We start from the raw sequence: 72,089 nt of genomic DNA, 5'->3' as shown, positions 1-72,089 counted from the left end.
TCATACTTGGTGGGCCCCACAGATTGGCAGAAATAGAAAATGCTTTAGGGCAATATTCCTAAGGGAGAGAAAAAGCCAAAAACAGCTCAGTGGTGAGCAGCCATGGAATGTTGGTAAACTTTTTTTTTTTTTTTGGTGGGGGGAGGCAGGGTGACAGGAAACCAGGGTGGAGGAAGGGACTGGAGTATCCTGGGAAAAGCCATGGCTGGCTGGCTGGAACTTTGAGCTCCCCTTGTGCAACATTTTGTCACAAGTCCCACTTGTGTTCCTTAATTGTAGCTAATATAATCAGCGGCCGAGCAAGCCAATTGGGCACCTGAGGCGGTGCGCGTACCCTGCACCCAGAGGCAGGGCCAGCTGCCCACAGGGCGGGGCCTGCTGGGGCAGGACACTCCATGGGGCCTCTGCTGGTCAGGGGGGAGGTTACCGTGGGGCGAGGTCCAGGACCTGAGTTGAGGGTCGGCAGACAGTCCTCCTTGGGAGAAGCGGGGTCCACAGCGAGAAGCCGGGCAAGGACAGGAACTCTGGGGGAACAGGACTGGATACTGGCCGAAACAGCTCTTCAACGACGTTGCTCCCGCAACCTGGGACCGGGCTGACTGGCCTTTATCTTCTCTGAGGCCAGGGGCGGTCCCGGCCCCCAGGAGACCCGCCTCTCCTGGCCTTAAGGCGAGCACTCCTCCTGGGAGAAACCAGTTCCCTTCGCCTCTCTGCCCTGAGCCTCTGCAGTTCAGGAGAGGCTGAAGGGTTACTGGACCCAGGGGGAGACTCACCTGTAGGCATTGACTCCTCAACCACCTCCGGAGCCAGAGTGGATTCACCTGGTGCCTGCTCCTGAGGCTCCGGCACAGGTGCAGGCGCTTCAGAATCAAGGCCCTGCCCCAGTTCAGCCGGCCCTGGAGGAGGGGACTCCTGTGCAGGCTGGGATTCCTCCGGTTCAGCCTCTGAATCGGATTCCCAGGCCATCACAGGGCCTCTGAGGAGTCTGCCTGCCTCTCAGCCTCCCTACAGCTGAGGGGAGGAGGCAGTGGGCGGACCGTTTGGGGCAGCGCAGAGCCTGCGGGCGCCCAAGCCACCACGTCACTCCCAGGAGAGACGCATGGCTCGGGCGTGCTGCAGGCCCCACGGTGAGTGCCACCCAGCATTTTGTCACCCCCCTCAGTGGTGACACCCGGGGAGGCCCGCCCCCACCACACACCCCTTCCTCTGCCCCTGAATATAATCGGATAGTCTCAGTTTTAGGTCCTGTTTAGACACGATGACTCCCCAGTCTGCAGATAGGGCTGCGCGTACTACCGGCACTGGAATACAGATGGAAATAAGTTACTTGTTTCAAAAAAGTTAATTGTTTCAACAAATAGTTTTCAACAGTAGCTATTTCTTAAGTGAAGAAAGGGCGGAATAGGCAGGAACATTGGCTCAGCATTTTAGCTCGCTCCCCACCCTAAACCCCTGTGGTAGCAAAGTTAGGAACACTTTGCAGTGAGCCTCAACTAAAGCACATCATTTGGCAGCAAGAAGCCATGCTAAAATGATATGATGTATGCACTCTTATCTGCTCATTGGAGGCTTCTTATGGGACTGTTACTTGCACATGACTGCCATATTTTTATAGACATATTATGCGCATCCTCCAATGTGAAGGAAGATCTTATATTTAAAGCAACCCAGACGGGTTAGGCTGAGAGAGAGGAAATGGCTTGAGATAAATCCATCAAGTGTTTGCTCTCACAGTACATTGTTCCATGTGGCTGTATTTTGGACTCTGTTTGTACAGGATGGATCACATTCAAACTGAGTATAGGTATAGGAAAAAATGTTCCAGGCTGTGTTTGGAACTTCTGCTAATTTAGGAGCTGCTGTTGTGGAAACTTGTCTACTTCTATTTCATTGAATAAAAATCTGTGCATATCAGTTCTAATGGCTGCTCATGAGATTGGCCTTTCCAGACAAATAGGATTGTTCCTCTTCTCCTGTAATTAATTCTGATGTGTGTGTCTGAATAGTATTTCTTTCTTGTGCTACTTCGGCTCTCATATTTAATTGAAAATGTGTTATGTTTACAGAACATCAGAGACAGGGACATCATCTTTTAACTTGCATGTTACAGCCTCTTTAAGCCACAAGATGGCAATATCAGTTATATGGCTTTCACCCCCTTTTTACTGTCTGTCTTATTTTTCTGATTTTCAAATAATTGGATTCCTAAAAGTCATCTTTAAATTACAGAGGCGTTCTGTGTTCATGTGATTTTAGGAAAATGATCACTAGCAAGTCTTAGAACGTTTCCTCTAATAGAATCTTTCAAGCCAAACCAGAACCTGTGTTAAAAGCAATGAGAAAACAAGCTATATTTTGAAATTGTTTCTGAAGGACTGCAGCTGTTCACTTTAAGAGGACTCAGATGGAGAGGCAAGTTGGGTTAGAAGGAGTTAATGCTTTGTGTTTATAGAAGCAGTTGTGCTCAAGTGACAAACATCGGAGTGCAACTTGTATAACAGGCCCTCTTTAATGTTTCAGACTAGGTTCAAATCATTTGCTCAGAAGTGTCTCACTTTTAAATTTTGAAAATCTGGTCACATCTAGAGCTGAAAATATAACTTTTGTCCTTGGCTCTTTACGTACAGTCTCTGGAGTGTTCTTTTCAGATGCTTTTGATAGGAGTAGCAATGTATCTTTCTCAAAATAAGAGGGATTTCTGGTTCAGAACAAAAACTGGTGGAAGTTGTACTGCAGGTTCACTACTGATCACAAATAGTGATCAATAGTGAAAGTAGTGACAATGTGCTCTCTCTGGATCTTTCCACAGAGCACAGATCTTAGGAAAGTAAATGCTGCTGGTTAGCTCAGTCTAATTCATACTCCCAGTAATTTGATATATACAAGTGTAGACTCTCCCAATAAATGTAGAGTTTCTCAAACTACTCGAGATGTTTCACCTGATGAAGAACTCCTATATTTCCTTTGAATTTTAGCAACATTTCAGTGGCAACTCTTATCTGTTTCAGTTCATGGCTAGTGGGACTTGCACTAGCAGACATACATAAAGAAGCGTGCTCAAATTTTTAAATGATGGAATGTTTTTTTGTTTAAAAAACAACAGTATTCTAGCAGGTAGGAAAGGCACGAGGTAGAAACATGGGAGCACTTGGGAATGTATCATCATATATTAATATAGTATGTGTAATGTTGTGCAAACAGAGTGGTCCCTGTGCAGTGAATTTTCAGACAAAATTGGTTCTAGAGTTCTTTTATCTGATGATTTCCAAGAATTACCAGAAAGCGTGAAGAGTATTGCAGCCAGTGTGGTTCAACTTCCAACTATTCACCTTCAACAGAAAAAAAATCAGCAACAGTTATATTACATTAAACAAACTGGTCAACCTCTTCAGTGTCTGTGAGTTATTGAAATCACAGATCATCTGAGTATATTTCGGGGGGGGGGGAGTAGGACCTGAAGTAGAGAAAGGTTGGTGACCTCAGCCCTGAAATCTGAGCCTGTAGGGGGTTCTGCTGCCACCAGTTTCTTCTGCCCCACTGTAAGGGTGGTGTGGCTTTTTCATTTTGTTTCTGTAGGTTATTAAACTAAATGTGAGAACCTTCCTGCTGTAGTTTATAATACTCTTGGGCAATCAGAAAGCTTTCTGGATTTGCAAACAGTTGTATAAACTTCAATAGGAATCACTAATATGAAGTTATCTACTGTCTCTATATCAGACCTGGATGAATGAATTTTAATTTGACCCGTAAGAGTTGAGGTAGCCAAATAATAACAATGAAAAATGCATGAGAAGAGAAATTTCAGAGTGGTGATTTCACAGACAAGCTTATTTTATGCATCGGTTGCAAATTAATTGGAATGCCATTCCTTTCTTAGTAAGCCCTTTTAGTTATTGTAACCAGAAGTTCTGAAGTGTGTTAGCAGAGGAAGGATTATTGATGGATTGCTTTTTATTCAGGATGGAATTCTTAACATTACTTTTGCAAGGAGTTTAGCATACAGAGGTATGCTGTGCTATACTATCTCAGCATTGCAACCTTCTCTCTGTGACCTATCAGTCATTCAAGCTTTGAATTTATGGATTCTGTAAACAGAAATAGCTTCCAAAGGAAAACAGCCCTCTATACATAGAATCTAAATTCATGTAAATGTAGTGACCCAAAAAATGACAGCTGACTGTGGGCAGGTTGAATCTCATAACTTTATGATGTTGTGCAGCTTAGTAAGAGGAAGTTATAAAAATATCCCTATAAAGATAAAAGAAGAAACTAAATACAGAGGAGAGATGTCTTTGAATGTTAGAATGTATAGATATGCCCAACAATATAGTATTGTTGTGGGTTTTTTAAACCAGATTTCTTTGGGGATATCCAGGTGGGTTGCTCTGAGGCAAGACCTAGACTTGGCATCCCATCATGTTCTGGTGATATGTCTCTATGGGAGCTAAGAAGGCATAACTCATCTGAATTCTCTTTCCGGTCTAGCCACTGGGAGTGGGCTAGTTGTGTGTCAAAAGAACGTGTGAGACAGAAACTTCCATGTGGGATTCATTCACATACCAGCAAATTCAGGTTGCACACCTATAGTTGATTGGAGGTCTTGCAAAGCAAACCAGATTCCTCAAATGATTTGACTTTTGCAATAAGAGAAGCAATGGGGAAAATATATTGACAGTGTGGGATAACACTTGCTTTGATGTAATGTCAGCTAAACCTTCCACAAACAAATGAGAATGACTGTGCAATAAATGGGTCACCTGAAAGCTCCCTAAGAAAGATACAGAGAGTTGAGTTTGGGTTTAGTAAGCAAGTAGCATTGAGTGCTGTCTGTTTTATGTGGGAACTGTATACTTGGGCTGTGTGTTAAAACATATGCATTTATGTCCTCCTATGTTCAGTATTTATATATGTAAATAAACATAAAGGTAAAGGTAAAGGTAAAGGTGCCCCTGACCGTTAGGTCCAGTCACAGACGACTCTGGGGTTGCGGCGCTCATCTCGCTCTATAGGCCGAGGGAGCCGGCATTTGTCCGCAGACAGCTTCTGGGTCATGTGGCCAGCATAACTAAGCCGAACCAGAGCAGCGCACGGAAACGCCGTTTACCTTCCCGCCGGAGCTGTACCTATTTATCTACTTGCACTTTTTGGCGTGCTTTCGAACTGCTAGGTGGGTAGGAGCTGGGACCGAGCAATGGGTCTCTCAGGGGGATTCAAACCGCCGACCTTCTGATCGGCAAGCCCTAGGCTCTGTGGTTTAGACCACAGTGCCACCCACGTCCCGTAAATGAACATAAGTATCACAAAACACAAATAAATTTCCAGTGGACTCCTTCCAAAGTGAACCAGAAGGGGGCTATTGCTGTCTCCCTGGAATGTCTTGCCACATAAAGAATTGGGGTGAACATAGTATTAGGCAGTATAATAGGGAAGCCTCCTCAGCTCAAAGGAAGCTAGTCTAGTCATCAATAGAGAGTTACAAGTAAAAAACAAACAAACAAACTAGTATGATCCAATTAAAGTTAAGCACATCCTTAATCCATACACCCTCTTTCTTCTGTTGAAAGAAATGGGAATTTGAAATGCTTGACTTTGGCTGAATTATAGCAAATTTGGGCACATTAATGAAGTTTGCAATCTTAACCCCATTTACATGGGATTGAATTCAATTGGAGTTGCTTCTGGCATGGTTAGGATTGTGCTGTTAATTACTATGGGACATTGTGGTCAAATGGTATATTTGGTTTGGGCCGTCTGCATTCAGATCTCTACTCGGTTGTTAAGGTTCCTTACATACAGCTAGTACCTATTTTTTCAATCTTAAATTCCCCACCTATAAAATGCAGGCATCAATCAGCTTCACAGAGTTACTGTGGGAATGACCACTCCCCGCTTAAAACGGGGGGTGCCCTTTGCGTGGACGCGCGCAGCCCTAGATCTGGAGCGGCCCCATCAGCATAGGCTTGGCTTTGCCTTCCCTCAGGTAGGATACCTGGAGGTCCCCGCCTACCTCAGTCAGTTGTCCAATCCCACCTCCATGCAAAGCCAGAATTGTGAGGCAGCTCTACATATCCTTCAATGCAAAATGACCACCTTATATTTTTATGCATATAGAGAGAAATTGTCTGCAAATGAAATTACATCCATGATCCTAATGATAGCAGGGGCAGCATAGTTCTACAGTACAGTAGTGGTTCCAGTTCCTATAATAATTTCATTGTTACTGAAGCTTTCTTCTAAGTGCACTAGAAGAAACAAGTTCTAAGTTCCACAAGTTAACGATAATGCTTTTCTCCCAGGACACAATAACCGAAGCGTCACATTCTGTTTCTTGCTATAAATCCTTTATATGTGAAACTCAAACCTCTGCTAGGCTAGATTAATGGTTACCAGTGTATATAATATTTATCAAACCTCCTTTTATGTTGCTTGGCAATCTGTGCTGCCATCAAACACGTTGAAATAATTGACATTTAGTGCGTTGGCTTCTTTTGACTAAGAAGCATGACATTCATGTAGATAGTAAACATTTGGCAATTGCTGTAAATGTCTCCAAATTTAACACCATGACCTTTTCTCAGGTAAATGTTTTGGGATAAAATGTAAATAGTGATTCACTGGATGTCAAATACCACTGGATGTCAAATGCTGTGTGATCCTAAGTTTGCTGCCTTGTTATTTTTGAAAGGCTGGGAATTTGGTTTACAGGACCTCCTTGTTTTAAAGTCTTTGCAACAGAAGCAGTTGAAAAAATGTATTTACTGTGCATGCAACACATTTTTAGTCCTGTATTACTTTTTTTCATACTGTCTTTTTGATTAATTGGAGTTAGAGAAAACTTCTATAGAGGCATAATTAAATAGCAGCGTGTGTTTAAATTGAAACTGCTCACACTTTAAGTAAGCTCAATAATGCTGAACAGCGACACTGTTTAGAACTGATGTTTGGTATCTTGATTGAATATTGTATTGACAAGAAAATATTGTAATGCGTTCTGAAAAAAACCATGTTTAGAGGGCTATATAATGATTTATTTATTTTGTTTCTAAAGCTGCCCTTGAGAGTTATTCATTTCTTATGTCTAGTACAGTGGTACCTCAGGTTACATATGCTTCAGGTAACAGACTCCGCTAACCCAGAAATAGTGCTTCAGGTTAAGAATTTTGCTTCAGGATGAGAACAGAAATCGTGCTCCGGCAGTGCGGCAGCAGCGGGAGGCCCCATTAGCTAAAGTGGTGCTTCAGGTTAAGAACAGTTTCAGGTTAAGTACGGACCTCCGGAACAAATTAAGTACTTAACCTGAGGTACCACTGTACTCAGAAACGGGTTTCTCAACTGTGCTACTACAGACTGCCTGTAAGTATCACATGATCCAATGATTCGTAGAATTGTAGATTTGGAAGGGACCGCTAATGGTCATCTGGTCCAACCCCCTGAAATGCCCACTAAAAAATAAATCCCTGGAATCCCTGTACATAGAAAACTAGCTATTGAGGGGGGTGGGTTCTACCTTAGTTTATTCTGTGACTGTCCATCTTTCTGCATGCAGGGAATTTAATTTTTTTATATGAAGAGATATTCAATCATATGAACCCCACCCCACCCCCAAATTGCAGCCTAGAAACATATTTACTCCATTGTTTGTTCTTGACAACAACTAGGCCTTATTTATTTGGGTGGGTTAGTTGACTCCCAAAGTCTCCTAACCTGGCAGGTTTTCCTATCTAGAATCTCCAGGTCCACTCTCATGCTAGAAACCTGCAATGTTCCCAGCATCCAGCTCATCACATGGCTCGCTTCACGAAACCCAAAATGACTGGTTAACGCTTCCTTGGAGTGTTAAGAAGGAGACTCCCTAGTAGCTCTACAGGAACATTCCATCCATGCAAGGATTTCTGCTTGCACAATGGAATACCCCCTTTCTGTGCATTTCCTAAATCTGTTCTAGGAGTTCCCCCAACCTTCTGGAATAGGTTTGGGGGAGGACACAGGACATGCATGGGGGAAGGAGAGGGAAATATGCCCCGTTGCACAAGCAGAAGTCCTTGCTGAACCTGGTTTCCCAGCAACTATCAAGTAGCCTGCCCACCTTTCCCAAGAGGGGAGTAGAAAAGAAGAACCCAACATGACCTACCTTCTATAAAAACCATCTGCAACAACACACTTCTAGGCGTAGTGTTATGTGTACACAGCCAGAGGTGCTGTGCATGCAGTGAAATAGAAGTGTGTTTATTTGCAAGCTCTGAACTACATGGTGTATTCATGCAATTCCACTTAGCAAAATCAATTCTCATCTAGGAAAAGCAGAATGGTGATAACCATTTGAATGCACTGGTGCATTCACATCTAGAAGAGAAAATATCTTAGTATTTGACCCTGGATGTGGTTATAAAGCAGCACATAGCACATAGCCTTTTCTAGGTCAGAATTCAGTGACTAAGTACCAGGCTATATGTTACAGCCCTTCAACTGCATGCGTTAAAGCCTGATGGCTGGTGTTTGCAATGAAAAGAGTGGGTGCTTTTCCGTAAAGTAGTATGGAGATGAGTTCACAAAGCTAAAAGAAGCAGCTAACAGGCTTTAAATTTACATTTAATGCACAGTTTGGTTTTGCCGCCAAGAATGCTACTCTGTGCACCATATTGTTTTCAGAACAAACCTATCAATGTAGGGAGGCAGGCAAAGATGACCTTCCTCTGCCTGGCACCCCCAAGGCCACCCTGAAAAAGTGCCCCTAATGTTTAGGAGTCCTTTTTATGCAGTGGACTGCGGTGCAAGGGGTCTGATGGGATGGCGAGATCACAGAAATGCATTTGTTCAGTTCTGAATGCTATTTGACTCTTTTCCCATTTGACTTTAATTCTGTTAAATCTATATAAATCTACTTTAATTCTATATAAAATCATCACATTCAACATTATCATCAGTAAATTACTCCAAATCAACAGAGATTTAGGATATTCATGCCTGCACCCAAAAACCCCTTAGATTTATTGAGTAAATTAGAAATCATTATAATAAGTTTATCTGCATCCAGTACTTTGCATATAGCCAACAAATGGTACCAAACAGAGCTACAGGAATTGGAAGATTTTAACATGACAGCCTCTCACATTGTGATCATGGTACAGTGATCACATCTAAATGTAAAATCTGTGATAGGAAGTTGGAAAGTTTCACTGAAAAATCCAGATACATAAATGTGTCCAGAACTTGTTGATTATTATTCAAAACTTCTTCATATGAGACACTTGTGCATCCATGGATGTAAAGGCCAGAATATCAGATAACCTGAAGCAATCGATAAACAGGATGGAATATCCTGCCATCTTAACAGCTATGCAAATGGGATACTAAGTTTGAAGCCACTTTGTTACAACCAATAACAGCTGTGAAGTCAATAACTGTGTCTAAAAGATAGCAAAACATTATGTAGACCTAATTGTCTTAGATTTTTATTAGATGTTTTTCTGTATCACTTTTAGAGTTCTGACCTTCCCTATTGATTAAGTGGCAATTTTGTCTGGCCAGTGATTGAATTATTGAATCACACCTGCCAAAAGTGATCAAGAGTGCATGAAATAAAGGGCAGGTGTCGTGTGATTTACAACCCAAATGAGTTGCTTGCTTTGGTTTTGATTAAATAATACAAAATAAAAATTAAATTAAGTAGTGACCAAATTGCAGGCAAAGAACTATAACAATTTTAAATTTTTTTCACTTACTTTCATACCATAGACTAATATCTCAGCACTGTGTGTGATATTTTTCTTTTATAAAAGTTATGGCTACAGTTCCAAACCAAAAATTGATTATATTTTTCATGCTGTTTCAAATGGTTGTTTGTGGCACCGTTGTTGTTAGCAATACACATATACACACAATGTATGTGTCGCACATACACTCTTACTTACATCATATACAAGTCCCCTGGTTGAATGACTCCATCTCCATATAGCTGTTAGGCACTTAGGGACTTTGCCAGTGGTTAACCCACTTCATTGGCTCACATTAGCATGTAGGGTTCTGACAATAGCATACAGTTCAGGCCGAGAGTCAAGCACAATGGCAATCAATTATTTGGGAAGGATGTGAATCAAAGGGTCCCTTGCTGTTCCTGCTAAGTAATACTAATCTGCATTGTTCTTGTGGTAGGCTGCATGTAAAGTCCTGGACATCAAAACTGCAGATTTCATGGTGCAGTGAAGCTGTACATGAACAAAACCTCCCACATAGGTTGAGGAATCACTCTGTGTCATCAGAAGCCCAGTATTGCAGGCAATTACCCCCATGTTTTCATCTACTGGGGCAGTAGTAGAGAGGCCTTACTCAAACAACTCAGAACGCAGACTGTAGAGACCTCTAGAGGCAACATGAGCTCATGGTAGCATAGGCTTACATGAGTGACATGAAGACTGTGCAACAGAATGCGCAGAATCCCTATTTTCCCTTCTGCTTGGGTGCTGGGTTACATATTTAATATCAGTAGCTGGAACTGTGACTAATTTCACCCATTTATTTCAAGGCAACTAACTGTCTGGATCGAGGCCATGCTCCACAACACCATTCTTCCACCTTGAGCCCCCCCAAAGCTGGTGGACTACAACTCCCATCATACTTGACCATTGGCTAGGGTGGCTGGGAATGATGGGAGCTGTAGTCCAACAACAACATTTGAAGACCCAATGTTAAAGAACATTGCATCATAGCAAGCTGCTAATGAGATTGTATTCTCCCTATCCCACCTAAATATGCAATGTTGCTTTGGGTGTTTCAGAAACATACTAAAAATGGCATTCAAAGGGCTTTTAAAACCCTGATACGACATAGGTAGGTTGTCAGAGGGAGGGAGGGATTGATGACTGCTTAGAAGCACCGACTCCCCCTATAAATGTAAGAAACTGCAAATTGCTTTTAATGACACTCATTTCTAATGGGAGCTCATTATGCAAAAGGAAGATTAGTATAATTAATCTATTTGTTACAAAAAGAATCAGTATTGCATCTAAGTAGTCATGAGCAAAGATCACAAAAATGAATGAAAACAAGCATAAATGTCAGCAGCATTAACATACCTGAACCCCATGACTGTTTCATTTCTATTTGACAATGGGCTAGATATGTGATTCTAGCCAGCGGTAGGATATATACAATCTGTCCCACTCTGAATGTTCTGACAAATAGCCTTTCAGAAACCTCTGGAAATTAATTTTCTAAAATATAGTAACAAACTAGCAACACAATTCTATGCATGTCTCATCAGAAGTAAGTGCCACTGTATTCAGTAAGGGCATTTAGGATTGCAGCCTAAGAGTACAGTTTGTGAGATTTGTGCTAGAAATAGACAATGCCTTGGATCCAATAGTGGCCTGGTTCAAGTGGAGCAGAATTATACTTGTGCCAGGGGGTATCTCTGATTTCAACTGATTTCGCTCTTACACACACACACAGAGAGAGACAGAGAGAGAGAGAGAGAGAGAAACAGAGAGAGAGAGAGAACGAGCAACATTTAATGCTGCTCAGAGGTTCTCCTCAATTCTCAAGCATGGTTTTGGTGGCAATTCACGGGACTTTCTTAGTAAGTCAAGGAGCTGGGACAGGTCTGTTCAACAAAGCTGCAGGAGTCTTTGAGCAGCTTTTGTGCATTGGTGTCTTCTTATCCCAGTGTTGTCTTCCTAGTATCTTGAAACCTGCAAACCTGCCAGAGGCAACAGTGGGACAAAAATAAAGCAATAGCTTGGAAACTATGAATTGCAATGAGCTTACCATAAGACCTGCAGCTTTCTGAGAAAGACTATTGACTGTCTCTAACCTGCCACTCAGGGTTCTTGTTTCAGTGTTCGAAACCCTACACTTAAGGGAGTCCCTTTCACAATAATGCTGATCACCCATTGTCCAGGGAGTGTAGCATTGTGGGGATGGATGGAGCTTACTCCATGTATTCCTGCCTGCCCCTTCATGAGTTCTAATGGAATACCAAAAGAGGGCTACACAAAATATCTAGCATCACAAAAGTGAATGGTACTTCACATATTGTCTGCAGATGTTGCCCACTGACCTTAACTGAAAGGACATTAAAGATACAGAGAGGCTTTTATCCTGATTCATTTGAAGCAGAAGGCAATTGTATTTTGTCCCTTAAGGAAATATGGGGGAAATGAAAGATACTCTAATCATTTCATCTAATTGCAAATTATAATTGCAAACTGTAAATCAAAAACTATATGAATTCTTAGTAATGCAATGAAAAAAATTAATTGTACTTCACAATGCTGAAAACAGAGCAAATCAATTATATTGTTATAGGACATCCCAATCTCTGTTGAGCAGCTGCACCGCGTTCCAGGTGCTCCATTATGTCACACCCCTATAACAGCCATTTTGTGACAAGTCATGCCCACAATAGCCATTTGTGATTCACACCCATTGGCTCAATTTCCCATGCTAACTGATTGTTGGAGTGAGGGACCTGGAAAACCAGCAGGAATGAAATAGAGCATCACTCCAACGGTGGTGTGCAGGTGTCAGGGACAGGTAGGAGTCTGAAGGGCAGGCAGAGGAGGCAGGGGGCAGGAGGGTGATCCAGGGGAAGGGACCAGTGATTTGTGGAGTTCTGTGCCACCTGTGAGACAGGAGGCAGAGACTGGGCAAACAGAGACAGAAGTATAGGCAGGAGAAGAGGAGGTGGAGGAAGGTGCAGAGGTGGAAGAGACAGTCTCGGAGAGAGTTGGGCCATAAGACTCTCCTCCATCTCTTCACCCATGATCTCCCAGGATGAGGAGAGACTTAAAGTGGCAGGAGGAGCTAGAGATGCTGTGCAGAAGTCATCAGCTGCTTGCATGCACCATGTCAGAAGAGGAGGTTTAAACGTGCTGTTGCAGGCATGGTTGTGCTGTTGCTGCAACTGTTTAGGTCGGAGCACAGGTCTTTAGAAGAAGATGGCTAACTAGATATTTAGCAGGAGTGGTGCATGCAATTCTTGCACCTTAGGAGCTGATGTAATTGAGTGTTTTGCCAATAAATAACTAAACTTCCAATCATGTGTCTTCGTTGGGGGGCTGGGTGTGCTCGGCACAACAGGCTTCCCTCCTCCTAACCTATTCTCACAGCAACTGCTGGCCCAAGGTTGCCCCATGGGCTTAATGGCTGAGCACGAATTTAAACCCAGGCCTGCCCTGTCGTCATCTTACAGGACTAACATATTTCAAATATTGACATAGTTGTACAAAATTGTGCCATTTATATATAGGATGGTTCAAGAACTGGTGAATTACTCTGTTTAGATTGCTGCCTTTCTCAAAACTTTGATGGCAAATAGTTTTGTTCATTTCTTCTTTTTTGATGCTCAAGTTCCAAAGGAGGAATACCATCAAGGACTTTCCCATGTTCAGTTTTGTTGCTTTTACTTATACAAGAGCAACCTAGCCAGAAGTGGGCAGCATGAGGGCCCTTGGGTGATGTCTGGCCAGATAATGTTGACGTTTCTCCATTGTCTGTGTAGTCATGCACTGCCACCATGTGGCAACTGAGCTGAGGGCTAATGTTTATAAAGAAATGTTGGTAGAAATAAATTTCAATGAGAAAAACCAGGCTAGTTGGTTCTCATTGCAAACAGCAACCATGAGGGTATTCCAGTAAAGATCATGGTAGGGGCAAAACAACAAACAAACAAACAAACAAACAAACCTAGCAACCTTCCCCCATACACAGTTCCAATCTGGTTCAGGGCCTTGTCAAGTTGTTTTTTAACAAAGCAAAAAATAAGCCACACAAGACTAAACCACATAAATAATGTCACTTTGAGTACTTGGGGGAAATTCTGTGGAAACAGTCCTGCCGATCACTTTTAAAGCCCATTAATTATTGTGGGTCAGGGTTAAAGCATGTGCCTAACTCTGTCCTTCAACGTCATTGGGTCGTCAGAGGGCTTAACTTTGGCTAGATCACTCGTATAAAAACTTGGGGGCACAATCCAGTCAGCCACTGCATCCCTTTCCCTCTCTTGTGTGCACTTTCCCATTGCATGGGAGTTTTGTGGAGGACATTTTCTGAAATTTAGAACACTGCAAAATCAAGGTTATAAATTGCGTGAGGAGCCTTTATTAGTATAGGTGGTGCTCCGCTTCAGAGATTCACTTTCCTAATCATGGAGAAAAGTGAAACACTGGAGGGCGTGGGACTTCCCAACCAACCCCAATATTCTCTCTCACATTGTGCAGAGAAACAGCACATCTGAATAGGGCTATGGTTCCTTTCCCTCCAGATAATCAGTGATAGTACCACTCAGCTGTTCAAAAGGGGACCTCTTCCATTCTTCCTCCTCCCAAGCATCTGATCACCAGTTATCTAACCATGACTATCTGTGCATGTTTCCGACTCCAGAGCTCCCCTCCAATTGGAAGAGGCTTATATAGTGGTTCCCCAAACTAGGAAAAGGAACAGTATTCCACTATTTCAGAATGACCAAAACTTTATTAGAAAGGCAATGCTGGGAAAGTAAAAAAGTGTTGTGTCTGTGAAACTTTGGTGCAATCACATTTAATTCATATTTTGAAAACCAGTCACTGCCTTGACATATATAGTCATTGAAATATTTTAGCTTGGACCTTCATATCATATCATATTTTATTTTACTTTGAGAACTGGCCAGCATACCATATAGTGAGAAATGCTATTGTTCCTACAGAAATAGAATCCAGAGTGATAAAGATATACAAATATTTTGAAACCATCCATTAAAAACCTCTGATTGTATTAACTGGACCATGCTTGAAACAAAAGCTCCTCTCAGTGAAAACTTCCCCACTTACAGCAAAGGGTTCTAGTTGATGACTAAGCTGAAGTTCACTCTAGCCCTAGACTATTGTGGAATTTGATATAAAGAAAAGAGTGGTTTGGATAAAATTGCTATGAACCCTTTAAATTGACCACAAAGACAATAAAATATAACCATGAGTAGGGCTGGGGGCCCCTCCAGAACAGATTGGGGCATTGCGGGGGCTGATCGGGGGAAGAAGAGAAACCCAAAGTCCTGTTGTGCATTTGATTTGGGTCCCATAAAACTTGCTTAATATAAATTATTGGCAATTGTTCAGCCCAGTACAATCTACCTAGTCTATTTTTGAGCATTGATTGAAACAGGCTCACATGACCTGTTATTTAAAGTGGTAAAGTTGCCATTTCAGCTCATCACATGCCGCTCATCTGTTATATCCAGAGGAAGGATATGCAAAATTAGGCTAGCAACCAAGGGAAGAACACTGAATATCCTGCTTAAAATATTCTATCCAATGCACTTGAAAGCGTGTCATCATCCTTGAAACTGTTTGAATAGAAGCCAGCAGTGAGATCATCTTAATCCAATAATCTATGTCTTAAGCAAACAAGGCAAAATTAATTTTGTAAAATTAAGTGTTTGTCTAGGGAGGTTAAAATATTAATACTGCATAATCCCCTGGACTTTAGTAAAATAAACAGAGATTGAGGGTTATCCTAATGCAGGAACTGAACAATTTGCTTTGTTTTATGCAGTCAAAGATGTTTGCTTTGTGGATGAAGAAAAATATATACTGCTACAATTTGGTGTTATCTCATGCAATTTTATGATCTAACTGCATTAGTTTGTGTTCTTATGAGAAAAGTGCTGATAATTCAGCAGAACACACTGAGTCTATCCATGAGTGTATTAGAAACCTGTAATTTTCATCTGAAAATTAAATATACAAACTTGATGGAATAGTACACAATAATATATATTTAGAGGGATTATATTTTAAAATGCCTGTAAAAATGGAAAGCAATTTTCAGGATTTTTTAAAAAACAAGGTACCACTTAGCAAGTCAAATACTTAACACTTCTTGTCCTGTATACTTCTTCCCTCCCTCCCTCCCTCCCTCCTTCCTTCCTTCCTTCCTTCCTTCCTTCCTTCCTTCCTTCCTTCCTTCCCCTTCCTTCCTTCTTTCTTACCTTCCTACATTCCTTTTTGGAAATCTATTTTAGATCAATTAAATTCATGTATATGTATATCAATATTCTTCCCCCTTTTTAAATGGTAAAAATGCACTCTCATAATCGTGCGTCTCCATATAATGTTCCTTGCCTGTAGATTCAACTGTGCACCCGTCTTCTGCTGAAAACCTTTGTCAACATAGAAAAGAAAGGTGCTATTGGAAGACTAGCAAGGAGACCATGCTCAGAAGATCCTGCAGCTCTTCTCCTCTAGGTACAGTGGTACCTTGGGTTAAGAACTTAATTCGTTCTGGAGGTCCGTTCTTAACCTGAAACTGTTCTTAACCTGAAGCACCACTTTAGCTAATGGGGCCTTCTGCTGCTGCTGGGCCGCTGCCATGCAATTTCTGTTCTCTTCCTTCCTGAAGCAAAGTTCTTAACCTGAGGTACTATTTCTGGGTTAGTGGAGTCTGTAACCTGAAGCGTCTGTAACCTGAGGTACCACTGTACTGTGTTGTGGGGGAGAGAGCAAGACTGTATAGATTTGAACGCCTTGATGCAAATACAGTGGTACCTCGGGTTACATGCGCTTCAGGTTACAGACACCGCTAACCCAGAAATGGCACCTCGGGTTAAGAAATTTGCTTCTGGGTGAGAACAGAAATCGTGCTCTGGCGGCACAGCAGCAGTGGGAGGCCGCATTAGCTAAAGTGGTGCTTCAGGTTAAGACCAGTTTCAGGTTAAGAATGGACCTCTAGAACAAATTAAGTACTTAACCCGAGGTACCACTGTAGACCAAATCCTTAACCTTCATGTGCTTATTTGTATATTTACAAGCCTCTTTTTCACCAGCTGACTTGCTGCTTTTGAGTGTTTCCTAGTAATTTAATAAGTTGATGGAATAAACTATGTATACGCTTCTTAAGTGTGGCTGCATTGTTACAGGTACAAACTGTGGCAAGCCTTGGGTCCATGCACTCCACTTCCTCTTGTTCCCTCTTTCATATGGGGTGGCAACATTAGAAGCTTCTGTTTGCAGTTTGAAACAAGCTATAGTTTCTTGCTTTATTCAAATAAGGGAGAGAGTAGTTTGTGCTAAGCAATAGTTTGTTCGCACAGTAGGATGATCATAGTAGGAACAGATCCTGGGCCTTTGAGTGCCAGCCACATTTTATGACTTCCATCTAAAACACAAATACCTAACAGACAAATGCAATTTGTTTCTACATTCTTAGACCCGTAACATGACTTCATGTGTACTCTCTTTCTTTCTTTCTCTCTCTCACACAGTGCTGGGCTCTCAGGTTAAGAGGATCAGGAGTGACCTGGCAGATAATCCAGTGTACTCTTCCACTTTAAACAAGACTTAAAACCTGATGGAACATGACTAGATGCTACTAGGACCAGGAGCACGTAGTCACCACTGGATAGGGCCACATGTGACTACTTCTCAGCTACTTTTATCGAGAGAAGATCTGTAGAAATCCAGTCAGTTCCCTTTGCAGAACTTTGAATCACCCAACATTGCAAGCCAGTTGTAGCTGAACCTTAGCATCTGCTTGCTCAAAATCATCTAAAAATTGCTCTGCAAACCAATCACTATCTTCCATATTGTTTTCCTTTGACAGCCTGAATGATCAAACAAATCACAAAGCTTCTTGACCTACTCAGCCTACACAGATAAATGTTGTAGTGTCACTTCTCTAGGAAACTGGAAAATGAGGCAACCTTAAAAAACACACACCAGTATTTAAAACCCTTTCAAAAGCCTCACCTGTAACAAATCTGTGATTGTCTGACCAAATCATGCCCTCAAAGTTAAGGCTTCATGCCTACAAGGGCATACAGATCTGGTTAACTTTTATCATCTCTACGTTAGTCTTAATGTACCCAACATGTGTGTTATATAAAGTGACACTCATCTAGATGCTTGTAATGTACTGTACAGGATAAAACCCCCGAAGTGTGTCGTCATAAGCTCTTAAGAGCCAGAAGAGATGCAAAAAGGAAAGGTAGCCATGCTGGTTCATAAGAAGAAGAACAAGCCCAAAGTTGGGTCATCACTTTATAAGGACCAACTAAAAAGCTAAAGGCTTTGTACATGTGGAACTTACACTACAGCTAAGTGATATGCCGGCACAGAAGAAAAAGAAGGTGGCGGCGGCAGCTCCAGCAATAACAACAACTGAATTGGAGTCGGGCAAAGAATGGAAGGAGGACTACTTAACAGCTGAAGGATGCATAGACTGGGGTAAGCATAAAGACCCATATTCCACTTATTCCCTTAGCAGTTAGATGTGCTTCTCTCTCTCTCTCTCTCTCTCTCTCTCTCTCTCTCTCTCACACACACACACACACACACACACACCCATGGATTCTGACGCTTGTACCAAGTCTTCAGTGACTGTCCACTCACCAACTCTCTAAACCCTGTTTAGGGTTTAGCCTGTTCCACCCAACCTATTTTTCTCTAGAGATTAGCACCCTCCTGTTTACTTTGGAAACCCCTGGTACCACTTGTCATGCTAATAAGATAGATTTGGGATTTTTTAAAAAAATGAATTATTCATGGTAAAGTGAAATTAATTCACTCTGTTTCCCTCCCTGCCATTCCTTGGGGGATATTAAGGCTCCCTGCACGTTTTAATAGCTCCTTTCAATCTTCTAGTAACAGAAGCACTCATTTTGAACAGAATGAGGAACATTTTGTATCCACCTGTTGCACTGCAACATATTTTTTTAAAACCCTTCAAGTGCATTTTTACTAAAGTACTAAAAGCCTCAGGCAAGCCTAAAGCTTATAGCTCTGGAGGAGGAGAGAAGAACAGAAAGAATTACCAGGTTTCCCCCTTCTTTTCAAATAACGCTGTCTGAGGCACTATGCACACTTTAATTTGGTTTAATCAAAATGAGTAGGATGTCAGCTGATCCACACGTGGGAGTGGGGGAGAAATTTTATTCCTTTTGCATTTAAAGGTGAACCTGCCTAATTTGCGGTCTCTGGCACACTTCGCAAAACAGCCATCCTTCGAAATTTGCAGTCCTCTGGATTTTGCAATGCACTTCTCGAGCCAAGCAATATGTACAGAACTTCCTGTGCTGGGGCAAAGTGTGCTTACAAATGCATGTATTGCTGAAAATAATGCTCATAATTGCATTCCATTCTGCCAAACTGCATATAAAAATGTATACAGCAGGAGAACTCCAGCTAAAATTAGGATGGATTTTCACAAGGTCTCGTTTGCTTTTTAAATTGCAAGCGGGTGTAGACATACGGAGAACTGCGCTTAACATTGAAAAAATGAGAACAATGAGAAACCAAAACTGACAGATGCAGTCCTACCTAGCAGAGGCATTCATTGTAGGTCCCCCTCACCCCAGACTGGGTGATTCACAGTCAAATTGCAATTGCAAGAGACTGCATGTTTGAATTCTTTTTCTCAAAGGTGGGGTGGGAAGGGCTCTAGATTTAACCCTCTTCCCAAGGAGGTTTCTTAAGGGATAACCCCTCATACCAGAGATGCCAACTTGGATAAAACATTGGGGGGGGATTGGGGGACATGGTCTATGAAGAATGAAAGAAAATGCTCAAACATTCACTAAACATTCGCTTCTGCGCATGCGTGTGACGTCATTTTGAGTGTCTGCACATGCGTGAGCGGCGAAACCCAGAAGTAACACACTCCATTACTTCCAGGTTGCCGCAGAGCACAACTCGAACGTGCTCAACCCGAAGCACATTCAACCCAAGGTATGACTGTATATCTGCAGATTTTAAAATGCAATAAAAAAATTATTAAAAAAAACATTGGGGGCAGGGACAACCGGTAAGCCTTACCCTGCATAATCGATCACAAGATGCGGAGCATGCAAACCATTTGAATGACAACCATTTCTCATAAGGCTTGGTTTCCAGACCCTTGAACATCTTGGTTGCCCTCCTCTGCACACGTTTCAGCTTGTCAATATCCTTCTCAAATTGTAGCACCCAGAACTGGGGTCTAGTCTCCAGTCTGAAAGTGTGTCACTTCTTTAGCCGCAAAAATTCCTGAGGGCTTTAATCCACTTTAATTGTGCAAACATCCATTTCCGTTATGTGACTGAATCCACTCCGTAAATTACAAACAGTTCAGAGGTGAGCACAGTCTCTGAAAAGCAGAATCATGGTTATAATTTTCTTATGTGTAGGTTGGGTTTTATTCTAAAATGAACGTGACTAGGCTCAGAAAATGTAAACAGCAGAATTGAAATCTAACAGCCAACTATTTAATAATTCTTTCCTCTGCATACTTTTTGTTGCTACTCCTGTCTAATTGGACAGCTCTGTATATTCTCTGTATATACGCAGTAACCTCTGCTTACACTTTGTGTGTTAACTTTGGGCAGTTGCTTATATCAGATAAAAAGGGGGTAAGTATCTCTTGCTGATATCAGTGGCAAGGTCACAGAGTATACCATCACTTCATTCATCTTTCACAATGGATATTAATTCATTTCATGTAAGAAAATGTACTCTACTATCTGCTGGATAATAATTTAAAGAAGCACTATCAGTTCATGCACTAGCACTGGCTTCTTTAAAAAAACGAGCATCTGGATCTGATGCACTTCAAAGCAGAATGCTACGCAGAACTAGTCTTCTTTGAAGTACTGCTACAAGCACAGACAAGCTTAGGAACCCAAATCAGTTTCTGAATCTGCTGTACTTGGAAAAATCCCAGTCAGATGTCTTAAAAAAATAATACACATTTTAGAAAATTGGTGTCTGAATCAGCTGTACTTCAAAGCAGAATGTCTCATACAGCTTTTTTCCCCCTTTTGGCTTTGAAGTATGACTAATTCAGATGCAGACTTACTTTCTTCCTTTTTTTTTAGGGTGAGGGAGCCGAAATTGGCATTCACCTTAGTCATGCTCTGGTCATTCTTCTTTGCTGCTTTGTCATTTTCTTTCTTCTTCAGCCAGTGTGAGAAAGGTGTAGTGCGCCATGCTGTAATAATAACCTGAATAATTTAGAACCACAGAATCATATAATTGTAGTTCTGGAAGGGCCCCTGAGGGAGGGCCCCTGCAATGCAGGAATCTCAACTCAAGCATCCATGGCAGATGGCCATCCAACCTCTGCTTGAAAACCACCTTCGGAGGGAGTCTGTTCCACTGTCAAACAGCTCTTACATTCAGAAAGTTCTTCCTGATGTTTAGTCAGTAATCTTCTTTCTTCCTGGCATTTAGTGTAAGAATCTCCTTTCTTGTAACTTGAATCCATTTGGTTTGGGTTCTACCCTCCAGAGCAGGAGAAAACAAACATGCTCCATCTTCCACATGACAGCCCTTTAGAAATTTGAAGGTGGCTATCATATATCCTCTCAGTTCCTTCTTTTCCAGGATAAACACACCCAGCTCCTTCAACTGTTCCTCATAAGGCTTGGTTTCCAGACCCCCTCATCATCTTGGTCACCTTCCTCTAACACATATTCCAGCTTGTCAATATCCTCCTTAAACTGTGGATTAAATTTGTTTATTATAAATTTATTTATTTATATGCCAGCATCCATGTTCATGGCGCTTTTCATAAAACAGATCTGATGGGTCCTTGCTTCCAAGAGGCATATCATCTTAAAAGGCACAGAGGAAGGGGGTGGAGGAAAGGGTAAACAGGTGAAGAATATACAGTGGTACCTCAGGTTACATACGCTTCAGGTTACATACGCTTCAGGTTACAGACTCCGCTAACCCAGAAATAGTACCTCAGGTTAAGAACTTTGCTCCAGGATGAGAACAGAAATTGTGCTCCGGCGGCGCGGCAGCAGCGGGAGGCCCCATTAGCTAAAGTGGTGCTTCAGGTTAAGAACAGTTTCAGGTTAAGAACGGACCTCTGGAATGAATTAAGTTCTTAACCCAAGGTACCACTGTATTCTATTATACTTTGGCTTAGTTACAATAGGGTGTTGCATCTAGGGGGATATTCCAAAGGCTTCCTGGGAAAGGTGAGTTCTGAAGAGGAAATAAAGGAGAGCAGTTGGAGGATTCTTGGAGGAAGCTCCAGACATAAGGGAAAGTGAGGGAGAATGGGCAAAAGATCTTTGGATGGTTGAGACTGGTTGAGCTGGGATCCATCAGGTTATGAGATCAGAAAAATAGCAGGGTGGGGCCATGTCATGGAGGGTTTTGAAGGTAAGTAAAATTAGTTTATGTAGAATCTGGCTGGAGCTATGAGAAATTCTAGACTGCGGGTGGAAGCTCTGCACAGCATCCATTGGATATTTTCCATATATTATATACACACATGTATATGCTAAATATTGCATTACTGTTGGGAAAGAGCCACATCTTGGTGGTAGAGTAGAACACCTGTTTGGCATGCAGAATGTCCCAGGTTGAATCCCCTGCATTTCAGGTAGGACAGGGAAAACGTTCCCTATCTAAAACTCTGGAGAACCACTGCCAGTCAGTGTATACAATGTTGAACTAGGCGGACCAGCTTCAGTCTATAAGACAGCTTCCTAATATCCAGTGTTTGTAAGGGGTGGGTGGGTGGGGGAAATCTAGGCTGTATTTGAAACCTGTTGTTTGAAACTGGGTGGGTGGGGGCTGGGATTCACTGATTCTAATAAACCTTTCATTTATTCCAAAATAATTTGGACAGAAACTGCCTATTAGATTAGTTTCTCACATCACAAACTATGTCCCCCTTGGAGATCGACATCTGGTAGGAAGTCCTTAATTAGAATATTCCTAGGCTGCTGCTCCAGAGAGCTGATTATGCAGCAAGAGGAAGATACAGAGAATTCAATTTGTATTACAAGGGAGTGAATTGTTGCTAGCACAGAACAGAGACAATCAAGATGGTGTATTGGATTTTGAATGAAAGCTTGTCAGTTCTGTTATTTGTAAGTATCTATTTCATAATCAAGCTGCTGGTTCTGATTCATTTTCTGATATTTCAAAGGAACTCTCCACTTTCCCCTAAATGTTTCATTTTTATCATTCACACAACTGATGCTCAAAAGTTTCATTCTGTTTAGAATTGGGTTCTTTTGACAAATACAACACAATTGTGAGATTTCTTAATTATACATTGCATTAGAAAAGAAAAAGAGAAAAAGAACGTGGTAATTGTAATTGATCTTCAATATATTTTCTATTTACTGTAGTTATTGTGGTTGGGAATGAACTTATACCTGTTTATTGACACATTCAACTGGTATGAAGAGGAGGATGCCTATCTTTATACTCGGGTTATGTTGGGTGTAAGTAAAAGTTTGTTAAATGCCCCTTTAACCAAGCTTTCTCTTGGATGTGCTTCTGCATTGTTATTTACCCTAAAGTCTCACTGATCTGCATGCCATTCTGCTTTGTGTTTCACCCCCTGTTTTTTGTAACCAAATGCCCCATAATTTTAAAACCAGCCTAACTGGTTGCTTTTTTTTTAATCCCACTTGATTCGTTTTAGTTTTGTGATTTAGGAGTATACTGCATCCATATCTCATTCATTTTTGTTAGTCATAAACTGGATTAGAAAAAGAACTTATCCATTGTTTCCTGAATCATGTATCTATAGTAATGCACCTCTTACCCAAGCAGAACCACTTACTGCAGGGACATCATAATATTCCTGACTACCTAACATGGTATGATTTGTGACATTATACTACTACAGCCTTCCCCGATCCAGTGCTTTCCAGCTACTTTGTGACTACAACCTCCATCATTCTTGGCCATTGGCCATTATGACTGGGCTGATAGGAATTGTAGTCCAATGATGTCTTGGAGGCACGAGGACCAAAACGTTAAAAGTCTTGTTGCAGCATTAAGATTCCAAATCTTGCCTTCATCCATTTCACACATACACCAGGTCGCTTCACCCTGCTGTATGGCAAAATTGCCCTCCCTGGCTGTAAAGCTGTGAAACATAAAATCAAATGGTAATTTGTCAGCTTAGGGGGGCTAAAACATTTCTTGTGCTTTTATTCATTTCATATGTGTAACACATTTTGTCATTTTGTGTCTAGTCCACGCTTGCCTGGGCAAGAGCCTCTGCCACCTGCCTCAACTTTAACTGCCTGCTAATCCTCTTACCAGTTAGCAGAAACCTGGTTTCATTCTTAAGGGGAACAAGTTTTGTAAGTACTTTTTCCCCTATTGCACAAGTATTGCCTTTTAAATGATCGTTGAAAAGGTTCACTGATAATGTTCTTGTTATAAATGCACATTTAAAAGAAACTGATAAACTGTAGCATTTGACTGCTAGTGGATATTTATAGGAGTGTATTTTTCCATACACTCATCACAGTGTTGCAAATATAGCTATAATATTTCAATAATAATAATAATAATAATAATAATAATAATAATAATAATAATATATTAATATCCCACCCATCTGGCTGGGTTTCCCCAGCCACTCTGGGCGGCTTCCAACAGAATATTAAAATACAATAATCTGTCAAACATTAAAAGCTTCCCTAAACAGGGCTGCCTTCAGATGTCTTCTAAAAGTCTGGTAGTTGTTTTTCTCTTTGACATCTGGTGGGAGGGTGTTCCACAGGGCGGGTGCCACTACCGAGAAGGCCCTAGGTGATTTAGACTCATTCACTCTCTCTTCTTTTCTCCTCAGCTGATATAGCTGCAGGGAGGACATTGGAAACTTTTGCTACTATTGTTGTTGTTTTTTAACCACCAGTTGTTTAGCATTATGCCCCAATCTGGACAAGCTTCAATTAGCTTTAACTATGGTTTACTTAAAGAAGCCTACTTCAGGTACTGGTTTGTGAAGCTAGCTTGTTACAATAAACCACAGCCAAAATTAACTTGAGTTTTGCCTCTCAAAATGGCCTCTCAAAATTCTCCAGCCTAATTTTGAGCAAGGAAATCAGGGGGACCATGCCATCAAACTTCGCCAAGGTGAGGAGAAACTCTGTAACAGTTTTTCAGGAGTGTAGCTCACCATTATCAGTGACAGCAGCACCATCTCCTTTTTCCCCTAAGGGTTTTTGATCATTCTTGTAATGACAAACCATAGTTTATTACTGTAGGAGTGGGCATAGGTGAATCTTGGAATCATCTCTCAACATTGCTTCTGGCTGCAGTATTCCAGCTATGTTCAGTAAATTCTGGACTAGATAAACTGTACTTTATAATTATGTTTGCATGCAATTTCAAGTTCATAAAACAAGTTCATATCTTTTCCCCTTTTCATCAAGTGTTGTGGAGGAGTCCTGAGGAGACAACTTGACAAAAGTGTCACATTTCACAAGACTATTGCATATGGAGTAGCTGTGAATGCAAGTAAGTTTTTTTTTTACTTAATGCTTAGAATGTAGGCTTCCTTGTTTTGTCTGGAGTGATATGAATTTGGAGTGCTAATCATGCAGTCTTAATGCAGGGAGGTCCAATGTGGAACTGGCCCATGTGGGGACACTGAGGGCCGGGCTTGTATGTGTAGCCTGGCCCTGCTTTTAGCCACACACTTTCAATAAAATCCCTGAATATTTGGAATTCACATGTGAGCAAACAAATATAAAATATTTTGGGGGGGTTGGGGGTGGGATCTCTGAGGAACTCAGCTTTTTACTCTTGGTATCCAGAGACACTCTCAGTGTTCTTAAATATGTCTCCTTAGAATCTATTGTTTGCAATGAAACTCCCAAGTAAGAGTGCATTTTCCCTTCTCCCTGATAACAACACTTTCTGCTGTGATGGAAACCAGTTCTGTTATTTCAGGGATGGCTTGCTGACGGAGTGAATAAATGCAGTTGTTTTTTGGGAAAAGGAAGAAGCTCTGTCTGGTATCACTTATGGTACCCTTATTATTGCTTTGCAATTCTTACATATTTTAGTAGCAGGTGAGATTCAGTTTCCTTTATTTCTATCTAGTCATCAGATCATTACAAAACAAAGGTTTAACAGAATGAAAGTAACGCAAGGTAACATTGACAAGTTTAGATCCACCGAAATCCTACAGCATAAACAAGCTTAAAATGCCAACTAAGGCTTACTCAGAGTAGACCCACTGAAAGTAATGATCATGACTCAGTTAGGTCCATTCTCTTCAATGGGTCTACTCTTAGTAAAACTTAGTTGAAGGCCACCCTGATTTTTCCTGGCATAGCACTACACTGCCCCTTTAAAAAGAAAGAAAGAAAATGGCCCTCTTTTAACAAATATGAAAATGCAATATTAAATTGAAATAAAAATGAGATGAAACAAAATGAATCCATGCAAATCCAAATACAATTATGTAAAACCTAAATGGATAAAAGCATAAAACAAGACTTAAAATTCTGAATCTCCCTGGCAGGAGACAGCATTCTCTCAAGAAATTTCTCCTCTCATTAGTTAGTAGAAAACGTGCAGTCTTCACAGGAGGCAGGAACATTTGCTCTTCTCCAAACCATCCCAGTTTTCTACAAAGTTTTCTGCAGCTTTCTTTGCTACATCCAAGGAGCAACACAGATCCTTTGTTATGCAGAATGTGTGCCTTTAACCACTTAATTGCTGGGTCAGAGGGCTTACCCTTTGAAACAGGAGGATCTTACGGATAGGAGTGTTAAAGACCAAACACACACCTATATGCTGCAATCAATTATTTAGTCAATAACAAGGTCTAAACCAGGGGTCAGCAAACTTTTTCAGCAGGGGGCTGGTCCACTGTCCCTCAGACCTTGTGGGGGGCTGGACTACATTTTGAAAAGAAAAAAAAAATGAACGAATTTCTATGCACCACAAATAACCCAGAGGTGCATTTTAAATAAAAGAACACATTCTACTCATGTAAAACACCAGGCAGGCCCCGCAAATAACCCAGAGATGCATTTTAAGTAAAATGGCATATTCTACTTACGTAAAAACACACTGATTCCTGGACCATCTGCTGGCCGGATTTAGAAGGCGATTGGGCTGGATCCGGCCCCAGGCCTTAGTTTGCCTACCCATGGTCTAAACATTATCCCTATCCATTCATACTTACTCAAGCATACCTCCTCAGATGGCCAATCTGAGCAGAGCTGGTAAGAGGTCAGAGTTTGGCTGATGCACTCTCACCTCTGGACTTGTCTTCTTGATCTCCAAAATCCTAGGTGCACAAGTCCTTGCTTTATACTTTCCAGTTTTCATCAAACATGACAAAAGTTATGAGTGAGTAGCATTTGAGGTCATTTGATCTGGGGTCATCAGGGTATTTTCCCAGACCCTCATATGTTGTTCCATCATATGCTGTTTTTCAGACAGACAGGTTCCCACTCCCTGATCTTTTGAACTTTCAGGAGTCCTAAGACAACCAGAACACAGCCTTCTGTCTTGGCCTTCTTCCTGATCTTTTAACCTTAGGTCTCACATATTGGAAATAGCCATAGATTTTCAAAGACCACTTGCTTTTAGCTATTCGTGATGTGTATTTTTTGCTTTCCTTCCTCCAGCAGATGTTCCCAGATGCCCTCTATAGTTCCCACCAACAATTCGGCACTCAGATTCATTCTTTATCATCAGCCATTGAATAAATAAACATTCTCCCATACATTCACTAACCCCCCCCCCGTTTTTTTAAAGACACATATTACATTCTTTGATATACAGGCAACTCCCTGCTTGCACACGTTCAACTCGCATACAACCGTGTATATGTGTGGTGTTGGGAAATGAATAAATAATTCGATTTAAACTGCAAAAAAGGTGTGAAATGGGCAAAAATGGCCCCAAAAGAGCACAAAAGATGTGAAAATGGTGTGAAAAGAATGGGGGGAAAGACTAGGAAGTGCTGCTGGTTTTTTAAAGGGAATTTTCACAGGGTTCCAGAGGTTTAGAAGGTGTTTACAAGCTTTTTAGATGCTGTTCCCCACTATACATGACTTCACATATATGTGCGATACTTGCGATTGTAACCCTCATGTAAGTGTGAAGTCGCCTGTACCCAACCATCAACTCTGAATCATTCCTTCTGCATACAGTGCAGATCCAATGCAAAAGGGATGACTCTAAATAATAGGATCAGTGGCTCAAGAGTTCTACCCAGCAGCTGTTGATACTCCCTTGCCTTCAAGAAGGACTGTGGAAGGGCTCCAAGATGGCACACTTCCCACCAGGATCAGTCAGCTGAATTTTTGTTCTGCTCAAAACCTCAAAAGAGCATGGAATGCAGAACACATTGCAGTGCTGTGTGGAGTTATATTTCTCTATCAGCCCAGCAACATACCACTTTTCTTTCATCATAAGAATGGATTCCTGAAGAAAGCACAATTTCCCCCTTTTAATTAACAAGTCATTCCAGGAATAGAAATGTATTAATTGATCTTGTTTTAGTTTCCCCAAGGTATCAAACTAAAGGTGCATTAACTTTAAGTCCCCCAAAGGGAGATTTCCTCCCAATACAAATAGCAGCTTCAGGAGAGAGATTTTCCTCCCAGCTGATGCATGATTGACTGGATCTGAAAAGAGCTACTTTGGCACACATTGGGCTTCTTCCACAAAGATGGGGAAACTACCCAGCCGTGTTTCTCATTCCTATGGAGGAAAACCCTATACATGTAGATGGGGCTCCCTTTAGACCAGCAGTTCTCAACCTGTGGGTCCCCAGATGTTGTTGGACTACAACTCTCATCATCCCTGAGCTCTGGCCTTGCTAGCTAGGGGTGATGGGAGTTGTAGTTCAACAACATCTGAGGACCCACAGGTTGAGAAAGGCTGCTTTAGACAGAGCTGGTTATGTGATGCATGGGAAACATTGTTGTTGAGAGGTTGGGATTCCCCCCTAGTTTTTACACACATTTCTTGTCCACAGATACTGCTCAGGGCCTCTGCCTTGGGAAGAATGGAACAGGGATTTTATCTAACTATGTTTGTATGTATGCATTTATGATAAGACATGAAAGCTATTAATGGACTAGGAATATTTTACAGGATGGTGGCGATCACAGTATAGGAGAGGTGTAAATAATGGGAGGCATTGGCAATCTATGCAGGTTAAGACATAGCTGTTAAATTCTGAGCACGGTAACTGTGAAATTAATAAATCTGAGTGTAAGAGATGTTTTAGATAGTTTTAAACTGTTTAAAAATATGTTTTTGTTTTATTTTAAATTGTGCTATTTTAACATTTTGAAGAATAGAATAGAATCCATATAATACAAGTTAGGAAACTGATTGTAATGGGTATGCTTAAGTACTTAATTAAAAGGTGACTAACTTCAGTGCAACTATTATCCCAGACAGGCATGCAGAAAGACAGAGAAGTGGCTTTTACTCTCTTGAATAAGTATGTGCACCAGTTCAATAAGAGCTGTATATGCTTCGCTGAGAACAAACATAGATTAGCCAAATGTATCAAGACATCTCTCTTGTTTGGCTCTTTCTCTACATGCTGAACTGATGGATAATGACCTGTAATTGCAGCTCATTTACTAACCCCCTCTCCATAAAACAATCCAGCAATGAGATAGATGGAAAATTATAGACTAGCGTGCAACAAAGTAATAATAGCACATATGAACTACTTATGTATGATCATAGACTTGGATTTATAGCCTGCTCTTCCATAGCTGCTGACGTGTGATGGGCATGTTTTGAATGTAAGAGGTGCTCTATACACTACAATGGGCAAACACACACATTTCTCCGCAGTGCAAAAAAGTGGGGGCCTACGCATCTTCCACACAAAAAGGCTTCAATGTAAATTGAACAGCACGTTGCCTACAAGGGCAGCCTCATTCACAGAAGTGGGAAAGATAATGTTGTGTGCTTGTTCTTCTGCAATTCCACAGAAGTGAATAGGACAACAACTCTGGTGTTTTGAACCTATGGGAATGAAACCAGGCCCCTGCATGCATTCACAGGTTTTATATGATAATGAGAGCTGTAGAAAAAGTGGAAAGATAAAGGTGAGAGAGGCTGAACCACCCCATGTTTGAACGTTATGTATCACATTTGAACTGAAACAGTATTATATTGATTTATAGTATAAATATATATTCAGGGGTAATATCAACCTTTCATGGTTTATATTGTGACATTCTCTCTCTCTCTCTCTCTCTCTCTCTCTCTCTCTCACACACACACACACACACACACACATGAGAGAGAGAGAGAGAGAGAGAGAGAGAGAGAGAGAGAGAGAGAATTGAATGCAAAAGGTAAACCAAGCTATGTTCTCAAGCACATTGACCATTGTTGGAAAAATATTTGTCATCACCATCATCAAGGCTGCCCAGCTCTTTTCTGGGAATATATGTTTAGCCATCCATTGTTTACCCAATGACTCATCCATGAAATAAGGATCTGTTTACTTCCAATATTTCATATTATGGTCCTCACTTTATACAACTCTTTCTTTTCAAAGCCATTCACATCATTGCACATTTGATCAACATAGAGCGATACCATCTTAGCCAGTCAAAACAAGCAGGAGAGTTAAGCAGTAAACTGTCAGCCATTGGCAAGAGCCCGAATGAATCCTACTTGAACCCATTCAGGAACTATGACATGGTAAGTTGGCATTTTGGGGATTGGCTGGTGTTTGTCATTGGACTGTTTCCCCTGCCTTGAAAATGTGTGCTCTCTCTCTCTCTCTCTCACACACACACACACATATCAGAAACAATAGAAGCAAAAAGTCTTCAAATGTTTAGTGTCTTCAAATGTCTGCACAAGCACACTTTATTTTGAAAGAAGAACGTGGCACCATGTGTATAACTCATTATTGCCTAACATCTGCCTTTCAGAAAGTTACAGCTAGATTAATCTGCATGGGTTTCATTCTTACCTTCCTGTTTGATTGAATCTTGCTCTATTTCATTCCCTCAGAAGGACTCCAGTGTAGCAAAACAGCTACCTCTTAGATCATATCATTTCCTGTAATCCTTTCACAGAAGCAAACAAATTGCAGCTAATATTATTTATACCACTTTCCAGCACAAACCTAAGTTTTAATAATCAGTGCCAATAGGTTGCATCCAATGCTAGTTCTATCCATTGAAAATAACAGACATAACTAACTTAGGCCCATTAATTTCAGTCGGTCTACTCTGAGTAATACTTAGAAACAACCCAGTATGTCTGATTAAAATGCCCCAAATCTTTCATGTGTTTATTTTTATGCTGAAGCTACAACATTTATTCATTTGTCCTATAAAACCACTTTATTATTTTTCTCCCCCCCACCACCAAAAAAAAAAAAAAGAATACAATAACTGAAATACTAACAACCACTGCTGGAATGACAGGTCTCCTGATCACTGTGTCATTAATTCTGATCATGACTTCATCTACAGAGATCATCACAAGGTCCTTCTATGAGGTGTTCTGGTATACTCATCACCTGTTTGTTGTTTTCTTCATTGGTTTAGTTATCCATGGGATGGGGTGAGTATCAGTATACATCAATATGACTCAATGTCATCATCATCAGAAGTCATCATTTGTGTGTTGCTTTCCTACCAGATTGTGCCCAAAGTCACATCACCCATATTATAAATTTATGCAAGATGGAGAGTGGACTTCTTTGAGGGCAGCATAGAAACAGTCTGAGAGGCCAACACTCCTGCTTCCTGCTGTAACCTACCCACAAATTTCCCCAGCCTGCCGCCATCAGGAATGGCTGATACAGTGGGGTGGTACCAAACTGCCAGTCCAGAATGAGGCAGGGCAAGAGTGAAGCTGAGGCTGCGCTAGCGTGCCTGAACAGCCCTGACCTCATTGCTGCCCAGCTTTACCCTGGCACATTGTCCATATAAGAAGAAGAGTTTGGATTTGATATCCCGCTTTATCACTACCCGAAGGAGTCTCAAAGCGGCTAACATTCTCCTTTCCTCCCCTCCCCCCAACAAACACTCTGTGAGGTGAGTGGGGCTGAGAGACTTCAGAGAAGTGTGACTAGCCCAAGGTCACCCAGCAGCTGCATGTGGAGGAGCAGAGACGCGAACCCGGTTCCCCAGATTACGAGACTACCGCTCTTAACCACTATACCACACTGGCAGCAAAGATGCCACTGTTGGCACTGCCCCATTGTGATGGACACTGCTGACCACCACTGTGTTATTCCATGTGTGCTAAAAGAAAGGCTCATGAGATTTTTAATTCACAGAGGGACTTTTTGATGGTAATGCAAGTGAAAAGGGAATGTCGAAGACCATTTTTTATTCAGCTCTAGCTTTATAACGCTTTTCTTTTTCTGTTTAGTCAGCTCATCCGTGGCCAGACCCCTCAGAGTTTGTTGCTGCACAATGTCACTTACTGCAAAGATCATTATTCGGAGTGGGAAACATCAGGTCAATGTCCTTTGCCACAGTTCTCTGGCAATGACCCTGTGGTAAGAATGACTCTTGCTTCTTCCCTCATTCTAGGCCCTTTCAGATGTGCTGCTGTTCAGATTTTTTTAAAAGTGTTATTGTTACTTTGCTGTTTCTTAGAGAGTGATTGCACTTCTTCCACTCCACTCCAAGGAGGGAATTGTTCAGAATCTGGGTTTTCCAAACTTGTGTCTATAGCTGTTTTTGGACTACAGCTCCCATCATCCCTAGCTAGCAGGGCCAGTTGTCAGGGATGATGGGAACTGTAGTCCAAAAGGAGCTGGAGATCTAAGTTTGGGAAAACCTGGTTCAGATTGAGAAATGTTCTGTGCCTTATGCTCCCTCATTCCACCAAGCAGTAAATGTTGGAGTTATGAGCATGTGCCCAAATTATTGATACCCCTTTCAGTGTTTGTTTGTTGTTGTTGTTGTTGTTTTGCATATAACATGTAATATGATATAATTCTGACCCCGTGGGAGATTAGAAGAATAGACAGCAGGAACTACAGTGGTACCTCAGGTTAAGAACTTAATTTGTTCTGGAGGTCCATTCTTAACCTGAAACTGTTCTTAACCTGAAGCACCACTTTAGTTAATGGGGCCTCCCTCTGCCGCTGCGCCGCTGGAGCACGATTTCTGTTCTCATCCTGAAGCAAAGTTCTTAAACCGAGGTACTATTTCTGGGTTAGCAGAGTCTGTAACCCGAAGCGTCTGTAACCTGAAGCGTCTGTAACCCGAGGTACCACTGTACTTGGTTTACTGAGTCAGTCTGAGCTGTCCATCGTTTTAGAGACTGCATTGACAGGCCTCCTGCCAGAAAAAGTGGGGAAATGCCATGAAACAAAAATTGCTCAAACTACCACCACCTTGCCACATATAAAAGTGAGAAACTGCACAAAGCACCTTCCACACAATGAAAATGTTGTGGAATTATTTAAGATATTTCAGAATAAGTCAGCTATAAGGCTTCACAAAACACATCTGGAAGAGCCCCAAGAGTGTTGCTCTGTTTACAAGGTTGTAGAAAAACAAGAGTGCCTCCTGTATAAAATGAATCGCAGTGGCACCTGTTTAAAAATCCCAATTAATTTGCTTGACCGTCTTTGCCAATAATGCCTTCCAAGCTGTTACATGATTTCGTTATGTGTCATATTGTGCCTATAATTCTCTGATTAGAATAAGGTTGCCAGTCTGACCACCCAGTGCAAAGAACAATATTTTATGTCAAGGCATTTTTTTTAAAAAAATGCAAAATGAGAAAACAAAAGTAAGCTGTCTGAGAGTTTGAAATCTTGTTCAAAAACAAACCCTCCAAAGACTGCAAATCCACAGGGGGTAATTAAGTAACCATCATGTGCATGCTTGTCACATGCTTGAGTGACAAAATCTAACATTTATTAAGATATTTTTAGGCTACTATTCACAAAAGATTAGGATTGGGCAGAAAGAAAGCAGGAATAAAATTACTATGTTAAAATACAATGGGGGAAAAATACATCAATAACTTAGAAGGATTGTAATGACTGACCTAGATTGGTTCCCACATAAAACTATTATTTGCTACTACCCTGCATGCATATTAATGTATCTCAAAAAAACTTAGTGTCTCCATAGAAATAAATACTGTGAATAAAGACAGCCATTGTCTTGCAATACCGTGCACTGAAACTAATGAGCATAACATCAGTGAGGCATGTCTCCTTCCCTGCACACCCAAAGGAATGTACTCAAGATTGGGGAAGTGCTGTGACAGTGGTAGGGCACCTGCTCTACATGGTTAAAGTCCCAGGGGTAACCTCCAGCATCTCCAGGTATGACTGGGAGAGACCCCTGCTTGGAATTATGGAGAGCTGCTTAGTCATTGTAGACAGTACTGGGCTAGAGGGACCAATGCTCTGACTCAGCATAAAGCAGCTTTCTGTGTTGTAGATAGATTAATAGATCGACAGATCTCCCTAGTTTCATAGCTGATGCTTCATTGTGCTTTCAGCGGTGGCTGAGGCCCATTGGGACCAATAGGGTGGAACTCAAGGTGACCAAGGATAGGTGGAGCCAGAGCAAATGACTTGCAATGCCGACTAATTCTACTTTTGTGAGCATCCTCCTCTGAGTTCTGCAACACTGAGTCTAAGGAGGAGGAAACTGACAGCCAGTGCTCTGGACTGATAGTAAGTAAGAAGATAGGCAGGTTGAGGGCAGACTGAGGCTGGAGGACCAGTCTCTGTTGCATGGTTTTGAATGCTGATAGATCTTTAATCTCAAAGTCATACCAGATTAAGATGATTTGGTCTATGAAACAGATGACAAACACATTGAAGTTGGGAAAACACAATGTTGGCACATACCACTTAGTTTTACAGATCATTCACTGCTTCCTGGAAGATTTCCTCTGAGTGGAACTCAATAGATATTAGGATGTCCAAGAAGGAAGCTTTCCTTACCACATTCCCAATGTAGACATTCACAAAGAAGTCTTTGTGAACGTTAAATAAGCAATGAATGTTACAGCCATCTATCTTACTCCTTAAGGAGTTTCAAGATTTGTTTCTGTGTCATGGCAGCGCTGGGTAAGGATGTCTGGTTGACTGTCACCAGGTCATTGTTTTAAAAAAACAAAACCCAACTCTTCTGATTTAAAACGCCACCACTAAGCCATCCACAAGCAAACTCTGGGAGAATATCTCCTGGAGGATTTTGAGATTCAACTTTATTAATCTCTCTGAGCACATGAGAGTAACGGGTCAACACTGATCAAATCACACAAAGGTGTAAATCAAAGCCTATATGAACAGTATTGCTTAAACAGTATCACTTAAAGCCGTCCAGAGTGGCTGGGGAAATAATAATAATAATAATAATAATAATAATAATAATAATAATAATACAGTAGTATTGAAATGGAAATGCCTGTTTCCAGGACAGTAAAAAGGCCAACAACATTAGGTCTAAAGTGGGTCTCAAAAGTGTCACAAATGGAGAATTCAGCAAGCTTGCCAAGGAATGAAGTCAATCATCTCTTTAAATAATTCATATGTTATTTAAACTGTTATTAGTTGTTTAGAACATATATAAAAGAAACACACTTCATAGATTTGACCAGGTTCACCTTCAAGTGATGGTGATCTACCTTTAGAGTACTAAAGCCTGTATCCTCAGCTTCCATCATCAGCCTGTCCAATATCATTTAATGTCAGGACTAATGAATTTGTCACCTTGGCACAAGGCAAGTGTCCTGAATACAAGGAAAGAAGCTTTGGTCACTCAACAAGTCATCAAAGACTATTCATTTCCAACAAAAAGAACACTTTAAAGATAGCACTTTCTACAGCTGCTTGCGAAAGGATCAAAGGAGCATATTTGAAAGCCTTGGCTGAATTCTCAGGGAGGATATCAAATAGTTTAAAAATTCCTCAGCAGGGTTTTTCTGTCTGTGCAATACAAACAGAAAGAAGAAAGACGCTTGATTTTCGCTTTTCTGTAGCTAGTAATTAGGCCAATGATTTACTTTTCATTGGTGACTTGCACCACTGCAGTTTCTTAAGCCAGAGCAATATTTTACCTCCAGTACTTCTGTTGAGATGAGTTATAGCCTGAGCAGCAACCCTATTATGCTGAAGAATGTCGATGCAATGGAGTGACTTTGATCTTGTGGTGCCACCTTAGACTCCCTAGTGCAAGCATTAAACTTGTGGCACTCAGATAATCTTACCTCATATATGCCCATTTGACCACTCTGAACTGCAGAACTGGCACTCCTACAGGTATCAGATAATATTTGTTTTGCACTTGTAAGAAATCCATAATTCAGTATGGCTTCACCCACAATTTGGAACTCCCTGTCTCTTGATGTCAAGCAGGTAACTTTGCTGTACACTTTTTGATGCCTGCTAAAAAACACTTTAGGCAAACCTATCCAGACATGTAGAAGTTGACATGTGTTTTAATCTGTTTTTAGTTTAACTGTTGGTTTTAATTATATTTTGGATTGCTTAAAATACTTTATCTTTTTAATTTATATTTTATTTAAAGATAGTATTTTTATTTAAAATACTTTATCTTTTTTAACTTTAACTTTTATTGACAATGTGATTATTTGGGGTTTCCCCCCCCCTAAACCACCTAGCTGTTCTATTTGCAATCAAGTGGTATATAAATTTCATTGTATAAAATAAAAATAAAGCTAATGTTCAAGAGGGTAGCCGAGTTAGGATGTCACAGGAAAATCAGTGAAGAGTCTTGTGGCATCTTAAAGACCCACAAGATTCATATGGCCCAATGTTATGGATTAGAGTCCTTTTAAGCTTAACCCATTATAAATTTGTTAGTCTCGAAGACTGCAACTAAAAAGGCAATTCATTCAAGACAAGAGGGCAAGGCTATAGTTGCCATTTACATTGCCCCCTAAGTGAAAGCATCACCATGCAATGTGGGCCATAAATGACCTCCTTTTTGCATCTTTAACTTCCTGTCCTCAAGTATGACTGCTAAGTTGAAAAGTCAGTAGCAGTTCTGGCTCCTTCCTGGAAACATCCAATACCCCAGATCAGATTTAGGAGCACAGCTGATAAAAATGTCCAGGCCAGGAGGACAGGGCAGCTCCCACCACACAGTTCTTCCCCCAGTCAAGTCACTTCAGACGGCTTTGTGCTGGTTAAAAAAAAAGCGTATCATTCCATAAACTGGGACACTTGTTTTTGCAGGTTCTGCTATCAATTTGTAAGTGACCCCCACCCCCAAACCAAGCCCTTGATGTTTGAGGGACCCATTGGAATGGGGTGGAATAAGGCAAATGAGACTTGAGTAGGTCAGGGGGAAATGATTGAAAATCAGGTGCCTCTTTCTGCTAGTGAAAACATCCCCTGTGGATACAACCAAGTGTATTTTTTTGCCTCAATGTCATCAGTGTTAAAGTTTAACAGAAATTATTGCAACCAGTTCTGTGATGGTACCATACTCTGGAAAACTGGGGAGGAGAGTAATGAAAAATGTGGAAAACTGCAGTGTCAAAGGGTTCAAGAATTTTATAGACAACTATTCTGCATCACTTTGGTTGGTTCTGATAACAATACGTATTGCCCAATTGTGGGCTTTAGAATGATTATTTTAATTATTATGAATTGGAACTAGCGTCTTTCCATTCATTTGCACCCAGTGCATTGCTGATGTGGGAATATAAATCAGCTCCTTTAATAATGAGAGTTTTTAAAAAATGTGATGGTAATGTGTGAATTTGCTGAATTAAAAGAACAAATATTAAACAATAGTATTTGCAAACAGCTACATGATCTAGTTTTATTCAGCATTGGATACAGACTAGGGCAACTGCCCCGTGTTTCTCCCTATTGCATACTGTTACTGGTTTTATTAATATATAAAGTATTAATTAAAGAGAAACTTAAATCTAAGTACTTTGGTATAATTGAGTTGCAAAGTCAATAAATGAAAGCACATCCATTTTGCATATCCTCTGCTGACTAAAATAAGCCATTGTAAGCTGTTTTTCCGATACTAAAACTAAAACGGGAGAATGAATGCTTGCATGTCTAAAAAAATCCTGCATCTTCCATTATATCTAATTATCTAAAGCTGTTGTAGCTCAAGCTGAACAGAATGACCAGTTAATATATATGGTCAGCTAAGTACATTTGATCAATAGGATGATCAGTATATATGACCATGAAGTGCAATTATCAGCTATAATATCTTGAGGTCTAAGCAACTTGATGTCATAGATCTGCTAAGTGTAATTATTGACAATAAAACAGCCCAATCAATTTAATAAAAATAGGTCATTTCAGCATAACTGAACTTTTTGGGTCAATTTCTGGCCAATGCATCATACTAGAAAACTTTGCTAATTGTACAGCAGAATCAGGGAGTGGAAATTGGTTCTCTCTTCTTAAAGGTTCAAGAATCCAATCTAGAGAGCCTGTGTCAGAAAAAGAGAAGCGACAATTTCACAGAGCATGCATTTATGCACTCTGAGCCAAATAGGATCCATGTCCCAAACAGCTGAGAGTGGCTTGCATCAGCATCCATCATGCTTAGGCAGGTGCAAGAAGCCCTATGCCCTGGCATAGCCCACCACTGACACCATGGACCCTCTACAGCCCACCCCCTCCTTGATTTCCAAAAGCTTGGAAAGGCCTCCCATTGTTTTTTCTAGTTCAGGATCTGAACAGTGAACAGGTAGGGAATTCCATTTCTCACAGTTTCCCTACTGTAGTCCAGGCATTACTTACTTTAATATTGCATTATTGTAAGATAAAGGTAAAGGTAAAGGACCCCTGGATTGTTAAGTTCAGTCAAAGGCGACTATGGGGTTGTGGCGCTCATCTCGCTTTTAGGCCAAGGGTGCTGGTGTTTGTCCACAGACAGCTTTCCGGCTCATGTGGCCAGCAGGACTAAACCACTTCTGGCGCAACGGAACACCGAGACGAAAACCAGAGTGCACGGAAACACCGTTTACCTTCCCGCCGCAGTGGTACTTATTTATCTACTTGCACTGGCATGCTTTCAAACTGCTAGGTTGGCAGGAGCTGGGACAGAGCAATGGGAGCTCACTCCATCATGGGGTTCGAACTGTTGACCTTCTGGTTGGCAAGCCCAAGAGGCTCAGTGGTTTAGACCACAGCTCCACCTGCGGCCTTATTGCATTCTTGTAACACATTCTAAGTAGGGCTTTCTTTGCACTTCCCTTGGAAACCTAGTTAGTTCAGGAAGATGCAGCACAATTACTGACATGAGTGACACCCTGTCAGCATGTTACACACCCTGCTAAGAGAGGCTGCACTGGCTTCTGTTTCATTAGTGGGTTAATTCAAGGACTTACTATTAGTATTTAAAGCCCTTAACAGCTCCATGGGCCATAAGTTTCCAACCCCTGTGGAAAAGATGGAAACCTGCATTCTCTTCTCCGTCAGTGGGGTGGTGGAGTGTTTGGCAATTACTCCTCCTCTTTGCTTAGGAATTTTGGGTATATTGCCTGCCTTAGCATCCTCTTTGAAGGCAAGGTGGAGATGGACTGAAATAACATAGTGCCTGCAGTGGTTTCCATCAGAAATTTAAAGCTTATATATGCATTAAAACTTCTCTTTATATGATCCCCAACAGGCTTGGAAGTGGGTCTTATGCCCTGTGATATTGTACATCTGTGAAAGAATTATTAGGCTCTGGAGGTTTCAGCAAGAGGTTGTCGTTACAAAGGTGTGTATGTCGTATCAGCTTTATTATCTGTATTAAAATAAAAATGTATGGTTATATTGCTTCATCAGTAGAAAGTTCTGTATTCAATATTTTGTTGGTGTATTGCACATTCTGTTCGTGGGTTCATTTTCATTACCATATACATGAACATTTCAATATTGCCTTACTTTCATAATACTGTTAAGAAAAAAGTTTTCCTGCAATGGCAAGTCGGAAATTGAACTGCAAGGTATGCAACATCATCACCATGTGAAAAATATGGAGGTGCTGTGGCCAGCAAAAAGTCATGCAACCAGGGGCAAATGGTAGCTAATATTTGCCCATTTAAAATCAGCTGAGTCACATCTATTATTACATTCCTTGTTGATGCACAGGACTAGTTTGGGGTTGCCATTCAGTGGTAGAGCCTCTGCTTTGCATGCAGGTTCAATCCCCAACATCTCTAGGTTGGGTTGTGTGAGTTCCTTGCCTGAAACCCTGGAAAGAGCCACTCCTGGTCAGTGTACACAATACTGAACTAGATGGACCAATGGACTCAGTATAAGAAAGCTGCTTGGGTTCCTAGATATATTGTGTGCTGATTGTCATTTGACTGTGGCTTAGGTGGTGTCTCATTCCTCTGGAGTTCTGGAGCTTCATATGAAAAAACGTGGCTTTAAGATGGAGGCTGGTCAGTATATCTTTCTCCAGTGCCCCGCTATCTCACAGATGGAATGGCACCCGTTCACTCTCACTTCAGCCCCAGAAGATGACTTTTTCAGTGTACACATAAGGTCAGTCGGGGATTGGACAGAAGCCCTTTTCAGCGCCTTTGGAGCAGAGGAGAAAACCTTTCAGGAGCCCTGGAAGCTGCCAAGGTTTGATAACTGACTGCAGTGTTGCATACTTGTCATTTTGTTTTGATTAACTAACAATTTGTGAAGGTTTTTTTTCGAAACAGAGTATAAATTATAATTATAGATGTAGTAAAACACAGCATTCTCGAAGTCTCACTGGCAGGAGGAAAAAAAACCCCATATATTAATGTTTTCCTTCAGGAGGACTGCTTAAATCATGCTACTTGGAAAAGATATTGAACATTATTTGATATGCCCATGATCCAGCCAAAACTAAGCACTTTGACATTCCATGGTTTTCAGTAGGAAAGCTAAGCAACTGTTTAAGTCTGCAACTGTAATGTTCATAAAGTGCTTCACTTATAGGGGAAGGGACAGGTTGGGGGGGGGAGCAGGGGGCTTAATGAAATCCACAGATCCTACCTCCCAATTTTAGCAAAATCATGTCCCTCCATAGTTTTCTAAAAACAGCAACACAAAGGCAATGCCTCCTTCCCCTGTAATTCAAATACTGGGAGTAAGTCCATTGAACTCCATAGCATTTACTTCTGAGTAACTATGTATGCTTACCACTATGCTGCATGGGAAGGGAGAGGATAGATATTTTAACTAAAAATCAGAAATGTTTGTTTTTGCTGCAATGCCTATAAATAACCAAAGGATAAAAGAGATAAAAATAAATTACCCCCAGATTGGAAGTAAAACTTTTTGAATCTACTCTGGCTCTATAGCCAGTTCTTATTTGCTTGTTAGCATACTTGCTATTCCCCCCCCCCCTGCTTTGCCATAAACTTTCTTCATCCTTCCTAATCATTATAAAATAGTACCAGCAACTTAACAGGGTATCTGGGACAAGGCAATCTTTGCAGCGTGTGCTGGATGCTGGCATTTTGTTCTCAGGAAGTTGTTCACAAATCTATCTTCTTCCCGTCTGCTTGCAGCTTCCTAAAAGCTGGCACATGTCATGCGACCTGACGCGATATCACGATTCATAAAACCCCCACCAGTCAGGGATACCTTCTGAACTGAGGTGCAGCCTAGAGAAAGTTAAAGGAGCCTAAGGACCCCTGATAGGAAATGACCAGGTTCCAGTGTAGGAAAGGGACTGGGACTGAGAGAACAAGGTTTGCAAGGGGGCCTTGGACATCTCTTGTTACAGGTATCAGACAGGTATCAGGTAAAAGGTGGAGGCAAAGATGACCTCCGCCTGAGATCCTAAAGAGCTTCTGCCAGTCAGATTGGATTGGGGTGGGGATCCTTCTTCAGGCCTCCTTCCCTCATGGACAGCCTCCTGAGTTTTGGTTCTCTCGATTTCTCATTTTTCCAATCTTTTTTTAAAAACAAAAAACAAAAAACCACAGACATCTTTACTGAAAGTTAGAAGTGCTTTCACTTTTTCATTTTCTCTCTTTTATTTATGTCTTACCCTGTTTAGTGGACATATAATTATGTATTTCTCCATATTCCAATCTTAAATTCAGCTCTCTGCATTTCTGCAGCACCCTGCAGAAAATCCCTTAGCATTTTAGCATGAATATCTCCTAATAAACACATTTTTCCATGCAGTTTTGACTAATGGAGCTATTCTTGCAAACAATCCCCACCTAATATAATGTGTTTTTGTATGTTATTTTCATAGATATCTTCATTTTTATGCAGACTTTCCCCTAATATATGCATTGATGGGTTGGAGAACTGCAAAATTTGGATAAGTGAGAATTCCAAAGGTCAGCTGGCTGTTTGCATTTTGTTTCGGAAAGTGTGAGGCTGATAGATTTGGCTTTAAACGCATAATGAATCAAATTCCCCCGCCATCCCTGTTCCTGGGGGCCACATGCATGTAGTGGGTGGGGTCAGAGCAAATGTAGATGGAGCAACAGGTATGACTCTTATCTTTGTACGGTAAACATCAGAGGTTTTGACATAGTGTCGCATTCCCCTCCCCACACCCAAATCTCTCTGTCATCCTTTCAGGCTAGTGAGAGGCCTAATTATAGTTCAGGGAAGCATTTCAACCAGGCAAAAAGCTCTTGAGGAGGGCACAAAACAGGGCCATTGGGGCTGTAGCCTGAGACTAGAGCAGGTTTCATCAACCTCGGCCCTCCAGGTGTTTTGAGACTACAATTCCCATCGTCCCTGACCACTGGTCCTGCCAGCTAGGGATCACGGGAGTTGTAGGCCAAAAACATCTGGAGGGCCGAGGTTGAGGAAGCCTGGGGTAGAGTGTGTGTGGATTGGGAAGAAATTAAGTTTAGGAAGAGGGCCTGGAAAGTGGCAAGGCCTGCTGTTCTCCAGCCTTGGATTAGACAATGCTGGGCTAGCTGAGCAAATAGTCTAAGATAGTATAAAGCAGCTTCCTGTGTATGATTAACTATCCTTAACTTCTTTTTTAAACCAGATTGCCCCAGAGAGGATTAAAATATAAACCCTATATATTAAATCCAAATCCTGAATTTTAAGTCTTCTGAGTTTATGTCACTAAACCACTTTTTATCCAATGAATCAGGGATTAGGTCTTCAAAATACCCTCAAAGTAGAAAAGATGTTAGATGATTTTAAGCATGGCATTTAAGAAAGAACAATGGACAGTCGGGCACCAGTTATGTGCATTCAAGAGCAAGTGGCTCCGTAGGAAAAAGACTTATCTAGCCAGGAGGACTGAGAAGCAGTGTAAGAGAAGAAGGAATCTCCCTGAATTGGTGGCAGGCTCGTTTTGCTCTGAATGCTCCTTTTAATGCAGACATTTTCATATATTTATGAATTACGTGCTAATATATCTAATTCTATCCCCACCCTCACATTTTTCATTCCTTCACCGCATAGCAAGAAGTTTTCAAACTGATTAAAAACATTCCAAAATTAAATCAGTTCCTCTGTGCCTTGATTTGCACACTATGGAAAATAAGACTTTTAAAGCAGGATGCTTTTTTTCTTAAATCATAATTAAATATGCAAATGCTCTCACTAAATTTGGCCATGCAATTAAGTCACTAATCAGATTGCCGGAATCCTTAAAATTGCAATTGCATGCTTAAATAAAATGGCCAGAGCCCTTATGCACATAGCCCTCCTGCTCTCTTCTGCTAAATAGTTTCTTTGATAGCAAAGCAGCACTCATGGAAAACTGTGCCCTTCTTCTTGTAACAAATATAACCAAGTCATCATTTTGGAACGATTCTATTTTGTCCTTTAACATATTTTATTTATGTATTTATTAAAAATTATATCCCACCGTTCTTCCATTTTCCCATGACAGTTAGTAATCCGTATATTAAAATAACAGGTACGGTGGTACCTTGATTCTCAAACTTAATCCATTCCAGAAGTCTGTTCCAAAACCAAAGTGTTCCAAAACCAAAGCACGTTTTCCCATAGAAAGTAATGCAAAATGGACTAATTTGTTCCAGACTTCTAAAAACAACCCCTAAAACAGCAATTTAACATGAATTTTGCTATCTAACGAGACCATTGATCCACAAAATGAAAGCAATAATCAATGTACTGTACTATAAAATAAATAAGACAGTATTGTAGATGATAAAAATTAAAATTAACTTTTTTTCTTACCTGCACTGATGATAGTCATTGTTTAGATAGGGTTTTTTTTTATTCATTTCCACAGTCACACAATCAATCAATCAGTAGCTGAACTGGGTTCCACACAGTCACAAAAACAAATTAACCAAAAAAGCCTCAAAACCAAAACCTCAAAATAAATAGCAAAAATAACAGCGCCCAACTTAATCCGTTCCAGAAGTCTGTTAGACTTCCGAAATATTAAAAAACCAAGGCGCAGCTTCTGATTGGTGCAGGTGACCTGGAAACAATAGCCGACAGTCGCATCGGATTTTCAGCTTCCGAAAAACGTTCAGAAACTGGAACACTTCCGGGTTTTTTGGCATTTGAGAACCAAGACGTTTGAGTACCAAGGCGTTTGAGAACCAAGGTACCACTGTCTTAGAAAAATAAAATCCACATAAACTTAAATCAACAAAAAGAAAACTCTGAACAGTGGCAGACTTCTAATTTTAGCTGAGTGTTTCTTGTTACAGACTAGCTGTGGATGGGCCCTTTGGAGCAGCAGCAACAGATGCGTTTCAGTATCAAATTAGTGTCTGCATTGCAGCAGGAATAGGAGTCACTCCTTTTGCTTCCATTCTGAAATCGATTTGGTATAAGTGCTGTAATCTAAGCACAGGACTGAGACTGGAAAAGGTAATCAGTATGGTGGTTACATATTTCATTTGCAAATATGCTTTGCATCCCTTGCTCATTTGGGGGATCATTTCAGTAAATAACCATCATGGTTGTACTAGCCACTTGCCTTCCAGCTAATGTCCCAATTCTATTAACTTGTGGCATTCTGTGTAAGGGAGGCAAAGCTGCCTGGCTTTTACCAAGGCAAATCCTATCTGTAGCTGCTTATTCTTACCTTTGTTCAACACTTAGCTAAGTGACCCATAGTATTAAAATTCTTTGGGAGAAGCCATGACTGTGGTGTGATGCTGCTTTAAATGTATAGCGCAGATGGGGCCTTGAACTCTGCATAAATACCTTAATATGATTCTAGATATTCTAGAAGTCTGGACTATATTTCACCCAATAGAACATATGTATTGATTATGACTTGAACTTCATAGCCTAGTAAAAAAAAAAAGGTAAACAGACTTCATTTTGTGGGGACCCTGTTGCATTATCTTCCTTCTCTGATGTACACTATATTGGTCAGTTTGGTGATATAACCCATATCTTATTTTCATGCTAACCATTCCCCCACTGGGGTGGGAATTAGCTTTATTTGATTCCTGAAATATGGTTGTATGGCCTGCATTTAGTAATATCTAGTGGCTGGATTGTTGTTGTTTAACTGTGTCAGTTGGTATTCATGATGCCAAAGTGCTGGTGCCCTGCTAGTGATAGGGGTTGAGGTGAATTATTAATTCATTTCCATTCCTCCCCACTTTTTTCCAGTTCCGCATGTGTTCCACAAACAAGGTAATGCGTTGAGGGGAGGTGTCTGGCCCTTGTAAAAATGCTGTGAGGTGTGTCACTGAAACTCCCATTTTACTGACAGAAAACTGATAGTAATTGTACATGAACTCATTATGAAAATTAAGTCTAAAAAGAGGTGCAATGTAGCAGCTAAGCGTGTGAGATGTAGTCCAGGAAGCTCCTAGTTTAAATGTTACTTCAGATGTGACTCATTAGGTGGACTTAGTTAAGCCACTCTTCTCAGCCATCTGCAATATGGATAAAAATAAAGATCTACCTCAGTGGGTTGTTGTAAGAATTACTGAGGTAAAGGATGTGAAGTGCTTTGAACACTTAAGAAGTGCTATAGAAATGTTGGTTACTATTCTTATATTGATTGCCAAAACTTGCCAAATTTTTATATTAGTTGCCAGAGCATCCTGGCTTGTCAGATATTTGAACCAAATCTCCCTGGTCCAAGTCCCTCGTGCTGTCATATTACTGGAAGCAGTTTAGATGGAGCATTAAGAATGTCTACATCTCAGTGCCTTAGAGGCAGTGGCTGTGATTTTCAAAAATCCGTTTAAACTGTATATGAATGACTGCTGGAGTATGTTTAAAAACTCTACATCGTCAATGCTGGATAGAAAATCAAGTATAAATTTACACCTGAGCACAGTAGCCAGCTATAAGATTAGCTACTTATCTCCAAATAAATAATTTAAGAGCCATATAGGATGCCCGATGAAAGCTTGCACTTTGTTGAATTGTTTTACTTTCCCTTGACAGGTTTATTTCTATTGGATTTGCCGAGATCCATCTGCCTTTGAGTGGTTTGCTGATCTCCTGTGCTTGCTGGAAGCACAAATGGCTGAGAAAGGGAAAGCCCATTTTCTAAGCTATCACATATTTCTTACTGGCTGGGATGAAAGTCAGGTATAAATGAAATCTTATGGGACTGAGTTACTGAATCTTACTTTTCCAGGACTGCAGCCTAAGGAACAGTAATCAAATGAATGCCTAATCACATAAAGCGTAGCTTCCTTAGAGTGAATAGTTGTAACATTTGTCTTTTGAAAGTATTCATTCCAACTATATTTACCACGGTAGTCCCAGGTACACCACTTGATGCCAGGTTCTCTGCAGATGCAGGAGCACCCAAGCCCTGGCAGATTGGCAGCCAGATCTGCAACTGCTCCCCAAGTCCTCTTCTCTTTAGTTTTTCTCTTGCTCTTTCCTCTCCCTCCTTGCAGCTTTCCTTTTCCCCTTGACTCTGCCTGCTCCCAACCCCTTATGGCGGTGCCACCCTGTCCACTAAATTTCTGTTTATGGCACTTCACAATTTCTCCCACAACTTGTACATTCGTCTCTACTAACTATTTTGGTTAGCTGAAACAGGAAGGCACTGGGGACGGATTTGGGGTTATCTTCTACCTATACATAATTTGGGGTTATCTTTCAGGAGTTTGATGACCAGGGCCAGTACTGTGCAGTCTGCTACACAAATTGATGCCACTGTGATAATAAAGAAAGGAATGCAAGGTTGGAAGCAAGAGATAAGGGGTATGAATATGCAGCTGGGAGATGGGGAAAGAGAAGAGGGAAGGGAGGCATAGCTACAGAATTCCATTATCTCTTGCTGACCTTGAGCAGATGCTGCATGATGTATGTAGCTTAGCTACCCATGTGAATCTGCTTGCTAATGTGGAAAGTCTGCATGCCAGCACCACATGCCACTCATGAGATTGGGCAGGTCCACAATGGATGCCGATTACAGAAACATCCACAGAATGTTAACATTTAGAGCAACAATACCACGGTCATAACTAATGACTTATGAACTGTAGAGTTGGGACCACAAGGGTCATCTATAGTCCAACTCCCTGCAATGCAGGAATCTTTTGCCCAATGCGGGGATCGAACCCATGACCCATGACCCTGAGATTAAGAGTATCATGCTCTACTGACTGAGCTATCCCAGGAGAATATGAACTTGGAATATAAATCCCATCAGCCCAGCCAACATGGTCAGTGGTCATTTGGAGGGCATCCCTGATCTAGACTTTTGAGTGCCTCTTTTAGTCTGTTCCTCCATATTTTAGGATTATAGCCTTTCCTTTTTTACTTGAAGGTGATGTTAAACTTTCTGGTTCTCAAATAATTACCTTTTGGTTCTCAACAATACAGGCTACTCATATTGCCTTACATTATGATGAAAAGTTGGATGTAATTACTGGTTTGAAACAAAAGACCTTCTATGGACGACCAAACTGGGACACAGAATTCAAACATATAGCAGAAAATCATCCTAGGTAAGGCAAATTAGCAAGTAATGTCATTATACTGCATTTCCCCCAGTGAGCTAGGTAGGGAAGAAAAATTGTACCACTTTATCAATAACACTTTCAATAATAATTTGAGCTGAGTTCTTATGCTGAAAGCATCTTTATGTGTAATAAAACTTTAGATGAAGAAATCTTGGATAGACAATGCCAATAAAATCTAATTTTTGGACAGGAGAATCTAATATTTGAAGTATTAAAATATCTTGGCATTTGTCCAGCTATAATTGAAAGACACAATCCAATTATTGTTCAGCACAAAGGACAAAGTAACACTAATTTCCCTTGAAAATGGTTATTAAAGAGATAAACAGTGAGGCCTTTTTCTTACGATGTCAAGGATGTGTTTGTTCCCCAACATAATTGGCTGTGGATGTAAAGACAATGCTCTTATGTTATTAGTTCATCTCAGCTTGAAAGGTCTAAGTTGAACTCCAGAGTTTTGCTAAGAAAAGCTTAGAAAAGGCTTATTTGTTCCCAGTAGCCTCTGAAGCAGTCAGTGCAGCTTATTTTGTCTTCATCACCCAGAAAAAGGACATAAACAAAAATATTTTGTGGTTTCTTAACAGCAGTAGGGGTGTGGGAGAAATTCAATTCAGTTTGCATTTAAAGGCGACTCTATGTAATGTGAAACGGTGTGTATACCAAAATGCAGCCATCATTTGAAATTTGCATTTCTTCAAATTTTACAATCTAGTTCTCCAAGTAATTTATACAGTGTGCATTAATATGTGTATACTAATGAAAGTAACATGTGAAAAGTGCATTATCTTAGGGCAGATTGCTTTGCAAAAATGTGTATATTAGGCAGAATTATAAACAAGCATGTGTATATAATACAAGCAATACAGTATTAGGAGAAATTCACACTAAAATGCTGGTGAATTTTCATGAAAATGTTTTCTTTAATTACAAGCTGTTGTGGAAATGTGGAGAAGTGAATGTAAGACTGGAAGAACTAGAAATTGAAATTGACAGACCCATCAGTCCCTGTTTAGCAGTGCCTACTATTTACCTGCCAGTTGACCAATAATAATGTCTTTTTAAATAAGAAAAAAACATGCATGGCGATCCTATAAGCTCAGCTATAAGCACTACTGAGACAAGTGAAGCTTACTTCCTAGTAAGGATTCAAATGGAATCTATCCAGTGGACTACCTAATCCAGAGATGCCTAACCACTGACTTGGGAGGCCATATGAAATCAGCTGTGATACACAAAAATGACAGAATATAAAGTCTTTGCTTTCAAGTCCATATAGTTCATGCTTTAAAGGATTTTTTCCCTATAAACTGTTTGATGCATGTTTAGCCCTATGACCCTTTTAAAGGGTGACTTTCAGAAACAGACAAAAAAGCTCCAGGGCAGTGCAAACTTCATCTTGCCATTCAGTGTTCTGACAGCATCCCCCATGATCATGGTCATGAAGCTGGAAACATATTTCCCATGCTCTGTAATAAAGTTGGCATTACATATTATTATCCCCCCCCCTTCTTTCCTTCTGAAATTAATCTGGGTATCTTGCTTTTCTTGGCAGCAATAACATTGGTGTTTTCTTCTGCGGGCCTAAATCTCTGTCTCAAACCCTTCGAAAGAAGTGCAGCTGGTATTCCTCTGCTGATCCAAGAGGTGTTCAGTTTTACTACAACAAAGAAAGTTTCTAGAATCTAGACCCCTTTTGGAAATGGTAGCTGACAGCTCTGTTTGGTGTATTTTTCTTTTTCTTTCTTGATTTTGGTGGAATTATGCCATCTTGAAACAGAGCATTTAGCATTCTGTGTTTAGTAGAGGAATTTACTTTGTCCTTAAATTGCAACCCAAGATTGCTTAGAGTGAGGGTGATGCTTTAAAAACAACAGCACAGTAGTGGAGGGAAGTTCTCACCAGCTCAGTAGTCCCACGTATTCTGAGTTAGACAAGTGCTAAGCAAACAGGTCACCTGAAAAACAATCTTCCCCTCTCCTCTATGAGCATTAGGATTAGCAAATGGGACTTGGCTGTTTTTCTATCAGCTTATGGTAACCTAGAGGTGGGGTATTTCAGTGGCAGCAACGAGTGTTGTAAAATGCCCTCCCTGCTGAAATATGAGAGGTCCCAGAAGTACCTGTTTAGGCAAGCGTTCCTCTGAACTTGATTTTTTTTTTTAAACTGCTTCAGTTGTTGTGCTTTTTAACTGGCTTGTTTTATTGTATATTTTCATTAGGGATGTTTAAATGCTCTGATGGAATTGTTATTATGTATTTTAATTATGTTTAAATTTCATAATTGATTTTATAGCTGTAAACCACTTAGAAGCCATTTTTGCGTATAAGCGTTATATAAATCAATAAACAACAGCAACAACAACAATAATAATACATATAAATGCTAATACATTTAGATCATGCTTAGAATAAAAAAGTGATGGGCAGAACCTCAGTTCTCCAGTCCCACCATCTAGGCACAGCACATTAACAACAACAACAACAACAACAACAACAATTGTACTCCATTTGGTGGTCTGGATGAGAATCGGGTTTGTGTGGTAGTGAAGATACAACATGTGTTACTATTGTGCAGTTTTTATAGGAACAAAAGAACCAGACCTATCTGTCCTGTAAGGTCTTCTGTAGAGTGATATAGCCTTCTTGGTCATAGATAGACAATCTCATGAAACTGAATCAGTTACAAATCTTTATAGCGTGGAACACAGAGCTTGCAAGCTCAGAATTATTAAGGAGCACTGGGTCTAAGTTTTTCTGAACCTTGTTTGATCTTTAACAATGAAAATGTATTGTTCGAGGCTTCCCTGCATCCCCCCGCCCTTTATTATGTATTTCTTTACAGCATTTATATCCTGCCCTTTAGCCAAAAAGGCTCTCAGCACTGCTTACAGAAATCAGTTTCAGGTCCTTCCCCTCAGGCTCATAATCTACAAAGACATAACACACGAGGAGGGGAGCAAGCTTGTCACACAAGATAGGGTTGCCATATCTTGAAGAGCAAAAAAGAGGACAGCCTGAGCCAGTGGAGAAAGAGGTGTGTGGGTGCCTGAAATGCCTGAGCCCCCAACCCCCCCCAAACCAGACATTTCCTTTAAACTGTAAAAATCTGCCCAGATGAGTATGTTGGCACTCAAAAAGAGGACACGTCCGGGTTTCCCCAGATGTATGGCAACCCTACACAAGAGCTCCAAATCTACTTTAATTGCACAACCTGAATGTGCCTGGTATGTGATTGAATGCCACCTGAAAATAGTAACAGTCTGGAAGTGCCCCTAGATCCAGATTAGTTACCTTCTATGCTTTCAGACTGTTCTGCTCCCCCTTTTTCTCTCTACCTGATTCAACTCCATCTTTTTTTTAGATTCCAGCTGAGATCGTAACATTTTTCCTACTCAGGTGCTTTGCTACTTCCCTCCTCTCCCTGTAAGTTCTGTTTTTCTTTACTCTGGTCATTGATAAACCATTAAGACTATGTATTTGAAACCTGACACTCACATACTTCATGGTGAAGTTTCCAAAAAGTGTGGGGGAGGGGAGAATCCATAAAAACTCCAAAGAATTAGCACATAAATAGCAGTAGATTTGTTCGGCAGTAAACAAAAGAAAGGCATTGCGGTTGTACTGAGGTGTAAAATACGGATCAAGGGGATCAGGTAATGCGTTTACTGATCCACGCAATAAAACCTGAAGTGCAAAACATCCCATGTGTGTCACCAGATGAACAAGACAAATGACAACATTATACATACATGCACGTACAAGGCAGTGGTAAAACACTAAAAAAAACACAAAAACCCAGTGAGAGTATACAGAGCAAGAAACCCTGCATATTACTGAACACTACAGTTATAGTTTATAATCTTCTGTTTGGGGACCAAATTTGTATGGAAAGCTTGCTATAAAAGGCGCAGTTATACTATGATTGAGTTTAAGGCTGTATATCTTTATTTCCAAATAGTTTTAAAAGATGTGGTTTTTCTTCTTCTTTCCCCTCTGTATGAAATGATTAATGTGGGGCATTGGCAGGAGCCACAGAGTAAGTGATGAATGAATCTCCGTGGTGGTTTGCCTGGAGGGTTCCCTTCGTCTCAGTGTTGTACTGAACCTCAGAGAAACTTGACACATTAAAAATATAAATTTCATAGAGAAAGAAACATCAAGCTTTTGTGAAGAGGAGTGCTGTGCGGAAACAAGGATCAGCTGCTACTCAGTTGAAGAAAGAAGCGGTAATTTCCGACAGATCCAGAGTGGTTCTTTTAATGGAGCCTATATAGGAAGCAACAAGCATAGTGTCTGAAGTACCGTGCTCTCATTCCCCACAACCTATACTTAGGGCAGCCTCCTGCAACAAGATGTAATGTTTTTGCTTCTAGCTCAATGTGGCATCTCTTCACTGCTTTGATTTATTCTCGCTTTTGCAAATCAATGTGGTATGCTACAGAAGATGCATTTTGAGTCCTTGCTGTAGTTGACTGAGTAGCAGAAGTGTTATCACTGTGAGAGGTGAATTTCCCTGGTATCAGGGTGAGTGACTTAGAATGAAAGGGGGGAAAAGGAAGGAGGTGGGGGAAAGATTGGCGAGGCTTGTTAGACTAGAATGAAACTGTATTTACACTGAATGAAGATCACTTTATTATGGATGCGGTTGAAATCAGAAATGGATAATAGGATGAGGATGTATAAAACCCTGCTGGGAGAAGTGCTATTTTACCCATTGACTACAACTTTAGGAGTGCATATTGCAGCTGTGCCTGGAGTGAGGTGGAATGAAGGGCAAAACAAAATAACAAACAGAAATGAATTTGCTTTTTGGATATGTGAAGCTTTAGCAAAACTGCAGAACTGAAATAAACATCACATAGACCTTGTTCTTGAAGCCTGAGTTGCAGTGGCGTAGTGTAGTCTTGAGGGGGGCAAAAGGGTGGTGACAATGGGCACAAAATTCTCAGAGGCTCCCTTGAGCTTCTGCCCCTTTCTAGAGCCATGGGGCGGCAAACTGGGCATAGGCTGGGCCTTAGAAGCTGAGGTCGCACCTCCTTCTCCTTGTGGCTGGCAAAGGGATGCCCTGCCCCTTGGCTGGCTGAGCTGGGAAGCGCTGGAGCCATCAAGTCAAGAGGGTATGTGGCCACCAGCAGCAGCAGTGCCGGCACCAGCAGCCATGTGCCGTGTGGGCTCCACATGCGCCCCTCAGGCACATGCCTCCAACCCAGTTACCCAGTCCACTGGTGCAGGGTGCAGCACTTGCCTCGCCTTGGGCACAGGCAACCCACAATACAATACTGTTGGGTTGTGATAGGGCATTATATGAGTTCTGCCCTATACATATCAACTCAGATCTAACCTACTATTACGTTCAGTGGTGCCCACTCTCAGGTACGTGGGTACAGGGTTACAGCGGTTCTTCAAGACCTTCCACAGATGATGGGCAATATCTGAGAATTATTGGAGTATAACCCAGATTGATTGGCAGGTCGCATCCTATCTTCCTATTCTTTAACATCAAGAAATACAAAAATCATTGTTGCAGCATGAATGGATTTTCAGTGGGATAGCAAGGAAAATGAACAGAGGAGTAAAATATTTCCTTTTGTCTCAGTTTTGTGGTTATACTTGACCATATTCATTAATCCCAATGACTACTCAAAAGCATTAAGTATTTACCGGTAGTTGCAGTATTAAGCAGGGAAAGTTCTGTCAACTGAAGCAAGCATTATCAATTCAGAAATCAGATACAGTGGTACCTCGGGTTACATACACTTCAGGTTACAGACGCTTCAGGTTACAGACTCTGCTAACCCAGAAATAGTACCTCGGGTTAAGAACTTTGCTTCAGGATGAGAACAGAAATCGTGCTCTGGCGGTGCGGCAGCAGAGGGAGTCCCCATTAGCTAAAGTGGTGCTTCAGGTTAAGAAGTTTCAGGTTAAGAACGGACCTCCAGAACGAATTAAGTACTTAACCCAAGGTACTACTGTACTCACAAACTTGATTCATGTGCTTGAGCTCAACCTATCATAATGACAGAAGTGACACCATAGTCCCCATGACCAGCACAACTAGACTGTTACAGTACTTAAAATTCCCTTCAGTCATTCTACAAGTGGTTAATCACATGCTCAGTTTCTCCTGCATGGATGAGTGTTAAGGGAGAAGCATTAAGTTCACCAAAGTATTAAAAAAATGATTTACATTTTCAGGTAGAGAGACGTGAAAGTCTTTCACATGTACCTTTCTATCTTAACATTTAGGTTCAACTCTTGGGGACACCATCTGAACAATGAAACAGCAGTATTGAGGTCACAACCTCCTTAGATCTAGTTACTCTAGAGCAGCCTCATTGCAAGTAATGGCACTATGGTGAAGGAGTGTCTTAATACGAATGTAACATAAAAATATTGGGCTAAAACAAAGCTTTCCAAACTGTGTGTCGTGGCATATTAGTGTGTCTGCTGGAGTCTGTAAGTATATCGTGTGAATGCGCCTCACGCTTCTCCTGGGGCTGGAAAGGGGTTCGTTTAACCTCTGGTTTGCTAGTAAAACTGAATTACTGTGTCACAAAACGATGCATGTCTAAAAAGTGTGTCACCAACATGAAAAGTTTGGAAAGCTCTGTGCTCAAGTTGCTCAGTCGTCATTGAAATATTTCATTATTCATTCATTGTGTGCAATTAAGTGCACCCTATGTTAAATAAGTGCACTTTATGTAAATAAGGCAATTTTTCCCATGGCAAAGTGGCTTTTTTATATATAATGGAGCCAAGGCTTCTCAACATGCTCACCTTTAGCTGTGCTGCCACCTCGCTGTTCTCCAGGAAACTGCCATTTTTAAGACTTTTCATGGTCAGCTGACAGCATAATCAGTGCATTGCTAAGTAGGGGTTCCATGTGAATGAAACAATCTAAAAAAAAAAAATCACCTTCCACTATAAATAAAGGTTCCTTGTGCAAATCAACCACTCCTAGTCAAGGTGGCATCCAGTTTTATTATGTGTACTTTCCTCTTTTTTTTCTTCATAGCAAGATTATTTCATTAACCTGATCCATGCATTCAGGTTTTTGGTGCTGGTGGTATTGGTAATCTAGAAATTTAAGAGTTCACATAGCACGGAACAAGAGTGTCATCTAGTGGTGAGATTACTGTGCATGTTGTTTACTTGCTATGCCTTTATTTCTGCATCTTCTGAGCAGATTTACTGAGTGCTGGAGAGAAGAGATGAGTTGTTCCCAAATATTTTTTGTCATGATCTAACTTTTAACTTTAGAATAGCTAATTCTATTTTCAGCCACCAGCTTTTAACTGTAGCTGTTTAAAAAGGCTTCAATTGACTTTATTTTTTTAAAAATGAGTAAATTGAAAGCTAAAGGAGAATAAAATATGACTTTCACAGTTTTCCCTGACAGTTACTCTCTAAAATTCCATTTTCCTTGTCTTGGAAGAGATGGGGAATAGGATGAGCACCAGGGCTGATTCTGAACTTCTCTACCCCAACCTAGACAGGCCACTTTGATGCTTTCAAACAACATTGCAGGGGGTTAGACTAGATGGCCCTTGACTCTACAATTCTCTGATAAGGCTGCAAAGGAAGTTCCCTGCTGATAATGGGGCTTGCTCTGTGTTGTATTTATATTCAGTGCCAACTGCAAGCTCTACTTTCAGAAGATCAGGTACATTTGAACTGATTTATCTGGGCTTTTTTCCTTTCCTTACAGTACGTCAATATCTGTTTCATTCCTAGATTGTGTACAAACACCTGAGGCTGAGATTTATTAATGTCCTATCTCACCCTGCCTAATGCTTTTAAGAAGCGCTTAAGCATCATTAGGATTCTGGTTCTCGTTATTTGAGGCTAACGTTTGTCACATTTTGGACAAAAAATGGGTGGGACTAACTTGGTTTTTTAAATATATATATATATATATATATATATATATATATATATATATATATATATATATAATTTATCACCGATTATCCAAATAACAAGTGCATATTGCTCCATTGAGTACTGGACACTTCTACAAAGTGAATGGGTGAAAAGGAGTGAAGTTACTTACTTCAGTAAATCTTTGATTTCTGCCCTTATCTAATGCACTGCCTGATCTTCCAGACAATCTCTATGCATTTTTATTAAACATTCCACTACCACAAAACAGTGTCCTGCCATTCATTTATACTCACAGTGAACAGCAAGTAAGAAAATGGAAACAGACAAAATCACAAGGAAATCCTTGAAACCCATCATTAATTTTACAGTACCACGGAGAGAACATTCTTCCCTGCTTTGCGGAACATTTGTGCAAACGGCCTCCCAAAATCACTTCCTTTGCCAGCAGGACACCGCTGACAGTCATCCCTAGAAATTGTTCGAAGAAGGTATGTGTATTTTTAGCTACACTATATCCAGCAGCTGGAATGCTAGCATGTGACATTGCAACCTGTGTTCAATAATTTGTGCCCTAGAACAGTTGGTCATGGACCCAGCAAGAAAGGAGGCAGCCCAACACTTAATTCTAAGTGGTACCCAGGACCTGTGCAAAACACAAATGTTGAATTGATTGGACGTTGCCACTGAATATGAAGACATAGTATTGAGAACCTGAAACACTTTACTATTGTCAGATTAAATTAAGAATATTGAACAAATGAAGTTGCTGTATGTTCACCACTTGTAGATTGAAAACTACAGCTGTAGAAATATTTCTCAAGATAAGTTTTTTTATGGGTGCTTACAGAGAGGACATTAATACTGCAAATGTGTTGTCACCAACAGTTTTATTTATTTATTTATCAGATTTTCTACAGAAGGGGAAAAATTAGATTAAGGGGAGGGGGCAGGGCCAGTTTAGAGGCCCTAAGCAATTGATTTTGGTGCCCCCATATATATCTAATTCAAAAGTAAGCAATAATAAACTGTAAAATGAAAGTATTTTTCAGAATGAAACAAAATCTAAAGATTGAATTATTATTATTTTTTGTATATTTCCACTTTGTATTTTTAAAAAATCTACATTTTCTAATTGCAAAACTAATCTTACATAACACATAAGCTTCTATACTTAGTAGAGATAAGGCATCCAGCCTCAACTCTCACTTCTTGCCTTTGTCTTTCTAATGATGGTAGTTAGACAAAAGCCAGAGCTGAGAGTTGAGGGAGGGTCCCCCACCAATTTGCTGTATGACACAGTTATCATAGATAGAGGGGCATTACCTCACCGGAAAGCTAGCCTGGATCTTCCAAGAACTGAATCTGTGCTGGATCCAGTTATTAGAAGGGGGCTCAGGCGCACAACCCACCCCCCACAACAATACAATTAAGAAAACAATCTATTTAATGCAAAAGATGTGCCATCTTCTGTCTTCAACCACAAACCCAGACACACTGCGGACCACCTGAATAACGCTTGTGGACCACTGGTGGTTCACGTTCCAGTGTTTGGGAACTCTTGGCTGAGAAAACAACTGAGATGTCTTGCTGCTTTCTGTTGTCAGTGTGAAGTCTATGAAATCCCCTCACACCTTTGCTAGACTTGGGGAAATGTGACTGACCTGACCCTCTCCAAGGATCAGCATGACAGAAGGGAGTTCTTAATTGCTATAAAAATTAGCTTTTCATTAGTATTCTGCATTGCATTCTACATACTAGCTACACCTTCTCACATAACCTCATCTCCTAATGCCAAAATACTATCTCTCATGGTTACTAAGCAGAGGGGGAACTGCACTTTGCACATGTCCAGAGACCCTCTTTTCTCGCTGGAATCTGTTGTTATGACTCCGAACTCTCCCATGTTATTCCCTAATTGCATGATCCTGACCCAGAGTCAAATCTCCACTGAAGATGGAGGAAGAGCTTAAATGCCACAGAAGGATCTCAGATCTTCCCGCCCTTCGCTCTTGAGGGCTGGCTGAGAAAGTTGGGTGGTGGAAAGCAGCGAGCGAAAAACTCCGGAAACAACGAAGAGGCGGAAGAAGGCAGCGAAGCAATAAAGCGTTGAGCGGCGAACGCCTTCCTCGAGCGCTATACGCAGCCAAGTGCGTCCCGCCCCCTTTAGGCTCTAATGTACACCAGCCAATGAGCGGGCGGCTGTCGGCAGTTGGGCGGAGTTCTCCCTGGAGAGAAGACAAGAAGAAGGGGTAGAGCGTCTTTTCCAAACCTGCAGTGGGAAGAGGGTGAATGATACGGATTTCCGCATCCGGGGTCATGAGGGTAATTTTTTTTATTTAAGGGAGGTTGGGGGGAAAGGGGCAATTGACGCTATTCCATCTCATTAGCAACAAGCGAGCACTCCCCTCCCCCGGTATTTGTGTTCCTCGTCGTTTTACTTCATTCCGCCTCTTTCCTAATGCGGCGTCTTGTGAGGGAAACGGACCCATAACTGTAAGTTGCAAGCGCCCGCCTTCGCTTCTCGCGCGTTTTCCTCCGCCCCTCCCCGCGTTGCGCGTGCGCACCGGCGACCTGAGCGCGCGGCGGCTGGTTCTGCCGGCTGCTCTGCTCCTCCTGTGCGCTCGCGCCGACTCCCCTCAGTGAACTGGCCGCGAGCCTTTTCGCCAAGCCCCCCCCCCCCAAAGAAGCCCGTGACGGGAGACGGGGTATGCCCTTCCCTCGACCACCCCACCTGGATCCATTATCAAATGCTGTGAAAAACACATATAAACTGTTCTCAACAGGCTCCAAGAACGGTTATTTTCTCTAGCCAGTTAGCAGCCCGAAGCTTCTGCCCCTCAGCTCACACGGAAGCAGCAGAGGAGCGGCGTGTGGCGCCTTGCTTGCTAAACTTGAGTAGGTTGCACTCACAGAAGACCAGTGTTTCTATATACGGCCCTTGCAGGTTCTTGCAAGGCAAGCTAGAGTTGCCATATGAGGGCTGCGAAAAGCGGGGTTTCAATGTTTTCTCGAAGTGAGTTTAGAAGCACCCCAACATATAATTGAACCAGGATTGCAAGGGCAATTTGTTATTATCTCGTGTGCTGCTTCCTAAACCACACATAAATACAGTAGTACCTCAGGTAAAGTACGTAATTCGTTCCGGAGGTCCGTTCTTAACCTGAAACTGTTCTTAACCTGAAGCACCACTTTAGCTAATGGGGCCTGCTGCTGTGCCGCCAGAGCACAATTTCTGTTCTCATCCTGAAGCAAAGTTTTTAACCTGAGGTACTATTTCTGGGTTAGCGGAGTCTGTAACCTGAAGCGTATGTAACCTGAAGCGTATGTAACCCGAGGTACCACTGTATTTGTATCCACTCTAGGCCATATTTTCAGTAAGAAAGTCTTCAGAAACATATTACATAAAGTTTTGGGTACTTTAGAACGTTTGAAGCTGATGGAAAGCATGTGTTGGATGCTGCTGGTCCAATTTAAAAAGCATTCATGTGGGTGGGTGTAGAATTCCAATGCCTCTTAAAACTTGATAGCCGAATATATAATAAGTTCTAATTTAATCTTTTCCTCCTAATATTTTGCTAGTGGCAAAGAGTAACACTTTTAATCAATGGCTGCATCAAGACAAGCGGCTATGTTTCGCCTACCACCTCTTCCAACAATTGGAGAAATTATTAAACTGTTTAAGCTCAAAGCTGAAAAGCAGCTATCCCAGAACTTTCTTCTGGATCTGAGACTTACAGGTAAGCAGTCTGTGTCATCTTTCAGTTTTCATACATATACTGCTTTGTGGTTTTCTACATTTTTAAAAAGCTGTGTTTAAATAGATTATATGTGTATGTTTATTTAAATTGAATGCACTATCTTTAAATTATTCAAACATGGATTAACAGTTTAAACGTTCTATTGTTTTGTTAGAAAAAGGACCCATTGAGTTTAATGGGACTTACTCCCAGGTAAGTGAGTGCACAATTAAAGCCCAGATATGGCATGATTCATGAAAATATTCCATATAGGCAATTCCACCGCAATTGCTCGCTCAAAACTCCCAACTCTTCACAGGCCTCTCCAAGGTCAGTGCAAAGGCTCCTGGAATTGCACTTGTTATGGCTTGTTGGGTCACTAGATGCTATTTTTGCACAGTTTTTGTGCTCTTTGGGGGCCATTTTTGCACTTCTTTTTTTTTGCCACTTCCAGGTTCGTGACAATGTATGTAGTCAAGGTTGTGCATGCCTTGAACACACATAAATGGGGAATTGCCTATACTCCAGGCCTTAATTATGTAATGTCTACAGTTTAGAATATTTCAGTATGGTAGCATAGGTCAAAGGCTATCCGTTTACCTCTATAGCGTGTTCTGATGATATAAATTAATGGATAAATTTATGTTATGCGGAGCCAGGTTATCACCCAAACTGAAACATAAACAATGTGCCCTGTACTGAAACCACTAGTGAGAGTGATGATTCTCTTATTTAATTTCACAGTGACCATGTGAAGAGAGTTCATGTGTGGCAATGTAATTCCTGTGAACCAAATGCCACGTGTTTAACCAGTTCGCTAGCCCATTCTCCCTGATAGCTTTGCACTGTCTTATTCTTTGGTGATTACTCGTAGCCGAGTAAGATTGTCTTCCATAAACACAGTTTTAACAATGAGTCAGTAAGTGACTGTGGAGGCCAATTCTGGATCCACACGTCCTTCCACAGTGGGGACATTGGTTTCTGGGCAGGAGCTGATCATGGTGTGGATTTGCCAAGCGTGCCTTCCTCCTAGCACGTTTCTCCCTTGCGTCCTGAGTTTGAGTGTCTTCAAAATCCACGACACCTTTGGTAAAAGCTGTTCTCCAACTGGAGCGCTTGCAGGCAGCACAACTATGTGGCATAGGTTTGACTGTTGGACTGGTTAAACATATTACATATGTTACATACGAATGCACTTTTAGTCACTATATCTGGGAGATAACAGATGTGCATTTGTGAAGATCTGGTGTGAGAGAGATTGAATGCAGGGTAATCAGTTTTGTTACTTTCTTGGCAGTCATTTTGTGAATAGACAGGCTCACCTACAGCAGCCATTTTGCATTATTGTCTGAGGGCCCAGAAAGATTAGTTTTTGCCAAGTTCTAGCGATTTGAACAGAGAAGTTGGAGAGGTGGGAACTTTTTTTATGTGAATAGCCAGTAAATAACCTAAATTTCATTAACAATTACACAGTGATTTTTTAATATGAAAAAAGTAGATGTAAAGTGGCCCAGTTCTTTGTGGTCAGCAGGATCTGCTAATCAAACAAATCTGGTGCCATTGTCATGCCAGGGTAGCATTAGGAATGAAGTGACAACTGAATCAAAGTAAGGTGATTCTTGAAACTAAGTTTGTCAGATGAATCACTAAATGAGAGAGAGCATGGAGGAAGAAGAAAACTACATAGTACAATCTGACAAAGTTTTAAGCAGAGGTAAGCCTTTTTGAACCTAGAAGGCCATATTTGTTCATTTGCAGACAGTTTTGTTGGTAATTGTTTTTCTTTTTTAAAAAAGCTTGCAAACCAAAGTCATAGTTAATGAGAAAATGTTTGCAAACTGTAACAAAATTTATTACTTTTACAGTTCAAGCATATTATATGTTTATGCTGATGGAATCTACACACATATAAAACACGCTGTGAAAATGCTTTTTAAAAAAACATTTTGAAAAATGCAGTGCTTTTTCTCAGAAAAAAAATGTTTAGGCGTACTCTCATTTCCTTACTCATATTGAAATACTGCCCCTCAATGAGGCCAAACTTAGATTCACAAAATGTTTAGGGGTATGTGTACCCCTGCATCCCACCAGAAAAAAGCACTGGAAAAATGTACATAATTTGCCATAGCTCACCTTCACCATCTAGTATCACATTCGTATTTGCACTTTACAACACACTTAAAATGTTTTATTTGCAGCTGTATAGCCGAGTCCTCAATATGTCCGTTTGAGTTCAGTGGAACTTATACCCAGTTAAACATGTATAGGCTAGGGAGTGTATGCCCTGACTTTCATACTCTGTATGAAACAGGAACTTCTAATACAGTTAAAATAAGTTTTGTAGTTAAACTTATATACTAAAGACCAAGTACATACATCTTGTGATAGATGTCTTAGTCCAATTTATATCCAATTTAATTAACTTGATGGTGCAATCATTGATTTCCATTCTGAAATGAACTCATTGAACTGCTTTTCTTAATGAGCTCTGTGCATTGAGGATGAACTAATTTGTGTGTCCTTTCTTGCAGATAAGATAGTGAGAAAAGCTGGCAGTCTGAAAGATGCGCATGTGTGTGAGGTAGGCCCTGGGCCAGGAGGAATCACAAGATCTATTTTGAATGCTGGTGTTGCAGAAGTCCTGTTAATTGAGAAAGATCCTCGTTTTATTCCAGGGCTTCAGGTATCCAAACGTTTCACAAGACTTTTGATAGTAATTTTCCAATTTTAGCTGTTTTAAACATTGAATATCCTATTTTAAAAGTTGGATATCCTATTAAGTCTGTGCCAAATAACATTTCAGTTGTTTTGCCACAGTCCTGTTTATTCAGCAGGTAGTTAGTTTTTTAAGTGTATTCACTTTCCAGTAAATATGATCTGAGTCTCACCCTTAATCACGAATATTGAGGCCTTTATCTGTCCCATGTTCGTGCTTTGATATAAAGATACACACAGGAAGGTGATGGATGGAAAATGAAGACCCCTACGTGAGGGGCAGGGTCGAGAGGATCTCCCAGGGTGGGAGGTTGGGGGAAGAGCGGGAAGGTCCCTGGTGAGAGCTGAGAGGGTTCACTCTTCTGTGTGTGGAATAAGGGTTAAGATATATTTGTGATAGAGGACTTTGTAGTCTCTGTCTCTTCTTCTTTCTATACTTTATTCCCCCCCTCCTCTTATTCTTGCTTTTTTTTTCTTTGAAAAATCACAGATGTTGTCTGATGCAGCTCCAGGAAAAGTTCGTATTGTTCATGGAGACATTTTAACGTATAATAAATTAGGCAAAGCTTTTCCAGAACACCTTATGAAGAACTGGGAAGATGGTTAGTATGCTAGAACTACAGTGATTCAGAATACTGTTTTTTTAAAAAAGATTTCTGTAATCAAAATGGCTAGCTGCTTATTGGATGAATGGAACATTCAGTGGTCTGTATATTTTCGGTTATCTGTGAGTGCCAGGAGACTGGTATACTCGTCTCAACATTATGCTTCCTCAAAGCAATTGTGGATATTGTTTCTGGTTGGTGAATACCTTGTGAAGCAGTCATTTTTCTACACATGTTCTTCTGACAGTGTATAGATGCAATTTCAAGGTATTTACCAGTTTCTGACACTTGGTTTCACTCTTGTTTAGAAGTTTGGTGTTTCCTTTCTAGCTGTTTAATTCTTGCTGAGAGGAAATGGAAAACAACAACAAACAAACCTATGGTCATGTAAAGCATACTCAAACGAGACATAACCGGCTGTGTTCTTAGATAAATAAGGTATACTATTCATAGTATCAAATTATAAATTTCAACGGAAGTAACTCATAAAGTTCAACAAACGTCAAGTCCTCATTGGAATGAGATGCTTCTCATTCTTACTTTGATAGGTCTGAGAGTATGACCTACATACAACAATCCACAGGGACATCTAATCACGTAAATTACACGTGGATTAGTACATGTGGCAAATGCCTGTGCATGATTAGATGTCCCTGTGGATAAGTAAGAATAGCAGAACACCAATCTAGGATCAGGAACAATGTAATAGATGCTTCTTTAGTGCAACATTTTATTGAAGCATCTCATTCCAATGAGGACTTGACATTTTTTGTAATTTGGACGTATTCAGATCCTGCAGAACGAGCTAAAAAAAATCCTTATGCAGAAAGAAACTTGGTTTATTTTCTTATTCAATTCCTTACATCCCTCAGGTCTGAATACTGAAATTGATTATAGTTGTTTTTTTGTGTGAATTTGTACTAATGTTTACATGTAGCATAGACTTAAGTTTGTTTCCAAGTGGTTTATTTTGAGTAATTAATTGTGCATCTGTGGATTGCCATTACTTTAGATTCAAAAATTGTTTACATTTATGTATGAGTTTGTATTAATGTTTACATGTATATCATCTGAACATGGATTAAGTTTGGTTTCACTTTTGCTGTGCCATATGGGTCACTTTAAGAAAGATATTTTGTATCTGTGGATTGCCAACACCTGTAATGCAATCAATTTTGTGCTTGTCCATATAACCCTACTTTGTAACAGTTGCTACTTACCACAGCTACTGTTATTCCATAAGATCCACTGTCCTGTAATGTCACATATGGTATGTACAGTTGTTTATGGTTTTATATTATTTTTGCTGTAAAATGTGTGAGATCATGATCTTGTATTTATTTGCATTACTTAGAGCTTTAAGTACTGATGAAGCCCAGGACGGTGAAACAAGGCCAATATTCTGGAAATCCTTGTCTAGACTCTGTGTAAGGATTTTGTGGAACTGTAGCAACCTTTCATGTGGATTTTTTTGACTTTACGAACAGACAGATGGAATAATCACCATTACACGGATGGACCTTATGCATGAACTGACTAAAGAATGATCTGATCCACCGGGTCTTCTGCTTTGTTCATTTGTTGAACTTTATGAGTTACTTCTATTGAAATTTATAATTTGATACTATGAATAGTATACCTTATTTATCTAAGAGCACAGCCGGTGACATCTCGTGTGTTTAGAGAGGAAATGGAAGACGTTGTTGATAGGAAGACTTCTTTCCCCGTCCTATCCTATCATTCCCAGACTGCCATTTTAAACTTGTCTCAAATTCCTGATCTGCAGGTCTTCTCCCACTGTGGTTCAGATAATTCACTTTCCACCCTGCTATCAAATATTTTTAGCTGTTGGTGATTGCAGTTTTAGTGGCATATGCAGATATTAAAAAAACTAGTAATTGATTGAACATTTGTGTCTTTTTAACTTGAGAAGCTACTAAAGGGACAGTGCATTCTCATTATGAAAAATAAACTGAACCTTCCTACTACCCTAACTTTTGGCAGAAACCTCAGCCAATAAGAAAAAAATTACAGAAAAAAAAAGATTTTGGAGATCTGTTGCACATTTTTTAACATTCACCTGAATAAAATGTGTACTTTAAAAAACAACAACATACAAACAAAATGTATGGAACCCTCAGAATTTTTTCTGGGCCTAACCCAAGCAAGTTGTGACAGGCCCCTTCCAATAGATTTTTTAAACTTTCTTTTGTATTTATTTTGGTTGGTTACATATACCTTGACAAGGCTTCATTAGTGTGATGTGTGAATCTTTCAGCAAACATAGCGCTAAACTAGACATGACACTAAATGTCTCGTCAGGCATGATAAAATATTCAGGTGGTAATGAATAGTTTGTATTCTCTATAGTAAAAATATGGTTGCTGGATGTATCTGCCTACCAATTGGCAGACTTAATCCATTTTGGAGGGGGTCATATGTCTGCAAATGTCATCTCCTTATATGAAAAAGGGGAAATACATTGCTATTTTTAGTAATTTGGAGGCGGGGAGAAACAGGTTCATTTTTAACAGATCTAATTAATGGTCCCAGATAATGGAAATGCACAGAGCAAAGGAGGCCCAAAGGAAGGTTGCTTCCCATAGGTGCAGAGATAAGTCAAATCTTGTGGCAAATTCCCACCCGTAGTGAAAATGTGTTTCATTCTTACATAAATATCAATCACATAGAGATATGAAAAAATGTTTTCTTTCACACTTTCTTATAGATCCACCAGACATACATATTATAGGAAATCTACCTTTTAGTGTTTCAACTCCCCTAATAATCAAGTGGCTTGAGAATATATCAAAGAGAGATGGACCTTTTAGATATGGTAGAACACAGATGACATTGACCTTTCAGAAGGAAGTTGGGGAGGTAAGTTTGCTTCTTACTTCCTTATAAATTATTAAACCAGAAACAGATCTAATATGTAAATTAAGAAATGTCTTAGTTGTATTTTGCTTCTGGTTTTTTTTGAGACATTTAATATGCTGTACATCAGGGGTCAGCAAGGCTTTTACCGGCCATGGGCTGGATCACTCCTGCGGAGATCGTCCGTGGGCCAGACCGGCCAGCGCGTCGCCGGAAATGGCATCTGCGCATGTCCACAGTACTGGAAATCGCTTCTGCGCATGCCCAGACACCAAAAATCGCACCTGCGCAGAAGCAATTTCCAGTATCTGCACATGCGCAGATGCAATTTCTGGCGCTGCTCAGCAAGTCCCTGCGCTGTGCCGGTTTAGCTTGGTTCAGGGATGGCTCGTGGGCCAGTAAAATGGTCTTCGTGGGCTGCATCTGGCCCATGGGCCGCATGTTGCTGACCCCTGCTGTACATCTTAGTGTGTTGCTCTTTCAATCTTCAAGATTTGTAGGGAAAAACTTTTTTTAACAAAAATTATATTGCATGCTGTGCTAATATAAAAGTTAGACTAAATTCTTCCTAGTGCAAGAGGTATTATTTTGAAGTTCCTTAGTTCTGGCTTTTCGTTTTACTGAATTCATTCTTAGGATGAAAACACAGTAGTGGAACCATTACCACTTTCATCCACAACCATTCCAAGGGGAATCCATTTCTTCTTCTTCTTCTTCCTAAATAAAATAAACAAAATAAATAAATAAATAGCTTAGTACTACTAGTATTACTACTACTACTAGCTTCATAAGCAAGTCCTGACAAAAACTGCCTACCAATTGGCAGACTTAATCCATTTTGGAGGGGATCATATGTCTGCAAATGTCATCTCCTTATATGAAAAAGGGGAAATTGGTTCTCTTCTCCAGAAATTTATAAGATAGCCAAGTCTTGACAGGGTTGTGCTCCTCCCAAAGGAGCTGGTACATTGTTTAGGGATACTTCTTGATCCATCATTGTCTTTTGACGCCCAGGTGGTGTTAGTGGCAAGGAGTGCCTATTTCTAGCTGCAGCTCATTCACAAGCTACAACCACTCCAGGACCAGAATAACTTTGCCGCAGTAATCCATCCTCTGTTAACCTTTCAACTAGATTACTGTAATGCACTCTTTTGAAGGTATCTTTGAACATGGTTTGGAAGCAGAAACTTTCAGTATGGCCACCAGAATTTTTATTAGTACAATGTACTAGGAGAACGTATCTCCATTTCTGCAGAATCTGCACTGGCTGCCTATACACTACCAACCCCAGTTCAAAATGTTAACTTATAAAGTTCTAAACCACTTGGCATCCAAATACTTGAGCAAGTTCCTCTCCCTATATGATCTTGCTGGAGCCTTAAGAAATGCAGTGAAGACTCTTTGTACCACCAGTGAAAGCTGCCCAGTGTAGTAACACTGAATGAGCTAATTTCTGTAGTGGCACCTTGTCTGTGGCACTTCCTCCCCTTGGAAGTGTGTATGCTACCAGCACCTTGAAGTCACTGTTTCAGTCATATTTGGTATTGAAGATGGCCTTTTATATATTGCATCTTACATAGTGCAATTTATGAATGTTGAATATCAGTTCCTAATGTTATTGCCATGATATAAGGATCATCATCGGCACCAACCTCTTAAGATGCTGCAGTTGTGAGACAAAACAAATCCCTTTTATCAGTTTTCAATCCACATGGTTTCTGGCACAAATGCTGTGTTGGATTTGCTGAAATATTTGATAGTGTGAACTGCTTTCTAAGCTTAGTGATCTGGCCAGTGGATGAGACTTGTAATTCTGAAATAGGTTGGAAATGAAAGGGAACAGTATGTTGGCAGCTAGGAGGAAATAAAGAGTCTGTGCTTTATATAGCTGTAACCAGCTGTATATGTGATCAATTTTTTCCCTTATGTGTGACATGTAGATTATAGTGCTTCTGCACAAAATGTAGCTTAAATGAGATGGAAAATAGCATGCACAGTGAGTTTCTTGTGCTTGTCTGCTAGGAACAAAGCTACAGGAAATGCAGTGGTATGATCATGGTAATAGAATGAGCTAGATTTGGTGGAAGTTTTCTGGTCTTTAAAAGCTTTTCTCCCCACACTTTCAAGTTTAAGTACATCTTTATTCAGTCCTTCCTTCAAAGAGCTCAGGCTTTTGTACATTATTCCTCCTTTCATTATTTTCACAATATCCCTGTGAAGTAGGTTTCTCTGAGAGAGATGAGGGATGCAATGTCTGATCTTCATAAGAGAAGATTTTAATTCTTGTTTCTCTGCTTCTGGCCCAACATTGTTCTTTTTTTGTAAATGCAACCATAGAAATAAGTCCCTAAAGACAACTTCAGCCAGTCCCTAAAGACTTCTGAAAAAGCCTGATGCCTGAAATTACTGGGGAGAGCTTACCTGTTGGAAAGAGCTTGTTTCTGATAGACATACACCAAACTACAGTCTTCATGTGTTAAATGGAATACATGAGGCGTATATAGAGGAGTCATCCAAATACCCAGTTCAGAAGGCATTATTTCAAGAACCAGTATCTTGAACTGAGCTCAGATATGCCAGTGCAGATAACATTACACTGCAGTAATAAGCTCCAAGTGTCCAGTCCCAGGAATAACAAGTTGAATGCAATTATGCAGGTCCATTTGCAGAAGGGCTTTTGACCCAACAGATACCTCCATAAACAGAAGAGGTGATTTTTGCCACTTGCCTCTTTTGTCTCCCAAAGTTCTGATCTGGTGGGTTGGGAAACCCTTCAGTACATTGTGGATAATGGTGCTGGGAGCTTTAGGGCAAAGGGGGAATTGGTGAAAACTTATTTCATCTTTCATTATCTGATACCTTTGCTAGATGAAAAATTCTTTAGCGAACAAAGGGACCTTTTTTGTTTGTACAGTGGTACCTCTAGATGCGAACGGGATCTGTTCTGGAGCCCCGTTCACATCTAGAAGAAAACGTAACCTGTGTCCGCGCGTGCGTGGGTCACGTTTCGGTGCTTCTGCGCATGCGCGTGACATCATTTTGAGCGTCTGCGCGTGCGCAAGCGGCGAAACCAGGAATTAACGCGCTTCGTTACTTCTGGGTTGCCGCGGAGCACAACTCGAACGCGCTAATTCCGAAGCACATTAAACCCAAGGTATGACTGTATAAGAGACCCATAATGAAGTTATGTTCACTACTTGCATCATAGATATGGGGATATCTGGGCAATTGGTCCAGTAGGCCTAACTTTGATGCTAAGTGGAAGCCCTATTGGGATTGGTTCCAGTTGTGTTCCTGAGCTGTGCTGATCCCTCTTGAAAAAAGGGTTTGCTCTTAGCATTGATTAGCATGGACTGCAAGCCCCTTGTGGCTGGGATTGTCCTTTCCAGCCCAGCTTGGGCCCTTTGCTTTGTTACGTGTTTTTAAGGATTATTGGTTTTAAAAATCTATATGCCTATCATAGGTAAAGGTAAAGGTACCCCTGCCCGTACGGGCCAGTCTTGACAGACTATAGGGTTGTGCGCTCATCTCACTCTAGAGGCCGGGAGCCAGCGCTGTCCGCAGACACTTCTGGGTCACGTGGCCAGCGTGACAAGCTGCATCTGGCGAGCCAGCGCAGCACACGGAACACCGTTTACCTTCCCGCTGGGAAGCGGTCCCTATTTATCTACTTGCACCCGGGGGTGCTTTCGAACTGCTAGGTTGGCAGGCGCTGGGACCGAACGACGGGAGCGCACCCCGCCGCGGGGATTCGAACTGCCGACCATGCGATCGGCAAGTCCTAGGCACTGAGGTTATACCCACAGCGCCACCCGCGTCCCATGCCTATCATATGCCTATCTATATGCCTGTGGCTTGTGTGAAGGGCGGTACATAAATAAATAAAACTCATTCCCTTTTTAGACATAAATGGACATCTTCAGAAGCTTTTTGATCGTTTTTCTGATTAAGAGAATGCTCTGAAAGTCTCTTCTGTTTTTTGCGAGTTAAATATCACCTGTTAAATTTCTAGAAGTTAATGCTTAATTAGCTGGAATGAATTTACTCACCAAAAAGTGGTTTTCTTTCACAGAGATTGACAGCTAGTACAGGAGCCAGGCAGCGAAGCAGACTTTCCATTATGTCTCAGTACTTGTGCACTGTTCACAAGTGTTTCACAATTCCAGGTCGAGCTTTTGTTCCAAAGCCAGAGGTGAGTCTCTTCTTTCTTTAGTACTAAGAATTAGAAATTAAAGCTTCAAACTTAAAATGGCAAAGCCACCAGCACATAAATGCAAGCTGAATGTGCTGTCTGATTCTGAGAAATTGGACTGAATGAGTGCTAAAATCACACACAACTATAGATTTAGATCCAAAGATCCTGAAAAGGGAATTGCTCATTGACTGTATCCACCTGAGGCAAATATTGCCTAGAGTTGCCTGCCCCCTGCTCTTGAGAAGGACAGGAATTCATCAGGCAAATCGCGTGTGTCTGGTTTTTATCATAGCTTTAGGAGTTTTCTTGTACCAGTCTCATAGCCAAAAGCAAGAGATGGGTCAATAGATCAGCCAGCACGTTACAGTAATATTGTTGCTGAAGAACATGTATCAGAATTGGATTGCTAGTATGATTTGTTTGTGATATTTTGAAATTCAAAAAGACTGAGTAATTGTATCACCAACTTCTTTTTGAGTAATTCTTCAAACTGACCATTTTGAACCATGGCCTTGCAAATGGTACCTCTTTTCAAATGGTGTTGCAATTTTAATACAGCCTGCCTTTGTAAAGTGATTCCCGCTATGTGAGGAAAATCCCCCAAAGCAAAATGAATTGCACAGAATTCCTGAAACTATAGGCATTAGTGTTGATCAGTGACAGTACCACGAATTTAAAGATTTACAGCTAACTGGCACTTTGAGGATTGACCAACAGATGCCCAGAGAAAGAATGTAATCTGAAAAGCTGCTTTTGCCCATGGATTAGTAGCCAGTTACAGTCAACATGGGATCTAAGTAAAGGTTTAGGGAGGTGACAAATACCAGACTAGGAATGCAGACTTGAAGATTAAGCTTGGCACTAGCAGAGGATGAATGAACCTATAGCACTGCTATGAATATACAGTCATAACTTGGGTTAAATGTGCTTCAGGTTGAGCGTTTTCAGGTTACACTCTGCGGCCGTTACTTCTGGGTTTCGCTGCTTGTGCATGCACAGACGCTCAAAATAGCGTCATGTGCGGAAGCGGTGAATCGCGACATGCGCAGACGTCGCTTCAGGATGCGAACAGGGCTCCAGAACGGATCCCGTTCGCATCCAGAGGTACCACTGTAAATTGATGTGGTCATTTTCAACTCAGTTGCTACAAACCCAGTTGTCAGATGCTGCTTTGAAAAGCTCCTGAACACTAACAGCAGTGGAGCCAATCAAACTTGGTTGAAGCTGATTTGGAGGTGACTTAAAATGATAAGCAGAAATTTTCTCAGTAGTGAAGAGTCAATTGAGTATTAATTGGGAGATTAATCTGGGATATTAATCAATGCACCTGCTTAATTCTTGGATCTTGAAACAACCAAGCCACAAAATCTCATGTTTTAATTGGGATTCAGTCTCAGTTTATTGGCCCTCATCTGATAAATTGTATGTATGCTGTTCTCAACTCCTTGGAAGGAAACTAGGATACAAATGTGTCAAACACGTTTCATAAATTCACTCAACAAGGTTGGTATGGACACTAAATCAATCATTCGTGCTTTTAGTAATGAGATGATGGGTTGTAGTTATTGTACTAAAGAGATACAGAAGCAAGGCAAATTTCCTAGCGGTAGTGGTCATGTAGTAGCCCAAGACTGATCTACATTGTCAGGTTGAAACAATCAGAAGTCATTCAAGTACTGTAAGAAGCTTAATGCATGAAAATTATTTTATTTCTAAATGCAGTAACAGCAAACCTGCAACTTAAATGTATTTAACTTACGCACATTCAGATTTAAGTGTGTGGCAGTTAAAAAAAAATGGAAAGGGGGCATAGTTCCAGGAAAAAAGGCTTTGGCAAGCCCACCTGCCATTGAACCCAATGAGGTTTGACTGTTTTTGATTTTGGCTTTAGGTGCTGTCCCTGAAATGTAACCCCCATGTAGGTTGCGAGGTTTTCTGTACAGTGTTGCCTTTCCCCCATTCTCTGTGCATTTGGAAATACCCCTCTATAAACACTGAAGAGTACTCTTGGGGATTCTCAGAATTTGGTGGGAAATAGTAGAATGTTTTCTGTGTAAGACATTCTGGATATCAGGTGTGATAATTCCTAAAGGTAAAGGGACCCCTGACGGTTAGGTCCAGTTGCAGACGACTCTGGGATTGCAGCATTCATCTCGCTTTACTGGCCGAGGGAGCCGGCGTACAGCTTCCAGGTCATGTGGCTAACATGACTAAGCCGCTTCTGGCAAACCAGAGCAGCGCACGGAAACGTCCTTTACCTTCCCGCCGGAGCGGTACCTATTTATCTACTTGCACTTTGACGTGCTTTTGAACTGTTAGGTTGGCAGGAGCAGGGACCGAGCAACAGGAGCTCACCCCGTCGCGGTGATTCAAACCGCTGACCTTCTGATCAGCAAGCCCTAGGCTCTGTGGTTTAGACCACAGCGCCACCCACGTCTACTTACATGTGGCCTCCAAGCACAGCATCTCCTGAAAATGGGTCTACCCAAGGCAAAAACCGTTATTGACCAGCGCAT

The 72,089-nt window shown here is 40.9% G+C and overlaps 2 protein-coding genes across 5 annotated transcripts in view; both read left to right on the top strand.

The window, feature by feature from the left end:
• Positions 1–22,730: 22,730 nt before the first annotated feature.
• Positions 22,731–51,482, top strand: NOX3 (NADPH oxidase 3). Its single transcript, XM_083607976.1, has 14 exons — positions 22,731–22,834; positions 23,099–23,194; positions 23,957–24,067; positions 25,148–25,232; positions 30,274–30,419; positions 31,114–31,295; positions 32,112–32,241; positions 39,335–39,427; positions 40,031–40,284; positions 44,316–44,478; positions 46,024–46,170; positions 47,422–47,546; positions 49,114–49,263; positions 49,341–51,482. The coding sequence occupies exons 1-13, from the start codon at positions 22,790–22,792 to the stop codon at positions 49,238–49,240; spliced, it is 1,704 nt and encodes a 567-aa protein (XP_083464102.1). The 5' UTR covers positions 22,731–22,789; the 3' UTR covers positions 49,241–49,263; positions 49,341–51,482.
• Positions 51,483–57,660: 6,178 nt separating this feature from the next.
• The window catches only part of TFB1M (transcription factor B1, mitochondrial), a 37,421-nt gene continuing 22,992 nt past the window's right edge, over positions 57,661–72,089 (top strand). The window contains exons 1-6 of one of the 4 annotated variants that reach the window (XM_083608038.1): positions 57,661–57,766; positions 59,024–59,181; positions 61,713–61,864; positions 62,387–62,498; positions 65,230–65,381; positions 69,451–69,570. In XM_083608038.1, the coding sequence (XP_083464164.1) occupies positions 59,049–59,181; positions 61,713–61,864; positions 62,387–62,498; positions 65,230–65,381; positions 69,451–69,570 (669 nt within the window). In that variant the 5' untranslated portion in view covers positions 57,661–57,766; positions 59,024–59,048. Of the gene's footprint in view, positions 57,938–58,007; positions 58,340–59,023; positions 59,182–61,712; positions 61,865–62,386; positions 62,499–65,229; positions 65,382–69,450; positions 69,571–72,089 lie in introns of those variants that run through there. The other 3 variants (XM_083608037.1, XM_083608040.1, XM_083608039.1) reach the window with 3 other exon arrangements.

Source organism: Podarcis filfolensis, assembly GCF_964270895.1.
Source record: "Podarcis filfolensis genome assembly, chromosome: 3".
In the NCBI taxonomy this organism is placed as follows: Eukaryota; Metazoa; Chordata; class Lepidosauria; order Squamata; family Lacertidae; genus Podarcis; species Podarcis filfolensis.
Note: the sequence above shows the minus strand (reverse complement) of the source record. Positions and strands in the feature narration are given on the sequence as shown.

Excerpts from the sequence above, each read along its gene's own strand:
- NOX3 (XM_083607976.1), top strand. The coding sequence starts at position 22,790 with ATGGTGTATTGGATTTTGAATGAAAGCTTGTCAGTTCTGTTATTT. Across the intron at positions 22,835-23,098 it reads GCTTGTCAGTTCTGTTATTT|TTATTGTGGTTGGGAATGAA; the intron begins GTAAGTATCTAT and ends TATTTACTGTAG. Across the intron at positions 46,171-47,421 it reads CTGGCTGGGATGAAAGTCAG|GCTACTCATATTGCCTTACA; the intron begins GTATAAATGAAA and ends TCAACAATACAG.